Source organism: Dreissena polymorpha, chromosome 6, assembly GCF_020536995.1.
Source record: "Dreissena polymorpha isolate Duluth1 chromosome 6, UMN_Dpol_1.0, whole genome shotgun sequence".
Lineage (NCBI taxonomy): Eukaryota > Metazoa > Mollusca > Bivalvia > Myida > Dreissenidae > Dreissena > Dreissena polymorpha.
Window position 1 is genome coordinate 13,842,329 of NC_068360.1, and position 72,089 is coordinate 13,914,417.

At 33.9% G+C, this 72,089-nt stretch overlaps 1 protein-coding gene and 1 long non-coding RNA gene across 2 annotated transcripts in view; both read left to right on the plus strand.

Annotated features, from left to right (window-relative positions):
- Nucleotides 1-16,982: 16,982 nt before the first annotated feature.
- On the plus strand, nucleotides 16,983-30,503 carry LOC127834799 (uncharacterized). The gene is made up of 5 exons (XR_008028198.1): nucleotides 16,983-17,291; nucleotides 21,781-21,917; nucleotides 22,888-23,019; nucleotides 25,156-25,281; nucleotides 26,595-30,503. It is a non-coding gene; the product is annotated as an uncharacterized LOC127834799 (long non-coding RNA).
- Nucleotides 30,504-60,985: 30,482 nt separating this feature from the next.
- The window catches only part of LOC127834316 (uncharacterized), a 32,190-nt gene continuing 21,086 nt past the window's right edge, over nucleotides 60,986-72,089 (plus strand). Inside the window, exons 1-12 of the mRNA XM_052360059.1 lie at nucleotides 60,986-61,052; nucleotides 61,946-62,129; nucleotides 65,062-65,297; nucleotides 65,473-65,838; nucleotides 66,076-66,199; nucleotides 66,583-66,681; nucleotides 66,859-66,991; nucleotides 68,071-68,205; nucleotides 68,453-68,572; nucleotides 69,017-69,148; nucleotides 69,410-69,553; nucleotides 71,111-71,233. Of these exons, the coding sequence (XP_052216019.1) occupies nucleotides 62,061-62,129; nucleotides 65,062-65,297; nucleotides 65,473-65,838; nucleotides 66,076-66,199; nucleotides 66,583-66,681; nucleotides 66,859-66,991; nucleotides 68,071-68,205; nucleotides 68,453-68,572; nucleotides 69,017-69,148; nucleotides 69,410-69,553; nucleotides 71,111-71,233 (1,681 nt within the window). The 5' untranslated portion in view covers nucleotides 60,986-61,052; nucleotides 61,946-62,060. The remainder of the gene's footprint in view (nucleotides 61,053-61,945; nucleotides 62,130-65,061; nucleotides 65,298-65,472; nucleotides 65,839-66,075; nucleotides 66,200-66,582; nucleotides 66,682-66,858; nucleotides 66,992-68,070; nucleotides 68,206-68,452; nucleotides 68,573-69,016; nucleotides 69,149-69,409; nucleotides 69,554-71,110; nucleotides 71,234-72,089) is intronic.

The window sequence follows — 72,089 nt, forward strand, 5'->3', positions numbered from 1 at the left end:
GTCGTTAGTGAGATTGTACTTTCAACGTGTAAAAATATTACAAAATAATCGGAAAATGCGCAATCGGTGAATTGAACGATGCGATTATGGTTTTAAATGACTTTAAATTAGGTAATTTAAATACCAACATACTACATTCCTATTATTAAGATTATTCCTTTTCAACCAAATTGCCACAACTTAAATTTACCAAACGATGTACTTCAACTATGTTTCATTGAAAATATGATAATAGCCGTATATAAAATGAATAAAAATATAATTTAAGGTCATATGACAAAACATTTCATGCAAATAAACTATTTTACATTAATTTTTTATTATGTGAATGACATTGGATTTTACCATTTTCCAAATTACAGTCCCCATTTCATCTCATTATTATTTAATAATCATTTAAATACCTTTATGTACTTTACAATTTTATTTATATTATTGAAACATAGAGTTTAACGCTTTGTGCAGAGCTTTAGACGCTTCGTCGATGCTAGTTACAGTGTGTATAAGCCTATTTTGTCAGTATTAAACAATGCGCTTTTATTGATCATTGTCACACTGGGTAATTATTTGACTTTTGATCGGAGTAGAGCGGAGCGTTGGTTTAGGAATGTGTACCAGTGTTGAAGGGTCCCATTAAGTAGCTTATAGTAGATGTCTCTCTTAAATATTATAATAACATATGCAATACAATACATATTACTTTAAGAGGAGGTCTATTCTAAACGAAAATACAGCTGAGGCGGAGAGTGTCTTCATAGCGGGGCCTCAATCTTGAAATCTTTTCAACAAGCTGATATCTATCTGACACTTGTATTAATTTAGTAATTCATGTCACGAAAGATTGCGATTTCACAGCTTTAGTAAACATAACACCGATGTGTTGTTATATTATTATTCAATTAAAATAACCTTCTTCGATTTAAATTTGAGCTGAAATGCTTGGTAAATGTAAATTACTTTTGCTTATAATGTGATTTATGTATGTGATAAAAGGCAGGTTCGTCATGCTTTTGAATATTTTTCAGGTGACTAAAGTTTCAATCTTTTATGAAGATCTGTTTTGTTGTATTGTCCGTACAGGTCTTCAAATTATGTCAAAAATGTCTTTAAACTGTAACAAACGCATGGAAATACGTGTTTTCCTTATGTTGATACTTCAATTAGTCTGTAGTTTCATTATGATCCACACCGTTTCTGTATTCTGTTAATAATTATAGTTGTCAACTTGACTCTTTTTACAAGTTGATAAGCCAACAGTAATGTATTGAATGAAATTCTTATAGTAATTACGCCGATGTATTAATTTCGAACGAAGACCTATTTTGCCGATTAATTTTCTAAAAAACAATTCCGTTTGAATGTAAATGCAAAATCATTCAGCTTAGTATTTCTTTAACTGTGCGTGTCGTAAAAATAATATCCTCGAAATTTAATCCAGGGAAGCGCGCGTACTATTATTTTGTATCCATTTTGCTATGTAAGCAATATAGTTGTCCTTTAATGAGCTGAAATTAATCTTCCAGTCGATCATTTTAGTCTTTCATTGTCGAGATTAAACAGATGTTTAGCCTTGTCTGACACACATTATGATCGTCAACAAACATAAGAGGAATACATGGTAAACGTTATCTTAAAAATACCATGCAACAATCACATTTTGAAGAGAAACAATTTCACATGATAAAACCATTTTAAATTTATTCACAAAAGTCTTGTTACACAATAACGCATGTGCTCATTGCTCCATAAACGGAGACTGTTAACAAAAAGAGTTTACTTTACATCATCAATGCTAGATATTATAAAGGATATAAATGCGGTTTGTAAATAATATTGAATTATTTAAACTTGGTACAATACATAAGAAGAGACAAAGTCGCAAAACGAATGTGAAAATAAAACCCAAATCGAGTTGTCGATCACAGACGATCTTTTTATTGATATGCTATTTTGTCGCATTAGAGGATTGAAATAAAAACAGTTGCCACGATTTGGCTTAAATAAAACATAATTAATACATGTATAAACAATATTTATTTCATGCTAAAAAGTTGTCTTTACGTTCAGAAAGAACAATGGGTGGTTGATATATCGGGTATTCACGCAACCATTTAAGATATCCGCTACCTTATTAAAATGTTTATTTGTAGGTAAATATGACCAATAAAACCAACCAACCGAGATCAATAATCGCCACAATCGCGTGATGAACATCAATATCGGAGTACCATATCGAACCGCAGTGTGACTATTGCCCTATTTATATACTATAAAATTAAATATAATTCGGGTAATTTTATTCATTGAAACGTGCGTAATTGTTACAATTTCATCCAACACAAACAACGCTAAGGCAGCTTTTCAAGTTCGCTCGGAAGACATCCGTCACAAGTATACGTACATGCCTTAAAAAAAACAACTTTTTAATTGATTTTTTCCCCGCATATCTTCATATATATATATATATATATATATATATATATATATATATATATATATATATATATATATATATATATATATATATATATATATATATAATCACTTTAAATATTTCGATTGATGTACTGTAGTTGTATTTAAATCAAATCAACCCCTGCACGAAAAATGTAATGAATAAAGAAATGTAATAAAAGTGAAGAAGAACAAAAATCAACGAAATTAAATAATTAAACAAGGGTAAATACTTATATTTTGTACAGTTGAAAACTTAATTACGTTTAAACAGCATGTACACTGTCTGTTCAAATTTGCATTGACACATTTTTCCGTTCTGAAACACATTCGAATATAAGTTTCACTATCGATGTAACCTGTTTGTTTAGAACTTCATTGAAGCAAACAACATTTTATTTATGGTATTAATGATTTACTCTGTACACTGATTTTTATATGTATTTAGCAAATATATATTTATTTTGAATCGATAGATTTAAGGCGGGAAATAATCTGAGTGAACAGCTTGGTTTCAACATAATTGTAGTGGGTTGGAGAAATACTCGGATAACTGCTGATCGAATGTTGTGAATGTTGGTAACCTACGTGTAATTATGTCATTAAAGCAAATCTATGTCCAGAAAACAGCTCACGCATGTTGGGGTTGCTGCGTCCCGAAAGTGTTCATTACTAAAACGATGACTTATTTTTTCTAGCGTTTATTAATTTGCAAAAATGGCCGTACATATTGTTTGAAGTTTGACTATTTGTTTGGTTATGATCAAAACAAATCGTGCTTAAACGAAAGCGAACCGAAGGTAATAAACAATATTTAAAAATCATTGATGCGCCCCTTTATAGGTTCACAATTCAGCTAATACGCTCATGGATAATTTAGACAACCGAATTTCGAAATAATTCCACTTAAAGAATTTCATCAAACTATGCAATGTACGTGTGATTGGATGACTCATCATCCAATCAAAATGATCTGTAGGACAAAATAACAAAAGTTATAACCTTACTTATTGATGGCATTTTGTTTACAAGGTAATTAAATCCAACCTGATTTTTATAGGTCAGTTTGAATTTTACATTCGTTCGTACCTACTAGACCTCCGCAGTTGATTTATGAGGTAATTAAATCCAAATAAAATATAATTTGGCTTCGGTTCTTTCCCTCGTCCTGTATACAGAACATCTTCAAGTTTTATCGATTTGATCAAAAGGCTTGCCATTTCGTGAATACATGATGACTTTTTTTAACTTGCGAATAAACAGCAATGTTGGACATTCAAACATGCGTTCTATTTGCATATTATACGCTGCTTTGTCCCGCCGTATTGAAATGGGCCATGAAATAAACATCTGTATGATCACATGCTAATGTTTGTAAATTTTAGAGATATCAAACGCGTAAAAATTTAAAAATGAATTTGGATTTTTTTTACAGATGACTCAGAAAACTACGGTCGATATCATTGGGTTTTCAAAAAAAAAAAATCATCTTTAAAATATGTTTCAACTATGGAAAGACTGTAAATGGGTCTGCATTTAATGATATTATTTAACATTCCAATAACGTTTGTTTAAATTTTAATATCCAGTTATGTAAATAGTCGTAATCGATCAAGCGCGGGTGAATCGGTGGTATTGCCTATGAAGACACTTCTTTCAATATATAAATCTGTATATTATTGCACTTTGCCTTTGAATATATTATTTAAGTACCGCTGTTTTTTAAGTTATGAAACTTCAACAAACGTTCACTGGCATTAATTTTCATGCGTCACGATGTACGATGTACCAGGCCTCTGAACTTACAAAAGAAACGAACTTATTAAACCATAAATGTACATAACTGACAACAACTTTTCATTATAAGTTTTGTTGAAAAAATTTATCGGATGTAGAATAACTGCAGTTGACACTGATTTTATTTCATCATGCAGAAATTTACAATTCTGATGCTCTGTTTTTCATCCAACAACTGAGTTGTTCAATTTTAACTCAAATGAATGACATCAACGGCCTTATAAAGAGCATCAAATAAGTCCTGCTGTCATCGACCGAAGAAGGTCTCGGGAGAGAAAGAAAATAATGAACAAGCCATGGATGACGACCGCTGTGACAAAAGAAGAGGGCGTAAGCATGAAAAATACACCAGCCTGGACTTTATAATACAATAACAGAAAGCAAATTGGGAGGCAAGGAAGAAGATAGAAGAGGTCAAGAAGCAGTGGATTGAAGAGCAATGGATCAACATTGACAAAGAGATGACCATAAACAGCAGAATAAAGGTCTACAGCACATTCAAGACCTTTACGACGACTATTTAGCAAAACGCCAGTGTTAAAACAGACTCTGACGGGAACGTACTAACCTAGAATGCCTTAAGGCTTACTAAGTGTACTGAATAATCTCTATAACTATCCGCTTGTACCAGACCCCAGTCTCAGAACGATCCCAGACCAGGAACAGACGACGAAAGTCCGTCCATACTTAAGGCAGATTTGGAAGTGGAAGTGCGCCTGAAGGCAGGAAAATCTTCGGGAGACAGCTATGACTGCACTAGGCGAGGAAGTCTTTCTCCTTAACCGACTGAAAAGTAAGGCAGAGGAACTCTGACCAAATGTGAGCTCTTTCACAACTTCATCGACTTAAGAAAGCTTTCCACCGCATGTGGCATGATGGATAATGACAGGTGTTGAGAGGATTCAACATTGACGAGGGGCTGGTGCAAGTCATCTTAGAATACAACGGGAACGCCAGCAGTGCACGTCTCAAAGGACAGAAGGGTGACTTCGTCAGGATATCAGTGAGCGTCCGTCAGGGATTTCTGCTCACCCCTGTTTTGTTTTACCTTTTCCGTGAAAAGATAATGCAAGATACCACTTCAGACCACCACACCTCAATCTATATCGGTGGTAGACCCATTTCAAACGTGAGATTTGGTGAGGTAAATGTATTCATGGATGGCACAATCAAAGACACGATAGCAGGAGAATACGGGATGGGGGTCAGCACGGAGAATCGAAAATCATGCTGAACAGCACGAAAAATATCAGTTCAGACATCAATGTGCACAGTGAAAAGCTGGAAGAAGTGACAGGCTTCAAGTACTTCGGAGTAACCTTTCCCAAAGATGGTACAAGTAACGATGAGGTTAGAATAAGAATTAATATGGCGTCCGCATCGATGGTAAGACTGAGCATGTTGTGCAAAAACAGCTCCATCAGCTAAACCACCAAGAACAGACTTTAAAAGTCCCGCGTATTCTCCATTCTACTGTTCGGCTGCGAGACCTGGTCGCTCCACGCAGGATACCGGCCTTTGCACACTGTTGTCTCCGAAGACTTCCCCGCACCTCCTTCATGGAACACTAGACCAACGGTTACGTCCGAAATATGAACACTTGTTAGCCCACAACAGCCCCTTCTTCTGGCGACCGTCAAGCGAAGAAAGCTGGCTTGGTTTGGACCCATCATCACACATGACTCTATGTGCAAGACTGTGCTCCAGGGCTCCAGTGATGTCGTCTTCGAGGCCATCACATGAAAAGCTTCATGAACAATGTGTTAGAAAAGACGTCCCTCCATATGGTAAGATACTCTCAGAAGCCCACAACAGACCTGATTGGTGGAAAATCTATGTGTCGTTGTCCCTTATTTCCCCCAGCGGTCATACCGGTAAAGTGATTTTGATGATAATGGTGATGATGAAGATGATGCATTAAATTTAAAATAAATATATGATAATTATATTTATTTTGAGTTGCGATGCTTTCAGGTTTATTGTATTTTCTCTTTAATTATTTGTGAAATAGTCTTTGCCTAGAGTGAGGTTTGTATTGCCCGTTTCGAGGCGGTGAGCCCAGTTTTATTTATATTTGTTTATGTTGTGTACTTTTTTGTCTGCTTATGTACATTTGTTTTATATCTCACTGTTTGGAAATTATTTCCTTGCCTCACATAAAGCATCGCATAATATAGCTAGGTATGTCTTCTACTGGTTCAGTTTTTGTTTATTTGTATATTTGTATAATTAATTAGTATATTTCATATTCAAAATACTTGAATTGTAAACATATTATTTCAAGCAATCTAATGATAGCAGATTACTACTCAACATGTTTGAATTACACATTGGTCAATAAACCAATTGGAAATCACAGACGCTATAATAACACTGCGCTTAAATAGGCTGATCATTATATCGTAGTATGTAACGTAACTTAACACATTAAACAATATCAAAATCATATACAAATGTAATCCTATAATAGCAATAATTTCCTTGCATGATACTGATAATAAAACATGTAAATGATTCAATAATCGAAATTCAATAGAAATTCATACCATATTTAACTAATTATAGACAAAAGAAAGTATAACGTCTCTAGACTTATAGCAAATCATAATGCCTGACACTTTTGAAATAGTCGCGTGGGTAATGCATTAGCCAACGCACGTTGCCCAAAAAGTATGTTACGACGAAGGCCCTAGGCTTTGTTCGGCTGCCTTAATATCGGCAAGCAAAAAAGACATTTGCGTTAAATCTAAGATTGTATAATACACATAATCTGCTAAAATATCACTATACACTCTTATAGTTTAAGTACTTGCTCTTAAGTATATTTACTATAAAACGCGTTAAAGTTATTTGATATTTACTGAAAAGCCGCTTGAACAATGTCATTTTTCCATAATTTGAGATCATGTAATATACTTTAAATAATTACATAGTAACACGTACATAATATTGTATACAACCACGTGACGCAATTACTGACGACGAACTCGCTCTAAGAACGTTTTAAATAGTTACACTTTTATACTTGTTTCTGAAAAACTATATCTAAATTATCTGCATGAAAAACATAAATACATACTATTAAAATAAAATAAAAATTGCTGAACGAACTTTTCGAGTGTCGATAATCTTATTATGTCATTGAATAATCATTTTCATAAAAAATATTCCGCATTTGAGGTTACTGCGTCAAGTATTTATTACATAAACACCTACTTCTGGTCTCAACATATAGCATGCAATAATTTGCAATTATTGCCCCGTTTATATTGTTTGAAGTTTGATAATATATTTGAATACTAGCTTCATCAAAACAGTGCGTGTTTCAATGAAAGAGACCTGGAGATTATGGGAATATTTAAATACAATCGGTACAACTTATAATTCATTCATAATAAAGCTGATACCGTCATGGTTCTCGAAGACGACCGAATGTTAACTGTTTCAATAATTTAACTAAAGACCTTCTTTCAATCTATGCATTGAGGAAATACCAAAGAAACGCAAATAACGCAGCAGATATTTTTAGGTATACAAACTAGTTTGTGAGTGGCGGTGCAACCATTCACACCGAGACCTACTGTTTTTGAGGGAATTCGACACAGGCCGAATTAAAAAGAATATAACTGGATTCAATTCTTTTCATCGTCCTGAATACAAGATTCAATTATTAATGGGTATCAACTCATGTTTTCAATATGTTCAATGCCGTTTATAGACTCCGATATTATAATTGGCGAATATTATTCATGACATTAACATTTCTATTTTGATCTTAAACAATCTGAGTAATCATGTTATTTACGCGGCTGTTACGGACCATTTAACCAAGTCAAGCAATATTGAAATATTGTTCAACAAACTAAAAGCCTTTTCATGGCAGCATTTAAGTACCATAAATGTTGCATTAATCATATAATTAAATATTCGATTGGCTTTCGGTCTGATTTCAAAAGCTTATTATGTAAATATTTTGCTATCGATCAAGAGGGTCTTATCGATAATATTGCATTTAAAAGCACCACTGCATAAGCTTCCAACTGTATATTCTTGCACCCTTCATTTGAATATTCTTTATATGTCCGAGGTGAACTCGAAAGTGCAGAATTTTACATCACGTACACGTTCCTTTTTATAATTACTTACACAAGATTATTGTTTGTATTAGCATTTAACGAGTAGAGTTGTGTATTAAGGCTATAAAAGTTGACGATTGAACGTAAAATTATAATTTTGGAAACTACGAGGATTGCTTATATAGCTATAAAATATATGCGCGGAAATCATAAGCGGGGATGGTCGAGTGGTCTAAGCGGGAGGCAATTTACTCCAGGACTCCAGGGGTCAGTGGTACGAGCCCTGTTGAGGTTTACTTTTTTTCCTTTAAAAAAAATTGTATTCTTGTTTTTTTTACATGAGATTTTAAGTTCAAATGTTTAAATTTATCAATATAATGCATTTAAAGCATTTAATTACAAGCTTTAATACATGCCAAAATCTGTTGGACGGCCCCTTTAAATTATTAAACAACTGAACCTTGTGGCTTCGGGGATTTGTTTTATAGTTTTTTACTATAAAAGTATATTTAAAACAAGGTCGAATATATTTAACCCGACGATACGATACGACATAAAAAGACGAACGACACTCAAAACCTTTATATGGCGCCTCACTAGGGCGACTTCAAAGAGTCATCAAAAGAGCTCGCGTTAGCGTAGTGTCTGCTAGTGATCATGACGTCCCGTTTTTGATCCATACTCTGATATTGTTGTTAATATCTTCTGAAATACCAAGTACTGGTTCTATTTAGGAAACGGCTTATAAAGTGACTTAATAAAGCCTTTGATACAATCGAGCTTAATAAATGTTACATATTATTTGGCCTTGTGTTATTTTAGGTGACAGAATAGGATTCCGCACTGGAACTCCCTTACTTCAACGGTCACCGAAAATAACATATGTTTTATACGTAACTAAGAACCAAGTGCGCGTATATAAAGAGAGATGCGCACTAGCTTATAGGTAAATATTGAATTTGACTATATAACAGCTTGTCCGAATGTAACGTTGACAGTTATTATGCAATTTTACAATAACTTGCCACGAATTGCCATCCACGAGGAAACCGCGTGTTGGGTGTAACAACCATCTCTGTACATCACGAATCAAGCTTAATTGCAGAAGTCAAAGAAAAATAAATTGGCCATTAAACAGTGTGTTATATATGTGACGTTTTCATTCATAAAATAATCCACCACACATGACCGTCATTATAAGAGACCCTGTTGCAATCAGCATTCATGCCGTACTTTAAAGACGAAGGTTGAACATAGAGGATTCATTTGGCCATACCAAAGCATGAACGGACTGTAACTTCATTATTCGTAATGCAATTTAAAAATAAATTTACCACATCCCGCATAATGTTTAGACTGTGTGTCATATATAACTGTTTTCCTACCTGAAAGGTCAAGGTCATAAATAAATGACTAAGTTTAAGTTTGGCTATAAAACGTCTTGTACAGACTGTAACGTTATCATTTATCATGCAATTTGAATATACCAGCATTGTAAATAATGGAGAAGCTGTGTAACACTTGTCAATTGATTAGGTGTCGTAAAAGGCCAAAGGCCAAATATGTACATGATTCAGCTTCTTAAAAACATAATATACGCTGGGCTCGGGATGTTGTTGATACATATGAATTGCAATAAATATACAACAAACTGGAATGAAAATACTACCACATTGAACTTAACATGTAATTCTTAGCAGCGTCTACGTAAGGGCAAAACGATAATAACATATAACATTTCGGGGGCATGTAATGAAAAGAAAATACCTAAGAACCTGCAGCCAACTGAGGTTCCGATCAAGCTTCATGATATAAATGGTTATAGCAATCTGAACTAAGCGTTGGTAGGCCTACATTTCAGACAAAAAACGAGCATGTTTGAAGTAATTATTTTTGCATGTTTGAGAATATAGGTGGGTCGTTAGTGAGATTTTACTTTCAGCGTATAAACATATTACAAAATATTCGGAAAATGCGCAATCGGTGAATTGAACGATGCGATTATGGTTTAAAATGACTTAAAATTAGGTAATTTTAATACCAACACACTATATTCCTATTATTGAGAGTATTCCTTTTGAACAAAATTACCACAACACCAAACTATATACTTCAACTATGTTTCATTGACAAATATGATAATAGCCGAATGTAAAATGATTGAAAATATAAGTGAAGGTCATATGACAAATTATATCATGTAAATTACCTATCAAACATATTTTTTTGTTATGTAAATAACATTGAATTTTACCACTTTACAATTTACAGCTCCCCTTTAATATTATTTATTACTCATTATTAAGAACAAATTCATATACATAAAATTGTATTTATCTTATCTGAATAAGACAGACTAGTATACCGATTTTTGCAAATTTTAAGATACTGCGTCGATGCTTAAAAGTGTGCCTATTGATACGTGTACAGTGTTTTTGTACCTATACTATTCAGTATAAATCAATGCTTTTATTGATCATGTCAGACAGGGTAATTATTTGACTTTTGATCGGCATAGAGCGGAGCGTTGGTTTAGGAATTTGTGTCAGTGTTGAAGGGAAGCGTTTAGTAGATTTTCTTCTATTAAATATTATAATAAAATATGCAATACATAATACGTTATGAGAAGGTCTATTCTAAACGAAAATAGAACTGAGGCGTTAAGTGTCTCCAGAGCGGGACCTCAATCTTGAAGTCTTTTCAACAAGCTGATATCTATCTGACACTTGCATTTATTTAGTAATTCATGCCACGAAAGATTGCGATTTCACAGCTTTAGTTAACATGACACCGGTGTGTAGTTATATTATTATTGAATTAAAATAACCTTCTTCATTTATAATTTGAGCTGCCATGCGTTGTAAATGTAAATTAACAATTGCTTATAATGTGATTTATGTATGTGATAAAAAGCTGGTTCGTCATGCTTTTGAATATTTTTTTCAGGTGACTACAGTTTCAATATACTGTGAAGTTCTGTTTTCTTGTATTTTCCGTACCGTCAAATTAATTTTCTTTGTGTCTGTAAACTGTAACACACGCATGAAAATACGTGTTTTCCTTCTGTTGATACTTCAAGTCTGTAGTTTCATTATGATCCACACGTGTCGGTATCCTGTTAATAAGTATAGTTGTTAACTTGACTCTTTACAATTTGAAAAGCCAACAGTATTATATTGAATGAAATTCTTATAGTAATTACGCCGATGTATTAATTTCGAACGATGGCCTATTTTGCCGATTAATTTTCTAAAAAAACAATACTGTTTGAATGTAAATGCGAAATCATTCAGCTTATTATTTCTTTAACTGTGCGTGTCGTAAAAATAATATCATCGAAATTTAATCCAGGGGAGCGCGTGAACTATTATTTTGTATCCATTTTGCTATGTAAGCAATATAGTTGTCCTTTAATGAGCTGAAATTTATCTTCCAACTTGCTATATACACATCAGTCGATCATTTTAGTCTTTGATTGACAAGATTAAACAGATGTTTAACCTTGTCTGATACAAATTATAATCGTCAACAACCATAAGAGGAATACATGGTAAACGTGATCTTAATAATATCCTGCAACAATCCCATTTCAAAGAGAAACAATTTCACATCATAAAACCATTTTTAGTTTATTCACACAAGTCTTGTTACACAATAACACATCCATAAACGGAGAATGTTAACAAAATAGTTTACTTTACATTATCAATGCTAGATGTTATAAAGGATATAAATGCGTTTTGCAAATAATATTAAATTATTTAAACAGGATATAATACATACGAGGATACAAACTCGCAACAACGAAAGTGAAAATAAATCCCCAATCGAGTTGTCGAACAAAAACAAATGATATTTTTATTTATATGCTATTTTGTCGCACTAGAGGATTTTAATAAAAACATAATCGTTAATTAGCCATTATTTGGCTTAAATAAGAATTAATTCATACAGGTATGAACAATATTCATTTCATAATAATAAACTGTCCTTTACGGCCAGAAGGAACAATGGATGGTGGATATATCACGTATGCACGCAACCATTTAAGATGTCCGCTCTCTTATTTAAATGTTTATTGGTAAGTTAACTATGACCAATAAAACCAACCAACCGATATCAATTATTGCCACAATCGCGTGATGAACATCAATTTCGGAGTTCCATATCTACCATCAGTGTGCCTATTGCCCTATTTATCTCCTATAAATATGAATAGGGTAATTTTATTAGATGAAACGTTCGTAATTGCTATAATTTAATCCAACACAAACAGCGCTAAGGTTTCTTTTTTAGTGCACTGGAGAGACATCCGTCACCAGTTTACGAACATGAGTAATTTCGTGAACTTTTTAATTCTTATTACATATATCTTCATATATACATATTCTCACTTTAAATATTTCGAATGTACTAAAGTTGTATTTAAATCAAATCAACATTTGCATGAAAACTGTAATGAATAAAGAAATGTAATAAAAGCGAAAAAGAAAAAATCAACGAAAGTAAATATTAAAACAATGGTAAATAATTATATTTTATACAGTTGAAAACTTAATTACGTTTAAACAGCATGTACACTGTCTGTTCAAATTTGCATTGACACATTTTTCCGTGTCGAAACACATTCGAATGTACTTTTCACTATCGGTGTAACCTGTTTGTTGTGAACTTCTTTGAGGCAAACGACATTTTATTTATGGTAGTTATGATTTATTCTGTACACATTTTTATATGTTTAGAGCAAATATATATTTATTTTGAATCGATAGATTTAAGGCGGGAAATAATCTATGTGTACAGCATCAACAACTTTTTTCCAACATAATTGTAGTGGGTTGGAGAAATACTCGGATAATTGCTTATCGAACGTTGTGAATGTTGGTAACCTAATTATGTCATTAAAGCATATTCCTGTCCAGAAAGCAGCCCACGCATGTTGGTGTTGCTGCGTCGCGAAAGTGTTCATTACTAAAACGGTGACTGATTTTTTTCTAGCGTTTATTAATTTGCAAAAATGGCCGTACATAATTGATAAAGTTTGACTATATGTTTGGATATGATCAATCAAAACCAAGCGAACCGAAGGAAAAAGACACTATTAAAATACCATTGATGCGCCCCTTTATCGGTTCACAATTCAGCTAATACCGTCATGGATAATTAAGACAACCGAATTTCGAAATAATTCCACTTGAAGAATTTCATCAAACTATGCAATGTACGTGTGATTGGATGACTCATCATCCAATCAAAATGATCTGTAGGACAAAACAACAAAGGTTATAACCTTGATATATTGATGGCATTTTGTTTATGAGGTACTTAAATCCAACCCGATTTTTCATAGGTCAGTTTGGATTTTATATTTGGGCGTACGTACTAGACCTCCGCAGTTAGTTTAAACCTATTTATTTTAGCTCGATTGCATCGAAAGCCTAGGGCTTATATAAACGCTCTCGAGTCCGTTTCCTGGGCCTAGAACCAGTACTTGGTGTCTTTGGGAGAGATCTAAAGAGCGCTCCCACGATGGGGATCGAACCCGTGACCTCCCGGTCGCTTGGCGGACACCATATCCATTACACCACGGCGACCTCCGCAGTTGATTTATGAGGTAATATAATCCGAATTTAAATTTAATTGGCTTCGGTTCTTTCTCTTGTCCTGTATAACGAACATCTGCTAGTTTAATCGATTTGATGAAAAGGCTCACCATTACATAGATAAATGATAACTTGTCTTTCTTTTATGATCCATTTTTTTGGTTAACGATCCATTAACAAGAAAGCGCAACTTGTTTGCGAATAAATATTTGCACATTATACTCTGCTTTGTCCCGCCGTTTTGAAATGGGCCATGAAATAAACATCTGTATGCTCACATGCTTATGTTTGTATATTTAAGATATATCAAACGCGTAAAAAATTAAAAATGAATATTGGATTTTTTACAGATGACGCAGAAAACGACGGTCGATATCATTGGGGTTTTCAAAATTTAAAATAATAAATCATCTTTAAAATATTTTTCACCTATGGAAAGACTGTACCTGGGCCTGCATTTAATGATATTATTTAACATTCCAATATCGTTTGATTAAATTTTAATATCAAGTTATGTAAATAGTCGTCATCGATCAAGTGTGGGTGAATCGGTGGCATTGCCTATAAAGACACTTCTTTCAATATATAAATCTGTTTATTATTGCACTTTGCCTTTGAATATATTATTTAAGTACTGCTGTTTTTTTAAGTTATGAAACTTCAACAAACGTTCACTGGCATTAATGTTTATGCGTTACGATGTACTGCTTAATATACCAGGCCTCTGTACTTAAAAACAAAACAAACGAACTTATTAAACCAAAAATGTACATAACTGACAACAACTTTTCATTATAATTTTTGTTGAAGAAAATTATCGGATAAAGAATAACTGCAGCTGACACTGATTTTATTTCATCATGCATACAATTACAATTCTGATGCTCTGTTTTTTAGCCAACCATTGAGTTGTTCAATTCTAACTGAATTTAATGACATCTACGGCATTACAAAGAGCATCAAATAGGTCCTGCTGTCATCGGCCGATGAAGGTCTCGGAAGAGAAAGAAAAAAGAACAAGCCATGGATGACGACCGCTGTGACAAAAGAAGAGGGCGGAAGCGTGAAAAATACACCAGCCTGGACACTATAACACATTAACAGAAAGCGAATTGGGAGGCGATGAAGAAGATGGGAGAGGCCAAGGAGCAGTGGATTGAGGAGCAATGTATCAACATTGACACAGAGAAGACCATAAACAGCAGAAGGAAGGTCTACAGCACCTTCAAGACCTTTACGACGACTATTTAGCAAAACGCCGGTGTTAAAGCAGACTCTGACGGGAACGTCCTAACCGAGAGTGCCTCAAGCCTAACTAGGTGTATTGAATAACCTCTATAACTACCCGCTTGTACCAGACCCCCGTCTCAATCAGAACGATCCCAGACCAGGAGCAGACGACGAAAGTCCGTCCATACTTAAGGCAGATTTGGAGGTGGAAGTGCGCCTGTAGGCAGGAAAATCTTCTGGAGTAGGTAACGTCCCTTCCGAGCTGATAAAGCACGGAGGCAATGACTACAGCTATGACTGCACTATGCCAGGAAGTCTTTGAGAAGAAGTATTGTTCCAGGAGTGGAACCATTCTTTAGTTGTCTTCCTATCGAGATGTGCGGGAATAACCACATTGCTAGCCTAATCAGTCATCCCAACAAAGTAATTTACCATCCTTAACCGACTGAAAAGTAAGGCCGAGGAACTCTGACGGAGAAGCAGGCTGGATTCAGAGCCAGCCGCGCCACAGTGGAACAGATCTTCAAATGCAGAGTCATCATTTAGAAACACATGCAACAAAATGTGAGCTTTTTCACAACTTCGTCGGCTTAAGAAAGCTTTCCACCGCATGAAGCATAATAGCAAATGACAGTTGTTTAGAGGATTCAACATTGAAGAGGGGCGGGTGCAAGTCATCTTAGAATACTACGGGAACGCCAGTAGTGCACTTCTCAATGGACTTCTCAATGGACAGAAGGGTGACTTCGTCAGGAAATCAGTGGGCGTCCGTCTGGGATTTCTGCTCTCCCCTGTTTAACCTTTTCCGTAAGAAGATAATGCAAGATACCACCAGAGACTTCCACACCTCAATCTCTATCGTTCTCAAACGTGAGATTCGGTGATGCAAATGTACTCATGGATGGCACCAGTATTGAAATCCAAGACACGAGAGCAGGACAATACGAGATAAGGGAGAAGTCGAAAATCATAGTGAACAGCACGAAAAACATCAGTTCAGACATCACCTTGAACATTGAAATGCTGGAAGAAGTGACCGGCTTCAAGTACTTCGGAGTAACCTTTACCAAGGATGGTACCATTACCGCTGAGGTCAGAGTAAGAATAACCATGACGTGCGCATCGATGGTCAGACTGAGCATGTTGTGTTCAAACAGCTCCGTCACCTTAACCACCAAGAACAGTCTATACGAGTATTCTCGATCCTACTGTACGGCTGCAATACCTGGGCGCTCCATCCGGACAAAGAACATAGGATACAGGCCTTTGAACACTGGTGTCTCCGAAGACTTCTTCGCATCTCCTGCATGGAACACTAGACAAACGGTTACATCTGAAATATGATAGAAATTGTTAGCCCACAACAGCCCCTTCTGGTGACCGTAAAACGAAGAAAGCTGGCTTGGTTTGGACCCATCATCACACAGGACTTTATGTTCAATGCTGTGTTCCAGGACTCCAGTGATGTCGTCGAGGCCGTCACATGAAAAGCTGCATGGACAATGTGCAAGAGTAGACGTCCCTCCATATGGTAAGATACTCTCAGCGGCCCACAACAGACCTGATTGGTGGAGGATCTCTGTGTCGTTGTCTCTTATTTTCCCCAGTGGTCAGATGATGATGATGATGAAAAACGATGATGATGAAAATGGTGATAATGAAGCTGGTGCATTAAATGTAAAATAAATATATGATAATTATATTTATTTTGAGTTGCAATGCTTTCAGGTTTATTTTATTTTCTCTTTAATTATTTGTGAAATATTATTTGTCTATTGTGAGGTTTGGATTGTCCGTTTCAAGGCGGTGAGCTAGTTTTATTTTAATTTGTTTATGGTGTGTACTTGTTTGTCTGCTCATGTACATTTGTTTATATCCGTCGAGTCAGTATCGTATGGGCATTTTGGCAACGATGTAAGGAAACAAAAAATTTGACGTAAAGAGACTGATACCGAAAGTTGGTCGTAGTTTTCAAGATGGCGTCTGTAAATCTCCACGCGAGAAATCGCAACGAAGACAAAATAATGTTATTTTATTGTTTTGACGATGCAAAAGCTTACATAAAAAGAAATGAAATTGATACGAATAACATACATAATTGGTTACAGCACAAAAAACTTTGGTAATTCAGGTAAATTCATTTTATTATTTTGTCCATATATCTAAACGTAATGATTTCTGTTGAAAGAAGCATAAATTAATTATTCTTCAAAGTTTAATTGACTGTTGTGGTTGTAACCAGCTGGCGTTTGAAAGAAACTCAAACATATTTTAATGAAAAAAGAAAAGAGGGACATGTTAATCTTTAAAAAATAGTTCTTTTGAAAGAAACACACTTAGCTTTCCTTTTTGTTTTCCTTATACTCAAACCCGGTTGAGTCGCGGCAATCGCACATTCTCGGCCCTTTTCGTCAAACATCGGATAAGTACCTCGAAGGAGATAGTATGAATACACATTTCGGAAGCGGTATTGCGGTCTACCTACGCGGGCCTACGCGAATCAAAATTACATAGTAAAAACAAACATGGCCGGTTTTGCGAGTTGTTTACATTTTGCAAAGATGAAAATGGGGATTTTCTATGCTCTGAAGCCAGAGCAAGTACAAACTTTACAGGAATTATGGACGCCATCGTTGTTATTGTTTTTGTTGTTGTAACATTCTTAGAATGGTATCACGTGGGCGGACTTCATTCAACCCGTATTTCTCCCGAGTCCGATTATGATAATCTGCGAGGGGTACCGAATGGAGTCGCGGGTCGTTTTGACTCGCGGTATTTCATTAGCGCCCTCTGGATTGTGTATGTAAACAAACCTGCATGACCTACTTTTGAAATCTGACAGAAAACATCTTTTGCTGCCAGTATGAATAGATTTTTGGTAAGTAACTACCCAAAAACGATTTAAAGCGGGTATATACAATTTTGTCAAATATTTATAAATTTATATAAACTGTGTCAAAAACTTATTATATATATATTTCAATATAAGTTAAAATAAAAGTTAAGAAAAACATGTGTCGAAAAATGCGAAATAAGCCAGATATTTAATTCTGAAATTGAAAACGGCTGTACAGCCGAATTTGCCAGCATGTATACCATACATGTACGATGTGCATCTAAACTTACGAGGGGTGTTTCAGAAATTCGTGGATTTTCGCTATAACTTTCATTTGGTAACATAAATGGACAAACAAATAGCATGTTAAGAATATTTCGTCCTTTTCAAATATACTCTCCAAATATCATGGAAATACATAAAACAACAAATATATATCAGAGATTTAAACATGTGCACAATGCGCACACCGACGCACGTGTAACGTTTCTGTTCAACGTCAATGACGTTATGAAGTTAACAACTGTCAAATCTTTTCCACATAATCACCTCCAACGCGAATGCACTTTATGTGTCGGGAAATCCACTTGTCAAAAGTGTCTCTATACCAGTCAGCGTCAAAAGACGACACGATTCGCTTTGCTGCAACTGTAAGTTCCTGTTTACTTGCAAAGCGTATACCGCGCAACTGTGATTTAACTTCCGGGAAGACGCGGAAGTCCATAGGGGCCAAATCCGGGCTGTAAGGAGGACTTAGGCGCTGTAACGTGAAATTTGCCGTAAATTCTGTTTATCAACGACATTTAAACCAAATTTAAATTCGCGTAACGCTCATACTTATAAACAAATACACGCGTGCGCCGCATGTCGTTACTGAGGTCTCTATGGCAACGCGTTTCAAACGCGCTTTATGGAATTCATGCATTTTTAGCTTATATATAAAGTCCGTGATAATTGGTTTGTATAATATGTAAATTTCATTGACTTTTACCAGCAAACTAATAAGTTATAGCGAAAATCCACGAACTTCTGGAACACCCCTCGTAGTTTAACGGTTTATAATACAAAGACGAATGCTTCGGTTATTGTAGAAAAATATGTACGTCACTATCGGCTCGGGGCGCTAATTTGTCTTTGCTGAATTTTATAAAATTCGGCTTTAATGTATAATTTTTCTTGCCTATTTTGTGTTTTTGAAACATATTTTATCAATATATTACAATTAAACACATATAAAAAATCGTATATACCCGCTTTAAAACATCATTTTAAACCAAAATTATGTAAAAATCCATGTTAAAATGAAATTTCCCTTTCTACTTATTCACTGTTTAAGTTCGTCTGCTTGCAGTTGTTTAGGTCAGACACTACCAATATTATTCTCTTTGTGAAGGGGTTACACACCACCGATTTTTTAAAATTATTTCGATAGGTCAGGCTCTATAAACACTTCAATATTTAGCTAATAGATTTGAGGGTTGAACTTAGATAAAACTCAAATTGTTTTCCAGATGGGGAAGGATGTTTCGGTTGTTTTTGTGAAATGGGGTGAATGTAGTGTGTGTGCACATTGGGTACATCTGAGCTTCTGCACTGATGTACGTTTCTTGAGGCGAGATAGCTTCTTCAGGTGTCCTCAATGCGCAGAAGAATAAATGAACATGAACAGTTATTTGAATATTGAGAATTAAAATTAGACACTTCTTGAACATAACTGTGATATTTATTTTATTTGATTTCTTAAATGCCATATGTTCTAATTGTTATATACGTTATTGATTGTTACTTTGAATGGTATGTCAGATTTTTATGTCTAATCATGTTAAATTTAATATTAGTGTCGTTTAACCTTTTTACAGCGAGTCAATCGGGTGGGAAAATAAACAACAATGGCGGACAGTGGTGTTGTTTTTGTTGATACTGCAGTTAAAATTGAAGGATTTTCGTCATAAAAAGGCTATTTTCCAATGAAGTTAAGTCAGATATGTTTGTCTTATAAATTATTTATCTGATATTTGAAGATGATTTCTAGACGCAAATGAATATTCCTTAAGTACCGCGACTCACCCGGGTTGCAGGCTACAATATTGACACTGGGACCATTGACACGACCGTTTTGTAGACCTTTGTCGAGTCAGTATTGTAAGGACAATTTGGCAACATGGTTAGGAAACAAAAATTTTGCTGTAAAGAAACTTCTACCGCATGTTTGTCAAAGTTTTCAAGATGTCGTCTGCCAATCTTCACACGAGAAATCGCAATGAAGACAAGATACTTTTATTTAATTGTTTTAACGATGCAAAAGCACAAATTTAAAAACATGAAATTGATAGTATAATCGTTAAATAATCAGTTATAGAACCAAAAAATTCAGCATTTCCATTTTTGTTTTCCTTACAATATTGACACTACCGTTTTGTAGACCTTGACTAGAGTGAATATTATTAATGAAATTGTTGTCAAATATTATCAATTATAAGTTGAAGAGAAATACAATTACCTTCCATTATTGTCATTTTGAATACATTGAATCGAGCTCTGATTATTTAACAAATTATCATTCCAGTGCTTTTTAAATAAACACAGTAAACTTCTAATGGAAAATAACGGTATCAACTGTTAGCAATTCAGCGTACATTGTTCTGCATGCACTTATTTTCATTTATTTATTATTAAGTAACAGCAGTGCAATCTGTAAATACTGTTCTGGATGCATGGATATTTATACCCAGGTGATGATAGCCATGTATTCACAGCCATGGCAACACAGGGGCATTAAGCAGTGTTTTCTCAGTATTTGATTACAATGTTAATCACTTGAATTTGTACAAAAAAGCGTATGTCCTTCAAGATGAGCCATGTTAGAGCAAAATATTTAAAAAATTGTGAAGTTTATTTTTTTTATGTTATTATTTTTTATTCACCATTTACTAAATTAATACTAAATTTACACTGGCACCTATAAATTCTGCCACACTCATATATTTCTTAAATGATGAAATGTTTGCAATACACTATGGTATTAATTATTTTTATACAATAAGTTTGTAAAGACGTTATCAAATCTTTTTAGCTTTTATATGGCCTGAATATTTATCACAACGGGTAAGTAGAAAAAAGCATGCCTCACAGATAGCTTTTTACTTGCATTAATATTTTGACTTAAAAAAAAGAAAGAATTTTTCCCCAATTGCATTAATATTTTGACTTAAAAAAATGAAAGAATTTTTCCCCAATTGATAAAATATTGTTCATTCCCATATCCTGTCACAAAATTCCTTATTAATTGTCTTTCAAAAATCAAAAAAGTTTTAAAATGAAGACTTATGAAGGTGAAAACATTTGTACTTTCTCTTTTTTTAAGAACAATGTGATTCTATGTACCTTTATCAACTATTGTAATGCCCCCAGTTCGAATGATCGGGGGTATATTGTTTTTGGCCTGTCTGTCTGTCATTCTGTCCCAAAACTTTAACCTTGGTAACCTTGCGATAACTTTTGAAATATTAACTTATGAAATATTGAACATAGCAACTTGATATTTGGCATGCACGTGTATCTCGTGGAGCTGCACATTTTGAGTGGTGAAAGGTCAAGGTAAAACAAAAATCAAAGCGGCGCAATAGGGGGCATTGTGTTTCTGACAAACACATCTCTTGTTCCTATTAAATGAATGAATTCATGCTATGGATTTTTTTGTTTAATTTCAATTTTTTGTGTTTTTTAAATAAAGTGTATACATAAGCAGAAAATAAAAAAAATCTGTTGTGATGAATAATTTCAGTTTTTACTTCATCCTCCCATAAGGTTTGTTGGGTCCATGGGATGAACCCTTATATGTATGTGAGCCTTGGACATTAGGTTCTGAAATGCCACCATGGTACAGACAAGCATAAGAAGAGAAAACTGGAAAAGGAGAAGGTATTGGACAGAAAAATGGTAACCTTCCCCTCCATGCTTGTCATTGATTTTTAGCTCGGCTGTTTTCGAAGAAAACCCGAGGTATTGTCATAGCCAGCTTGTTGTGTCGTGTCCGTCGTCGTGTCATTGGCCGTCCGCGTCATGCTAAAACCTTAACATTTTGTCATTGGCTCTAAAATCAAAGTGCTTCAACCTACAACTTTGAAACTTCATATGTAGCTGCACCTTGATGAGTTCTACATGTCACACGCATTTTTGGGTTACTAGGTCAAAGGTCAAGGTCACTGTGACCTCTTAAAAAAAACAAAAAAAATCTGACAAGCTTTCATGTATTCAAAACTGCAACCGCAGTCGAGAGTGGCACCTTTTATGCGGTGCTCTTGTTAGCTTACCTGAGCACCTTGTTAGTATGCAGAATCTTTATTTTCAAAAACAATACAATAGCAATGTCTCATATAAATCAGTCTTTACTGAATTGGAAAGCATTGCATTTAATAACAATTTTGTTAAAAAATAGGATCCAGATGAATCAGCTAAATGTACAAGAATCTTTTATATATAAACTTTGAAACATCAATGTAGCGCATCCTGTAAGCCATTTAATGCAAAAATAAACAATGTACATGTAATGATGGACACAGGATGTTAAGAATGTTCTTAAAATGGTGTTGATTTCAGTGCAAAACAAAATTTTTTGTTCTTATTGTCTTGATGAATGCTCAGATAAAAATATAAGATTTATTTCTTTGGACTTGGTAAAATGCCAACATTGTTCAGATCATTCCATGCAGAGTAAAATGTTTACCCTTTTGTTTTATACTGACTAATACTATGATGAAATTAGACTTACAGTATCTGTTCTTAAACAAATTTGGTCCAAATAGTTGTCAAAACTCAACACTGTGTGATATCAGATAAAATATGCATTTTCATGTACATAAAGTTGTAAAGATATTAACATACTTTTCAGACAAAGAAAGTTAGCAGTGAGCAACATTCATATGCTAAATAGAAAACAAGGCATGCAGTGCAGCTCTCCAAAAAATTGGACTGTCCTGCTTCTATCATTCTGAAGGAAGTGTTGATATTCACCCCTGAAGAGGTTGGATGTGTTGTTTTTATACGCCCGTCCGTCCGTCCGTCTGTTAATGTCGTACGCTACGTCAAATATCCTTTGACAGATTTTCTTCAAATTTTAACACAATCTTAATATTGATAAACCCTGATCCCCTTTCGTTTTTGACGGAATTCTGAATTGTCGTTCCAGAGTTATGGGACTTTGTTCGTCAAAATTTCGTGATTTCATTGAATGTCCTACTGTAGCTCAAATATCCTTCGATGGATTTTTTTCAAATTTCAACACAATCTTAATATTGATAAACCCTGATCCCCTTTCGTTTTTGACGGAATTCTGAATTGTCGTTCCAGAGTTATGGGACTTTGTTCGTCAAAATTTCGTGATTTCATTGAATGTCCTACTGTAGCTCAAATATCCTTCGATGGATTTTTTTCAAATTTCAACACAATCTTAATATTGATAAACCCTGATCCCCTTTCGTTTTTGACGGAATTCTGAATTGTCGTTCCAGAGTTATGGGACTTTGTTCGTCAAAAATTGAACAAGGTGAGCTTTTTTCTATTCCGATTGTACACTACCACTTACCCATCTACATTTCTCTTTTATTATTGGTCAAAATATCTATAACAGGTTTACTTCAACTCCATATCCTCTAAAGAAATGCATACATATACTCAAAAAAAGATATGGTATGAATGTCAAGGAGACGGCGCTCCATGCTCATGTACTTATAAAATAAACCATGTATTCAAATTAGGGATGGCAAAATTATTCGAATATTCGAATATTCGATTGAATGGTCAGCATTCGAATAATAAAAACGATATTCGCAAATTCGCATTTTTATTCAAACGTAATTTCACCAATATTTAATGACCTGCGAACCGCTTACTAAAAAGCAACCGAAACCACCTGGGAGTAACATGTTTGACGTGACGTTCTTCGTGTCAAACTGATAACGCGGCCCGTATCAGTGTTGATTGCGCAATGCAATATACACGCTCTAAGAAAGGCCCCGACTGTTGTTTGCCAATGGGGTGCCAATTAACGGTTTCAATTGACTGGCGAATATTAATTAAGTATTGTGATCACAGTATGTACAGCCATTTAAATGTGTGTATTACTCAAATCGCGCAATGCAATATACTTACTATAAGAAAGGGCCCGAACTGTTGTTTGTCAATTAGGTACCAATTAAGGGCTTCAAATTACTTGCGAATAATAATTTAGTTTTTGTTATCACAGTTTGAACAGACATTTAAATAATGTGAATTACTCAAAAGTAACAGATGATATAAACTAAACAATCATCAAGGAATCATAATTCAAATCTGAAAATGCCACCAGCCCCTTCTGCAGTATGGAATACTTTACACGGTCTGTGGATAAGAAGACCGCAACGTGTAATGTGTGTAAACTTAGTTTTACATATGCGCGGTCTGCTACAAATCTGTGGAATCATTAAAAATTAAAATTCTATGACACGATGTTTTACATTCTATTTGTGCCCGATCACAGTACCGGTCATAGTATTAGTCGACAGCGATACAATTTTTCGATAGCAACGTTAATAAACAGCCTCGTATTTAGCAAACAGATATAACTTACAAACCAATGGAAATGAACACATAACAAGGTAAAATCAATCCAGCCGTTTTATGAGAATATTCGAATATTCGATTGAATGAATTTGCGAACATTCGAATACCGATATTGGTATTCGATGCCATCCCTAATTCAAATACAAATAAACTGAAGTAAAAAAATGATTCAAAGGGTTATTTATTACCTTACTACTTCATTGGCGAACGACGGGCGTATCATGCGCTCATGGCGCAGCTCCTCAGTTCTTTTATTTAATTTACCCACAAGCAGGACAATTACTGTACATTACATTGTTTTATTGCAATCATAATACGTAAGAAACCATACTATTGCACCAATGCTCAAAATCCACTGGTTATATCATCAATTTCTTCTGATTCATACAAAATGTACATTTGTATTGTGTTTGCCTCATTTTTATTGTTTTTACCTCTGTAAAAGTGTGATAAGCAAAATATGATGACAATTAAATTAAACATCTTCATCCAATCATTTTTTGCTATTGTTGGTTTTAAGCACTGTTTAGGTTGTCAACATTATGTCATTTAATACAAGGGTTCATCAAGCGAGCTGGACAAAAAAATGGCTGCTTCTAATGTGAGGAGTGATCTGAGTAAAGGCATCAAGAAGATAATGGTGGTGTTTCCTAACATCGAACACAAGTACCATACAAATGGAAAGGTACTGATATGTAAAGTAACACTCTGTAAAGTTAAATTTCTGTTGATTCATTTGCTGTAACATGTGATCAAAATTGTCAACAGTTGCCCCATCATGGGGATTTCTTGTTTACCTGGCACGTAATAATTTAAAAAAATGTAAAAATCTTTTGAATTTGATTTTTTGCAAATGTTTAAAACCAAATCTAAAGACTTTGCTTAATAGCTATTTTTACCAGTGTTAACTAAAAGATGAATAGGATTACGCAGAATATTTAAAAATGTCATCAGACTGCTCCAGCTTTAAACCTGATTTGTTTGGCAGCACTCTGTACCTTTACATTATCCTAGATCTTTCCTTTAAAGATGATGTGTATAATAAAATAACTTACAATTAATTTTCTCTAAATGCTTGAGTTTTGATAGTTGTTATTTGACATCAAATAATAAAACTAAAGATTGTTTAAAGCATGCTCCTGGAATCGAAGGTAGCCACACGCCAGTGGTCGAATGATTTATATGGACTTTTATTAAAAATGACTGTTTAAAGACTTTCTTAAGAAGTCAAAGTTTTGCAATTATTAAGATAATAATAACAAAATAATGAGGAGAAGAAGGACATAAAGATTATGCCCTGGTTTCCATTATAATTTCTTTATTATTCCCTGCCGAAAGGCATAGGTATATTGAACTTGCAGTTGTCATTCCGTTTGTGTGTGTGTATGTCCATCTTCGCAATCAGCATATTGCAATATGTCAACTAGTAAATTACCTAGGTTGATGAAATTTGGTATGTTGAAAGAGGGACAAAAAGTTGAATGTACAATTTCCTTCTTTTTTTTTGCCTCCTGCGCAAATTATTGTTGCTGAGTTTAAAGAAATGATTGGAAACTAAAAGCGTGCTGACTCAAAAAGTACGTAAGCAGAGTTGATAAAGTTTGGAGGGCATAAATGGCCGTATTGGGAATATGCACTTCATGTCAGTTTCTTTAATATGGTTCAAATTGCTGATTGCTATGGTTATATAAATACAATGCAGCAAATATCCACTAGGGGGCTGCTGTTTTGTCTGTTAACAAGCTCTTGTTAATGTAAGATTCAAATTTTACTGATTATCTTAACTAATCAACAACAACGCACTCTGGGGTCACACTGTCTGTCAGACACTGAGACATCTACATCTTTTCATTTGACACCTCTTTATAATAATGTATTTATATTAGCTTGAAGATCTGTATTAAAATGCAGATGATCGTACATTGGGGTGATAATGTTTGCAAAGTGCATGTTTATATTAATTGCTGCTATTTAAATTTCTTATTGAATCTTCAACAGAACGCTGGGCTGTTGCAACGTATCGACAGTGATGTTGCCTCAAAAATTAAAGAACTTGTGGTGGAAGAGGGCGTTGCAAATGTTGAAGAAATGCAACGCCATCTGACCTTATTTGTTATGAAGAATGTAACACCTGCTCCATCAAGAACTAAAAGGAGATTTGCCCCTACAAAAAAGTGATCAGATATCACATGAATAAGGCAGCAAAGAAGGTTGTGATAGCAATGATGACCAACACAACTTAGTTCAGCTTGTGAGTGTGCTTAGTGTGTAATTAACAGTTACTTCAATACAGATATATATTTATCACATGCCATACCCTGCTTCCCCTTGTAATATAACCATTACGAATATTTTTATCTTACACATGTGTAATATACTTTTTAAGGATTTTCATTGGCTTATTTTCGTTTGCTTGGCCAATCGCATTTTGTTATGTTGCTGAAATAACATTGCAACGTCAAATGACGTCACGAAATGTAAACAACATTTCGGATTTATCATTAAGTTTGCGAAAATATTTTAATAATTTTTTGTGTCCGGAGCCATATCTTGGAAGTGCTTTGGCGGATTTCATTGAAACTTGGTATGAGTATAAATATAGATAAGAGGATGATACATAACATTTGACAGAGTTATACATCTCATTAAGCAAAATTTAAGAAATTGTGTTCTTATATTTTCATATATTACTTTTCGGCCTAAGATGCTAAGGTCATACATTGTTTTGTAAACGAAACATGCGACATAATTTTCCTTTATCATTTACATTTGTTGTAAATAGTGAGCATATTAAAATTCTGATGTCTGATATTAATTTGCCTCTTGTGAATAGATTTGCACCATTGTTTTGTTAAATGGACCTTTTCACGTTTTGGTTAATTGACGAAATTGATTTTTTTTCAGATTTCAAAATTTTCGTTGTAGTTTTATTTTTGCGAGGAATCGGTAATACTGAACATTTACTAAGCTCTACAATATTACAGTATTTGCATATTTTGATGATTTAAACACATTAAAAATTTAAAGCATTACGAAGGAATAATTTGGCGAGTTCTGTTGTTATCATTATATTTTGTGACAGTACGATGATTGCTGATATAAATTATAACATAAACATATTACTTACTATACGATCACAGATGGGCGAGTTGTTTAAGTTCTAGTCTTTTACTCAAATGGTCAGTTGTTTAAGACTAGTTTAGGAAAACTTTTTTATCTTTGATTTTATTCTTGTTTAATTATTGAGCTATTTAATTCCGATGTAAACATTTATCTTTTTACATTATTTTATTTATTTCATCGTTTTTATTTTAACCAGGTTTTCCGAAGGAAAAAACTGGTTATTAGATTGGCGAATGCGGGCGGGCTGGCTGGCTGGCGGGCTGGCTGGCTGGCGGGCTGGCTGGCTGGCTGGCGGGCTGGCGGAATAAGCTTGTCCGGGCCATAACTATGTCGTTCATTGTCAGATTTTAAAATCATTTGGCACATTTGTTCACCATCATTGGACGGTGTGTCGCGCGAAATAATTACGTCGATATCTCCAAGGTCAAGGTCACACTTTGAGTTCAAAGGTCAAAAATGGCCATAAATGAGCTTGTCCGAGCCATAACTATGTCGTTCATCGTCAGATTTTAAAATCATTTGGCACATTTGTTCACCATCATTGGACGGTGTGTCGCGCGAAATAATTACGTCGATATCTCCAAGGTCAAGGTCACACTTTGAGTTCAAAGGTCAAAAATGGCCATAAATGAGCTTGTCCTGGCCATAACTATGTCATTCATTGTGAGATTTTAAAATCATTTGGCACATTTGTTCACCATCATGGGACGGTGTGTCCCACGAAAGAATCACGTCAATATCTCCAATGTCAAGGTCGCCACGACTAAAAATAGATTTAAAAAAAAAAAAAAACTTACAAAGGGGGTTAATTTTTTTTGGTCATTTCAAAAGTTCAGTTTGAGTTTTCTCCCTTTATCAGATTTTTTTTTCACAATGAAAACCTGGTTTTGTGACAATTTTGTCCCTTGTTAAAACTTCAACACATGCCAAAATCCGTGAAAATATCCATATACAGGTATGCGTTTATAATTGTTGGCATCATTTACGTCAATTTCTTTAAACCATGACTTTTTCCCTTCGCACCAAGACAAGAATATTAATTGATTAAACCAATGGTTATTGTTTGCTTTTGAATGTCTTACTATTGAACATTTGATAATCTCATCCGGAGGTTGTTGCTTTCCCGGGATTTTATTATTGTTTTGTTAATTTATTAATTTTCCAACGTTTAGAAATGTCATGTTTTGCTAACATTTATAAATGTATATATACTTTTATTCGCACTTTGATCGTAGTACTTTCATGTTTGGCTTTCTTTCACATCGAACGAGTGTTTATTTTTTTATATAAATATCATCTACGGTTGAGTGGTTCGCTTTAACTTCTTTAATTTAAGACGCATTCTGCAGAATACACCAAAAATATCGGGTTTGATGAACATTATATATTTAATGTTGTGCCTTTCTTTTATTAATACGCTCTCCTTTTCTATATTTTTTAATTCGTCTGCAAAACAAAAGCGTTCATATTTGCGCTCTTTTATTGCTAGTTTATATGTTTTCTTGATTAAAAATCAATGCATTTTTAGCTCATCTATTTTTTGAAAAAAAATTATGAGCTATTGTCATCACCTCGGCGTCGGCGTTGGCGTTGGCGTTGGCGTTGGCGTTGGCGTTGGCGTCGGCGTCCGGTTAAGTTTTGCGTTTAGGTCCACTTTTCTCAGAAAGTATCAATGCTATTGCATTCAAACTTGGTACACTTACTTACTATCATGAGGGGACTGGGCAGGCAAAGTTAGATAACTCTGGCGTGCATTTTGACAGAATTATGTGCCCTTTTTATACTTAAAAAATTGAAAATTTTGGTTAAGTTTTGCGTTTAGTTCCACTTTTCTCAGTAAGTATCAATGCTATTGCATTCAAACTTGGTACACTTACTTACTATCATGAGGGGACTGGGCAGGCAAATTTAGATAACTCTGGCATGCATTTTGACAGAATTATGTGCCCTTTTTATACTTAGAAAATTGACAATTTTGGTTAAGTTTTGTGTTTAGGTCCATTTTATTCCTTAAGCATTAAAGCTATTGCTTTCATACTTGCAACACTTACTAACTATCATAAGGGGACTGTGCAGGCAAAGTAATGTAACTCTGACTGGCATTTTGACAGAATTATGTGCCCTTTTTATACTTAGAAAATTGAAAATTTGATTAAGTTTTGTGTTTAGGTCCACTTTATTCCTACAGTATCAAAGCTATTGCTTTCATACTTGCAAGATTTATGAACTATCATAAGGGGACCGTGCAGGCAAAGTTATGTAACTCTGACTGGCATTTGAACGGAATTATGGGCCCTTTATACTTAGAAAATTGAAAATTTGGTTAAGATTTATGTTTTGGTCCACTTTACCCCTAAAGTATCATAGATATTGCTTTCATACTTGGAACACTCACAAACTATCATAAGGGTACAGTAAAAGGACAAGTTGCATAACTCTGGTTGTCATTGTTACGGAATTATGGCCCTTTTTTGACTTAGTAACTTTTAATATATGGTAAAATTTTGTGTTTCGATCCACTTTACTTCTTAAGTATCAAGGCTATTGCTTTCAAACTTCAAATACTTACATGCTATCATGAGGTTACTGTACCTGGCAACTTTAATTTTACTTTGACCTTTGAATGACCTTGACTCTCAAGGTCAAATTATTAAATTTTGCTAAAATTGCCATAACTTCTTTATTTATGATTAGATTTGATTGATACTTTGATGAAACTACTCTTACCTGACATACCACAATAGACTCCACCCAAACCATCCCCCGTGCCGTCCCCTCCCCCCCTCCCCCCTCCCCCCCCCTCCCCCCCCCTATTTTTTTTTTTTTTTTTTTTTTTTTTTTTAAGATCATCTCACAAATGACCACCACACCCTCACACTATACCCCCCCCCACCCCCACCCCCCCCCCCCCCCTAATTTTTTTTTTTTTTTTTTTTTTTTTTTTTTTTTTTTAAGATCATCTCACAAATTACCACCACACCCTCACACTATACCCCCCCCATTTTTTTTTTTTAAAATGGTTATGTTTGAAATACCGTCCAACCATCGCACCCAAACCCCCCCCCCCATCGCCCCCCCCCAACCCCCCCCCCCCCCCCCCGGATTTTTTTTTTTTTTTTTTTTTTTTTTTCGCTTTTTTGGAAGATAATGTAATAAATGTCCACAACCCCACACTATACACCCCTCTTCACTCCACTCCTCCCTCCTTTGTGATTGAAAATGAGAGTCCCTTCACCTTTAAAAAGAAAATAGATGAGCGGTCTGCACCCGCAAGGCGGTGCTCTTGTTTAGCATTTGCGTATAACCATAGTTTATTTGATGTTATGGTATGATTTTCTTGAAACGAGATGGTTTGCCACAGACGTGAATGGCAGCAATGTATAGATTGTGTGTAAACCATTTCACCATTTCTCCCATTTCACCTTGAATCGGTAAATATTAAAGATGAAGTTCGTGTAAATAATGCTTTGTTAAAACGTCAATTTTATCTGCATTTTAGGAGACGTATGATGTTAACTGTGTATAGTTGTGAAATTAACCATATTCGTCGTTATCGCATTAGTTATGGCGACACTCTTCAAAGATGATCTTAAAATACTTAAAGTTGTAATTATTGTTTATTTGTAACCTTTTAAGTCTAGTCCGGGTTTTCGCAACAAATAAATTTAACCAAACATAGGACTGCACTCAACAGCACCTATGTGGCTAAGGATGGTTAAATCTCATAGATGTGTGTTCATATTGAAATACCATATAAAGTTGTATATATTTAGTATGCATGCATGTATGTATGTATGTAATGATATACATATTAGATATATTTAGTCTTATAGCCTAACAATTGATCCATATGCATCACGCACATTTACCAATAAGGTGTACTCCTTTTTATCATGTTAATGTCATTAATTAAAAAAGTTGCAATATTATATGAAATCATGTATTCCCTTCATAAACATACCATGTTAACCAGTTCATAACAATATCGTCCATTCGTTATCTTCTACCATCACTTATAAATAAATTGTATAATCCATATATAATGTAAGCTATGAGCTTGTATAAGCTTTGTTGCTGAATAAATGTTGTTCTTGTTCTAAGCATTTTTGTTTGTAACAATTTTTGTCTTAAAACGGAAGATATGACATTATCAGAGAACATAAAGTCATTGACAATAACATTCCATCAATTATAAGGTAATTACAATGTATAACTTCTAAAATGTAATATAGACCGTATAACCCTTTCTCCCATAAGAAGCAAAGTGAAAATTGATTTTGCAACCAGCATAAACCCAGAACAGCAACTCGCAGTCTGTTAAGGTTTTATGCTGTTTGTTACTCATCAGTACATAAGGATTGGAAATGAAGCATTTAAAACTTGAATATGTTAAGAAAGGACTTATTTAATTTAATTTTCTAAAGGACTTTAAATGCATCAAAGTGCATTTGTGAGAGGTAAAGGGATAAGCACCTGAGATTGTTTGTTTGTCCTTCATTTAAAAAACCCGATGTATAAGCACGATGTGATCGTTGTCTAGACGCATACCAATATGGGTTCATGTGTTCCTCAACGCTATTTAATCCGTAAAATAACATGTGCATATTCTATGGACACAGATAAACAGAAGTGGACCAGTTTCTTCATGCAATTGATACCGTATAAAGAAACTCAATTTATTCACTCGATGCTGATTGATTGGGTTTTATTAAGCCATACGATGCAGATTTATTGGGTTTTATTACACTATAATGCAATTAAGACCATATATTCGCATGTGAACGTTAACTGGGCGCAGATAAATAGGCATCCATCCCTGGTTTCACCCGAATTGTACCGTATAAGCACGAGGTGGACGTTGTCTGGATGCTTTTTTGGAGGGGGTGGGGTATTAATTATACAATGGTAAAAAAAATATAAAAAATAAAACACGCGGAGATTTCATGCACGTACATCAATCTAATTAACTTAGTTATTTGATGCAATTAATAGCATTAAAGCACACTCAACAGAAGCCCCCCCCCCTCCCGGAAGCCCCACGATTAAAGTGATTTTGAAGGCTTTGTCAACCACTTTTCGGACATGTCACGCCTTATTTACTTTCATCAAAGTACCTTCTTATAATGCCAAAAATATGCATAGTTTATACGCCGGGCGACACAGAGTATAAAGTTAACACATTTTAGCGATTGTCTGTGATTAGTGGGCAATTTTGTGTACGAAGAAGAAGATAAAAATTAGTTTACATAGGTGATTTAGATCTAGCTAAGTGTGAAACATCAAATGATTTGACTTTACTTTGAAGATTTTAGGGGGGGGGGGTCGTACGCCACGTCCGCTCCCCTCCATTGGAGCCGCCTATGCTTAATGTGTTGACTCTCGACTCAGGTTGATAGGGCTCTAAATGCTCTATAATGCACGTACGACCGTATGTAAATGTTACTGGGCCCAGATTACCGTTAAACCATGATTTTTAAACACGAATATAACCGTTTACACGGGATATAAAAAACGTTGTCTGGACGCAGAATAATCGGCGCTCATTAGTTCCCAAACGCTAGTACACTCGTATTCGCGCAGATAGTCCATAGATAGAAGTCAATGAGTTATCCCATGCATATCCCAATCTCACTCAATTTTTGGACGCATATATTTATAGGGTTCAACTTTGGGATAATGGACGTATATAAGCGCATGTCATGTAAACTGAGCACAGATCATTAGGGACCAATAATTTATAAACCCGATTTTAACGTACATTATAAGCACGATGCGAACGTTATCTGGATAAAGATTTATAGGCGCCCATTACTTCACCAACGCTATAACACCCGTATAAAAACTTGCGAAGAGACGAAGAGACGCTGGTAAATAGAAGATACAGGATCTTCACTATAAATCTGTATTCTGAACTCCTAATAGTGTGCCTGTCTGTATCTAATGATGTTTGCAGAACTCCACATGATGTGCAAGTGTGCATCTAAAGCATCAAATTTGTTCACGCAGACAAATAGGGCTTTATAACACTCGTAATTCATACTAGCCGATCCGCAAAATAAACACCTCGCTCACGTAGTGCACAATCAGCACTATAAATCTGTATTCCAAATTTAATATGTTTATTCACAATATTTTCACTATAAATAGAGATATAACTACTTATCATTATCAAAGTAACAAATTTTATTTAATACTTTTAAAATCCAATGAAAATAGAAGGAAAAAATCATTGTCGTAAATGTTGCTGCAAAGGCGTTGTATTTCCATATTTTTTTGCCAAATAGTTTTCCTTCCAAAACTGACACGACCGTTTATATCTCACTGTTTGGCAATTATTTCCTTGCCACACATAAAGCATCGTAAACTATAACTAGGTATGTGACTGTGTCTTCTACTGGTTCAGCTGAACGTTTAGTTTTTGTTTATTTGTATATTTGTATAATTAATTAGTATATTTCATATTAAAAATACTTGAATCGTAAACATATTAACGCAAGCAATCTAATGATAGCAGTTTACTACTTAACAGGTTTTGAATTACACATTGGTCAATAAACCAATCGGTATTCACAGACCCTATAACACTGCGCTTAAATAGGCTGATCATTATATCGAAGTATGTAACGTACCTTAACACATTAAACAATATCAAAATCATATACAAATGTAATTCTAACATAGCAATAATTTCCTTGCATGATATTTGATAGTAAAAAATGTAAATGATTCAATAATCGAAATTCAATAGAAATTCATACCATATTTACCTAATTATAGACAAAAGTATAACGTCTCTAGACTTATAGCAAATCATAATGACTGACACTTTTGCAATAGTCGCGTGGGTAATGCATTAGCGATTCCACACAATGACTTAAAAAGTATATTACCGCCGAAGGCCTTAGGCTTTGTTCGGCTGCCTTAATATCGGCAAGCAAAATAGACATTTGCGTTATATCACGCTATCAAATCTAAGAATGTATAATACACATACGCTGCTAAAATATCACTATACACTCTAGATTAGGTACTTGCTCTTAAGTGTATTCTCTAGAAATCGCGTTATTGTTATTTGATATTAACTGAAAACCGCTTGAACAATGTCATTTCCCCATAATTTGAGTTCATGTAATATACTTTCAATAATATACAAGTACTTAATATTGTAGACAACCACGTAACGCAATAACTGACGATAATTGGTTTGAGGAAATAATTGGACAATTGCTGAACGAACTTATCGAGTGTCGATAACCATTTTTTGTCATTGAATAATCATGTTCATCAAAAATATTCCGCATTTAAGGTTACTGCGTCGCTAAAGTGTTTATTACTAAAACACCTATTACTTGTCTCAACATATAGCAAGGAATAATTTGCAAATATGGCCCCGTTAAAATTGTTTAAAGTTTGATTATATATTTGAATACGAGCTACATCAAAACAGTGCGTGTTTTAATGAAAGAGACCTGAAGGTAATGGACATGTTTAAATACAATCGTTGCACCACTTAATTGCTTCATAATAAAGCTGATACCGTCAGGGTTCTCGAATACGACCGAATGTTAACTATTGAAATAATTCCACTTAAGGCCTTCTTTCAATCTATGCATTGAGGAAACACCAAAGAAACGCAAATAACGCAGCAGCAAAGGCACATTGTTTAGGTATAAAAAATAGTTTGTGAGTGGCGGTGCAACCACTCACACTGAGACCTACTATTTTTGAGGGAATTCGACCCAGGTCAAATTAAAAAGGATATAAATGGATTCAATTCTTTCTATCGTCCTTAATACACGATTTAATTATTAATGGGCATCAACTCATGTTTCCAATATGTCAATGCCGTTTAAAGACTCCGATATTATATTGGCGAATAATATTCATCACATTTACATTTCTATTTTGCTGTTAAACAATCTAAATAATACTGTTATTCACGCGGCTGTTACGGATCCTTAAACCAAGCCCAGTCGTATTGAAATATTGTTCAACAAACTAAATGCCTTTTCATGGCAACATTTAATTACCATAAATCTTGCATAAATCATATAATTAAATATTCGATTGACTTTCGGTCTGATTTCAATAGCTAACTATGTAAATATTTTGCTATCGATCAAGAGGGTCCTTTCGATAAAATTGCATTTAAAAGTTATCTTTATAGGCTTCCAACTGTATATTATTGCACCCTGCATCTGAATATTCTTTACATGTCCGAGGTGAACTTGAAAGTGCAGAATTTACATCACACGTTTCTTTTATTAATTTTAATAACTCAACATGCACTGTTCAAAGGAGCTAGATGATAAACATTTAAACAAAAGTAATTAAACATCGTTTAAACTCGAAGCAACTTTGACGACAGCAACTTAAAAATATATGTTTGTTAATAAAAGTATCTCATTCTTTGAAGTCGTCGTGAGCGAGTAACTCGTTTCGATTTGTTTAATTAAAAATTCTAGATAACCGAAATCAAAATATTTACATGAGAAAGTACACAGCCCTATTTGACTTTGGTAATGTTTATTATAACAATGTGATTCTTTAAACGATCTTTTATAACTTAACGGTTAATTTATGAAATATCTGTTACATGGGCTTATAGTTAGTAATAGCATTTAACGAGTAGAGATGTGTATTGAGGCTATAAAAGTTGACGAATGAACGTAAAACCTGAGATTAGACATGATTAATGGTGTTAAAATTTTACCTAAAATTTAGAATTTAATTATTATTGACCCTCAAGCATGTCTCATGGTTGTTGATCGAATAATCACATTGTCAGTAAAGCATATGTGTTTGAATTGCTTGTGTCTTTGAACACACGACATATTTTGTCGTAATGATTGTCTTGCATACAATTAGACAAGTGACCCTAACCGGATTCCGTACTATTGCTGACTTCATTCAATGATCATGCAAAAGTGAGTCGTCACATTTTAATTATTCGGTAACTTGTTTATATAAATGAAAAGGAATGGCAAGCGGTTCGACGCATACTCCCAAGAAACTAGGTTTCTCATGAGAACCTAGGTTGTCAGAATGAGAACCTAGGTTGGTTCTCAGAATGAGAACCTAGGTTGGTTCTCAGAATGAGAACCTAGGTTCTCGCTTGAAGATTGCACATGGCTTCAAGAACCCAAGTTTTCAAATGAGAACCTAGGTACTCATTTGAAAACCTTGGTTCTCATTTGAAAACCTAGGTTCTCATGAGAACCTAGGTACTCATTTGATAAACCTAGGTTCTCATGAGAAACCTAGTTTCTTGGGATTATGCGTCGAACCGCTTGCCATAAAAAAGGAACTATTTGCAGCATTTGATAACTGAATGCATGTTGGTGTTTTCGACGACGCTTCACCACCTTCATTGGCAATAATAAACAGTATTTGTTCCTCTATGGCAAAATATTGTCATTGCCTATGGTGTGAAAAATACTTTGACTGTGGTTAATATACACCAGACATCATACTTCAATTAAAAGTTAGATGATTTAAATCAAAACGCTAGTAACTGCCATGACGCTGAATGTTTTAGGTTTGCTTATACACATTGTATTAAAACTTGCATTTTCATAGTACTCTGTCCATTTTTGTTGGGAATTGGAAAACAAATGAAATTAATGTCTCTACATTAAATAATTTGCCATAGAAAATGCAAACCTAAAGTCTTCACAGTTTCAAATATGTCGTGAAAGTAACTTTGTAAAACATGAATGGTTTTCAATACTCAAATGTGCACTCATCTTTTAACGTTTACTGCAATGGCCGCGAAAATACTGAAATGAAACAAGGTTAGGACAGCAATCGTTTATGACGCAGGTGAGCAATTAATCGACACTTTACTGACAAAACCATAAACAAATTTAGGACAGTGCGCATGGGGGACTTTAATGAAAATGATCAACCTTTAAAATCAACTTAAAATTAGTGATTTGAAAGAATCAAGGATAATTATGTGAAAATTACTATTCATTTGAATAAGTTCAACCTTAAACCTCAGATCGAGTTTCGAAAATGGTTCCATAAAAGTATGATGATATCAGACCGACAGGTGCAAAATACATAATCGAAGTTCTATGGATCAATATAAATGTATGCCAGTGATTCTTTTTTTGGAATAATTTAAGGTTGGGTGTACTGAAATGTGATAATTTAAGCACACGCATACCGGCTATCAACATAGTAAAAATACATAAGTCGTAATCTTTGTGACCGTTTTAAGACATGCTCAAAAACACCTTTCATATTTTAAACATTGTATTAAACTCGCATTTCTTCTACGTTGATAGAGATTTGTTGATGCATGTATGGATTCTATATTCACAACCGATGGACACATACTCTTTGTGGGTTTAAACAAGAGTTCATTGGTCTTACTGTATATTTCAAACCTACCAACCTTTAAACCGGTTTTAGCCCCGAATAAATAACATAAGCCGTTGAAAGGCAGTGTTTGAATATATTCGATCACTTTGCGTTGTATGTATCTGTGTTGTACGGGTAATATTTGGAGTTTTCTGAATAGTGGTATTGAAAATAATACGGAATCATAGTGTTTACATAACAAACGTGAATGTCTTTGCGTTAACAAATATAGGGAAGATACAAACATCCATTACGAAATTAAATTGTTTAATAGACCATCCAAACTTATTGTCGTAATTTGTTGCCTTGCAATCACAGCTCCTCCGACATAAGTTGAAACACGGTGCCTGAAACTCGCGGGGACCGTAGACACAAATTTACGCCACTCAACCAATTTTTATTACGGGAGGGGGGGGGGGGGGCAAACGTTTGTTAACTAAAATGATTCTGCAATCGATTTTCATCCCTAAATATTTGAATAGTAATCATGCTGCTTAAACTCTGTATTACTTTCGAGCCAAGCGGAAACTCGAGCCTAGCTAGTTCGAGCCATCGGGTAACGACTGTACTTCTGAAACAAACTTCAAGCCAAAATGTGATTTCCTCATCTTAGTTTGGATTGTGTGTCAATATTAAATATATACATGCATATTTAAAACGAATAAGTATTAACAAGTCTCTTTTATTTTTTATGTTGGTAAAAATCAACCGCGTCTATTTTTATAAATTGAACTATGTGTTTGCCGTTATCATGTTGTGCTAATAAATTCAACACAATTTCAAATTGTGTTTGCTTTATTAGCACAAAATGATTTACATCTTACCCTTGACGCAACACTTAACAAATGACATGTTCAAAGAAGCCTACAGAGCACAGACAAAAATACTGATGAGACAATGGAATGAGTAACCATCCATTTACGGAACAGCCTCAAACATGTCAAAAAGCTGAAAGTTGTAGGCCTGCTCCACCCTTTATCTACAGCTCATAGGTACTTGACTAAGGTGTAAAAACACAAACGAAAGATGCTTTTTTGCTTACATAATAAAATATGTGTTTTTATTTAAAGCAAAGCGATATAACAGATCTAATATAAGTGTAATTTACAAACTGATTGTGTATACTTCAGACTGCGAGAGTGCTTTCATCATAATGAAAAGGGTAAAGGCTGAAAATCGTTCTCGTCTGAAGTCGGCTGTCCTCAATGCTCTGATGATTGTCAGCATAAAATGACCATATATTGGGACAGTGGACTTTGGAAAAATGGTGGATGTCTGGCACCAAGAAAAGCCACGACGAACAGTTTTTTTAACTTAACATTGTATAGTCGTTTTTGTAAGATATGTAATTGTATTGTTGTAGTTGTTTGTTCAATCCTTAATGGGTTGTAATGCCTATTGTTATGTTGCTTGTTATTAAATATTATGATAAATTTCTTAACTAAATTGAGGATAAATACATACAAATAAATAAATAATAAAATTGGTGTGATTTAATAGCTCCACAGTAGTCTAGTCTAAACTAGAGCATGTACACAATATTAAAAGAATCGACACGCTTAAGGGGGCCTGCCCCCTTTCATTACCAACCCCAATTCAACGCTGTCTTGCCGCTGTGCCTGACTAAAATCATTCGGAAATGTCTGACAATATAGTTGTGGATTATTAATTAAAATGTATATGCCCAAAAACTTTCACCAGATGCTTAAATATTTCTGCGATTGTATACCCTCTACAATCAAATTTACTAAAATATACCAAATATCGCAATTAATTGCGATAGGTTTAAACCTATCATATAATGATAGGTTTAAACCTATCATTATCAGCTGTTATAAATCTACATAACCAGAACAAAACTAAACAGACAATATAAATCGGAGCATATAACAGCAGTGGTGTAGCCACAGTGCGAGTGGCTGCACCGCCACTCACAAAATATCTTTATACCTTTACAATATCTGCTGCGTTATTTGCGTTTATTGGTGTTTCCTCAAGTCTATGATGACATTCTTTTAAGTTGACATTGCGTTAATAACGCGTTCTTAGTAGGAACGATTTTTACTTGCATGGATCTATAAAAGCATTGAAAACGCAGATAGCAGGAGGGTTGTGGTTCTGCTGCCGTTCACCTTGTTTACATTTGCAGAACACAGACACGACCTTTGTATTACAAATGGTTATACTTTAGAAATAACAAAAGTGCGAAATTTTGAAATTATTAAATTTCTATAATGTATTTTCGTAAATGAAGTGATTTGAAACTACTTGTGTATTAATAATAACTTACGGGCATGTTTTGACCCAATTTAAATATGGCATTATTATTCGTAAATCAACTTTTATAACGTTTTCTGAGAACATCTTGCTACGATATTAAGTATCAAAAAAGGGTTTAATGCCACGCTTTTATATCTGGATAATAATATTGACACAATTTCAGAAACACAATTATAAAAATAACATCTTGCATAACTTTGACTTTTTCATTTAAACACTGACAGCTACAACTTAAACAGATTGGTTTCTGTATTGAAAACTTAATTGAAATTTTGCAACTGCCGATGAGAAGTTTCACATTTTTTAGAATAAAAAGGCGTCATTTGCAATATACGCTGTAACTATAAATGAAACGTTTCACAACGTTGCTGTCATACGCCCTTAACAGACCATCAATGAATGTATACGGCCGTTGAAAACGATAAAATGTTACATCTATATACAAAAATGTGCATCACTTAGCTTTTGTAGCTTTTATTTGATTTATTATGCAGCACATTTATCGTTTTGGTGAACGATTTGTTTGGTCTGCAAATTTTAGCCGAGGCAGCTGCCTCCTGGTGTCGCAAGTGGTTTTGACGTTGAGCAGAAAGGTAAAGTAAAATTTTAGGGCCTACACATTATGTTATGGGAAGAGATAACCCTGAATTATGGTTAGGGTTAGGGTTAAGGTTAGGGGTCGAGTTAGGGTTGAGGTTAGGGTTAAGGCTAACCCTAACCCAAACCCGACCCCTAACCCTAACCCTACCCCTTACCCTAACCCTCTAACCCGCCCCCCCATGCGCATTACTATACCAGGCCTCGCTCGTTGTCGTTGTCCGCTATCCTTATATTATAGGCAACGCACTTCGCCAAATTTGAAAATATAAATGTTATATCATCACTCGTAAATGAACAAATGTTTATAATAACAAGATAACTTCATTTCAGAACACATGTTTAGTTGGCCGTGGCCCTAATATATCAAGAAGAAGTCGTTTCCTTAATGTAGTTTTTTAGCGACTGTTTAACTACATATGTATTTGGATGTTCGTGGCGAAAGTATTTAATGAACGACATAAGAATGGATTTCAATAATCAATGTGTTATTTTTTGTTAATATAGGGGTCCGTATCATTATATTTTATTGACATGGATAAAGCCTGTCTCAGTGCTATTCAATAAGTACATGATATGCATACGATGGCAATGCCCAGCACAACTAGATAGCAATTAAAACTCAAGACAAAATAATATGTTTTAAATAAATAAACAACAACATAAAATCTCGCGTGCACATGTTATTGAAATCAGTGTTTAAATAGGTATACCACGAAAACAAATGCATTTTTACCTATTTACACATTCTTCTTAAGTAGACTAATCGCACACAATGGGTTTTGTTGCTTTGATCCTTTGAGTTTTTTTTTAATAGGTTTAGTGAAAAGTACGAACCTCAACTAATTAGTTTGTCGTATTATAATTATAAAAATCTATATGCAACGAACAAAAAACACAACAACAAATTGCCCTCCCAAGTGAATTCATGGGCGTCAAATTGTCTCTATCAAATATCAACATTGTTTGGTTTTCAAATATGTGCAAAGTCTACACTTGGGTTGTAAACAAATATCAATAGGATATTTTAGAATAGCTGGGAGAGGTTTACACCGATGGTCTGCGGGCATTACAGATTTACAATCTACATAATATACTTTACAATAACTGCCTTTTTGGATCCTTTGTTCGATTGTCGTATCAGGCAAGTTTAATTGCAACCCGTTGAATTGCTTTCATTATATGATTTTAGACAAAAAAATCTAAAAGTAGCCCAATTTGTAAGATAAGAATCATGTACAAGTACTGTAATCGTATTCAGTCAATAATTTTAAAATTTCTTATATATATTATAACATGATCATCAAGCAGTATGCTAGAAACATTAACGGTTTAGTTCATATTTATATAATACTAAATTTTTCACAATTAGATTTTGCAAAGTTTGTTCCTTAGCTTTCGTAAAATACAAAACAAACAAACTTAAAGACCGTAATATCGTATGCAAGAAATGCCTTTGATAAGAAAAAAAGAAATTGCGGTTGATTTCATTTACATATTACATGCTCCAAATTAAAAGAGAACCACGCTGATCGGCTCATAACCCTTAACATACTATATTTCTGTGTTTATGATTAGTGGTTTAAATTGTGCATTCTTGCTATGCGTATTATTGTCTTTACAAAATATGTCCCGTGTGTGTCACACTAGAAATTGATGAATTTAGAGTTTTTACGGTTGCATAGGTGGTGTTTTGTTACTATTTTTGCTAGTCTTGTGGTGAGCTTTCATAATCGGGCTTATGGCAGGGTAACCTAAGGTGTTGCACACCATGTATCAACGTTGTACAAACCGATGCAATAAAAAAGCAATATGTTAAGTCCGCGTTTAATGTATGTGGTCCGCATTGAGACCCCGTTCACGTTTTACCCACGACTCGATTGATAAAATTATTAACATCTGTTCACGAAGAGTCGCCTTGGCGTTTTTACTGTACATGCCAGCTTAAATCTAGCAGTAGACAGGCAGCACATCTGAGAGAACATGGTGAACTAGGGATTTATTAGTGTGAGCGTTAGCTCACACTAATGTTACAGAGCAAATTTTGCAAATCAGTATGCGCTTAACTGCTTAACTACGCTATACAAAGACAAGCACTGCCTGTTGCAGTAAAATTATGCAGACGAAAAATGCTAGGAGCGTCTGCTAGGACAGATAACCACAACATCTGGCTGTAAATAGTTCACCACTGGTACACTGCAGTTGGTGTTTATGACTAATAGTGTTTTACAGCTTGTAAGACGACATTGGCCAGTCTAGTGTTTATCATTGTAATCTGTACATATTGGCTGCTTTCAGGGAAAACGGGGCTTAATGCATGTCAAATAAGATTAGCCTGTGCATTCTGATTAGCCTGTGCAATGCGCACAAGCTAATCAAGGACGACATGTCTTATTTTATAATGTTTTATGTTTAAAGAGAGTCTCTGGTACTGGGATGACAATTAATGCATATGCATTCAGCCCTGTTTTCCCAAATGAAGCTTAAATTATAATTTTTATAAATGATAAAAAAACAACACATTTGGACCTGTGCTTTTAGACACACTCTTTATAAATTTGAATGGGTTGTGTTCATTTAAAACTGGCGATATAAAAAGCTATAACATAATTTTTAAAACTGAATTGCGTCTAACCTTAAACAACAGCGAACACCTACAGTGCCTTCAGCGCTTTGATTTGTTTAGTTACGGGGGGCCGTCGCAGCTGGGCGATATGTATCATTGCCTTTGTTGACTATAATATTGTTGGACTTGAAAAAGTGGTGTAAAAAAAGATTACATTTTAGTGAACAGTTATCGTTGTTGAATTTCACTGATTTTGTTTTCCTTTGATAAAGCACTACGCATGAACGCGTAGTCCCTTTATGCTATTAAATTATGTTAACCTATTGTTCAAAATGCTTTTTATCATTGCAAATCGTCATATTTTTTATAGCATCTTAGGGATTTTTAGCGCTACCACTTAAGCTGAGCAAACTGACACGCGGTTAATTCAATTGAAGGTCGCATGTTCAAGACATTTGTCGCCTCGGCGGAAACAGACAATAGTCTGCTCCTCCTTGTGAAGGCTTAACATTTTCCAGATGCCTTGAAAAAAAATCAAACAAATTATATAATTGCGTTATAGAAAGCGATTATTTGTAAATAAGGAATTTTTATTCACTCGTAAAGATTTACAAATAAGTTTTAAACTCTTTAATGGACACACTCCTTTGAAGTATTTTAAATGTCATACATTAGGTAGAAATTATGCAATCTTCACAATCTTACTTACAGTAATGTTAGTAATCTAAATTACACATCGCATGGGGTAGGACATTGAACAGAAGTACTAACATGTTAGTAATCTAAATTACACATCGCATGGGGTAGGACATTGAGCAGAAGTACTAACATTATTAAACCTCTTTTTGTCATGTTAATGTCCTTAAGAAACGTGGTCTACTTTTAATCATAAACTTATTTAAAGGCCAACTTCCATGAATCTCAGGACTTCTTTTTCTTTTTAGCGATAATGAAATGCAATTGGTTAATGTGAATATGAATTCAAAATCCGTTTAAAATATCACAGATACTCAAAACAAAGGCATTCATGGATGTTTTATCATTATAATTAACACTTATTTTTTTAAATCTCATTTAGAATACTTATCGCGATTGGCTTCGGATCAAATTAATCATAATGGATTAAACATTGAATGTTGTGATTAATTTCAATAATTAATGATCTTTAGAATTAAAAAAAGTTCCTAGTCCCCATAAACGATGTAATGCAAATTTAAAGCCTATCATTTCAGTATTTATGTGCCTTTGATGTGATTTAAATCAAAGCGCTACTTGTTGTTGATTAAATTCATCTATATTAAATAAGTAAACAAAACAAATTACAGAATACATCAATATGCATACATAATTTTGGATTTCATGGATAATAAAAAAGTTGTATATGCAAATTCAACTTTGTTATAATCCAATAAGTCCAATATGATTATATTTTCCGAAATGGTTAAGTTGGAACATATTATTTTCCACTTTATCAGATAATACAACTATGGTTCTCAAGCTTTGGTATATTTCATATACGCCTCGATGTGCTACTCTTTTACTTGACGATGTTAAAGAACGTCTTCTTAATAAGAATTGTGTCGCTGAACACAGTACATAGAGTTGTTAAGCGTAATAATTACTGGTTATATTCGCGGCGTATCTTTGTTTTAAGTAGCGATAAACTCAACATAACGCAGCAGAAGTGCGTTCGTTGATCTATGTATCGGCTGAACAGTTTTACGCTACTTAAGTTAACAATAATAGAAAAAAACACACAAAGAGGCGCGCTGAATATCGTAGTTTAAATGTGGCGAACAGTATTACATTTCGTTCCAATCGGTAGTGTGTTTCGTTGTCCTATATACTGACTACGTACTTTAATACGGCTGGGCGTAACAATAACGAAAGAGAGACCATCGGCTCATCGTAGTTTACATATAGCGAGTACAGTAGCAGCGTAAGGTGTGCTTCGTTAAGTAAGGCTTGTTCAACGTTGTGGAGCGTGTAAAACAAAATTATTAGCACCAAATGGTACAACGAAGCAGTAAAGTGAACTTTTTAACATTCATATCTGTTTCAACCTTGACTACCGAACGAACAGAACATTGCCATTTAGGTCATGTAGAACTACGTACGTTCTGACTGCATTTTGCATGCCTGCTGGGGATTTTAAATTGATAGTTATCACGAAGAAAAATACATTCAATGACAAAATACAATGGTTATATGTATTTGATTAAGTTTAACTATTTGAATTTCTCGACATAATTGCAGATTTGATTTCAACTCCAATGCCAAAACATCACAGTCGGGTGCGTGTCTACGTGCTTTTTACCTCATACGATGTGCCATTTGGTAAGTAAGTGTGTGTATTAAGTAATCAAAAGTTTGAAATTGTCCTTCAGGTTCTACCTCCTACTGGTAAAGAAAAAAGCTGACTTTCAATGTTAACAAAATATTCTTTGATTTAACTACTGTTTACTTTCTGACGCCTTATAATGCACTATCGCAATAAAGTTTCGCAATCGCATTTGGATACACTCGATTTCATAGGAAGGCCTTACTTGATGACTTGTGCTATAAATGAGGAATTGTTTGGGCTGTATAACTATCTCTGTCGGACCATGTCGGTTAAATAAGCGACTCAATAATTCGCATGTTTGAATACAAACAGCTAAAACCGCTGTCACATAATTGCCAATTAGTGTTAAACAGATATATAAGGTTCGAGATGGCATGCAGTATTTGAAAAGTAATACAATACTTTTAATGTGATAATCTTGGAAACCTTATTGCTTTCCAAAATATTTGATTTATTTTAATTCAAATGTCACAGTTGGGATCCTATTGAAGTCACTTTTTTTACATCGCAAGGAACCTTTAATGTACTGCCACAATTTCTGGTATCAACTTTTTGTTTGTTTTCGTCCCTTCTTTATATGGCCTAACTCAGTTGGAAGAGCAGTGGTGTACGTATCAGAAGTATGTGGATTGGTAATGAAATTCTTTATACGACCACCCTCCGCTGAGCTCTTATTCAAGTGGGGCAGTTACTGGCATAAGCGTGTGCACTTAATCAGATTTGTTTGGAAAGTAAATACAAGAAACATTACTATTATATAGCCTTAAACGATTATCAACCCTTACACATATCGTAAATACATATGCTATTGTTTTGAGAAAGAATACTACTATAGCAGATATTTGAACTTTAAATACTATTGTTTAAATATTATAAATGGTTCCAAATTTGACAATTGTTTCATGTCGATAGTAATCAACATTAACCTTGCATAGTTTATTGTCAAGAAGCAATTATTATGTATTATGTTCAATAAGTCAAAACAACGAAACAGTATGCCACCATATTCCGTTTCGCACTATCTGCGATTTAGTTCATTTGTCATGCTTACAAAATATATTGTTGCTTAAACAATGATGTATAACAAAAAAAATATACTTGCCTATAGATTTTATGACGGATGTTTATTACAATTCGTGAGCAAAAATGTAGATCATTGACCTTTACCGTTGTGGTTTTGAAGTTATTGCGTCAAATGTATTTAAAAGATAATACGTGGACGAATCAGTAAAAGAAGATCTTTTATCAAACCTATCTTATAGGAGTGTCAGTTTAAAGATTGACTGATTTCTTAATTGTGTTAATTGTTTGTAGACTTCCATAGACGATAACGAGACGCGTCATTCTAAATATAACTACTAGACTCGTCTGTGTAATTAATGTATTTTAAAGCTTTAGAATCCTTGTTTAATAATCTACTTTAATAATTTTTAAGTTTGTTGTGACACTGTTAGTAGAAGCTGACCAAATGTTACATTTGTTTTGACTAAAGAGCGAATTTATCATAATTATGTTTGCTGCTGTTTGCTAATGCTTGCTGTAAGTTAACATTTGTATAAAAGTCACGTCGATCATATTTAAAAAACATGTTCATGAGTTTTGTTCATGAAAAAAAAGTTATACATTAAAGCACAATGAAATTTAAGCTACGATGATGGAAGAGATATCTTCTCAGTAGCAACATGAAGAATATTAAATCAAGTACATGGATTCAAGTCACAAATAGTGCTAAAAAATAAACGACTATATTGAATTTACCGACTACTAACGGTTAACAGTTAAAGAAAATGAATGAGGGCTAGAACCATGTAATTCCTTCCCCTAAACTTTTGTATGGCTAATTTAAAAATGCAAATAACTTAACATAAATTATTTTGAGGTTAAGACTTCGAAAAGCAAATAGTGTTATTGAATATTGACGAAAAACATTTTATAAAGTAAAGCTATCCAATTTTATAATCTGACTGTTTTAAATTTAAATCAGATATCGAATTTAGAATTTTAGATGTTCTTGTTTAACGTAAACAAGGAAGATAAAGTCGCCTTTATGTTTGGTATGATCCACGATACTTGCGGGTAGTCATTAAAATCTAACTTTGCGCGCGCATATATCCAGGTCCAAATTATTGGTATTAAGCGAGGGAATTGGAAATCTTATTCTTACATGACAGCTCACGGACTCGGTTAGACGTTGATGAATATTGTCGGATAAATGAATTATTTTGTGAAGATCTTTTCATATTCAAAGTTTATTGTGCTATAAAGGCAGTACTTTCATAGTGTAAGTTTTCATGGTAAGACTGACAAGATGAAGCGGCTTTTTTCAACAGCCGTTCTGTTAGCTTGTTTAACCACTACTGTATGTAAGTATTATTTTTATCTTTTTATGCTTGTTAGCTTGTTAATGTAAATGTAAATGTTTTTACTTGCACTAAGAAAATTTTTGCATTGTATTATCTTTATTATAATACAACGTCCAAAGACTACATAATAAGGAAAACAAAAACTAATCGGGACAAAAACATAAGTAAATTTGAATATTTTCCCTCACTTCGACTAGATTATGTAACTGTCAGGTTGAAAAATTAATAGGCGCTAAACAAGTCCTTCAGATACGCTAACAAACATATGGGTGTGTCTTAATATGATAATTTATCCGCTCTATTTATTTTACAAGTATTGTTCATGCACATTAGCGTAAAGACTTGAGTTTATATGTATTCGTTTAATTGTTCTTTTTTTAAAAGAATACCCACATGTAAAAATCGCCAGTTTGCCGATATGATTTCAAATTAGTAATATCTTAAAGGAGCGTGTTGCCAAATTTGTGAAAAATGACATTAAGTAAAGTAGATTGAAGGACTGATACACACAGACTAAAACATTTTGTCAGGAATATTCATTTTACAAAAAATGCTCTTGATATTTAAGCAGCAATAAGCTCACGTATTAGTAAAACAGCCGGATCTCGACATTTCTTTATTTGATAAAATGATCGAAATATCCCGATTGCGTTTGGTGATGGTAAGAATACGAGACATATTTCTGTCTGATGTTCTATCAGCGTGGAGTAATGTCACTCATAACTTAGAAACCCAAACCAGCAGTAAAACAATTTTATGGAACAATAAAGACATAACTTCAAACAATAAGACGTTTTTCTATAAAGATTGGTTTGAACAAAGCATTAAATATGTCGACCAATTATATGACTACAGAATTAAGGATTTCTACTCTTTTGATAATATATGCTACATATACGGAATACCTTCAAATAATTTTCTGAAGTACTACACACTAATCAAAAGCATACCCATACATATTAAATCTGAAATCAATTCAAATAATACACCATGTACTCAAACAACATTTGTAGAAAACATACTTGGAAGAAAAAACAAAACAAATAAAATATTTTACACACTACAAATTAAAAACCCTACAGAAAACTCCAAAATCCAAAATAAATGGCAAGACCTTTTTGTAGAAAATGAACTTAATTGGAAACACATATTTACCATGCCATATAAAGCAACAATTGAAAGCACACTGAGAAATTTTCAATATAAATACATCCATAGAATTATAGCTACAAATAAATATCTCTTTAAATGCAAATTATCTAACTCAAATCTGTGTGACTTCTGCAGTGAAAACATTGAAACTATAGAACATCTTTTTTGGGAGTGCAAACACATCCAGCCTATTTGGAATCAATTAATATCTTTTCTTGAACAACAGCAACTAAACGTTAAACTATCTTTTTTAAATGTAAGTTTCGGAATTAACTCATTGAAATCAATAGACTGTAATAATATTGTGAATTTTATGGTTATATTGATGAAATATTTCATCTAAAACATGAAGTACAAAAAACAAGTACCAAATTTTAATTGTTTTGTCCATAGTCTTAAACTTAAAATCCAGATTGAGAAAGAAATAGCCCTCAGTAATGACACATTACAAATCTTTGAACAAAAATGGAATCGGATTAAATTCTCATAATGTTTTGTCCACTTTTATACATTTCACTCTAATGTTAGTTTATCTTTCTAAAATAGTTTTGTTTATTTTTTTCAATCTGACAAGATCATTGTGAATATAAAACAACACAAAAGTCCAGTATGCTTTCTTCCGACTTTATACAACTCATCATTTTTCATAACTATTTCTCTGTTGTTCTTTTCTTTTCTCTCTAAAAAAAAATATATATTAGCATATCTTGTATAACATGTCTGAACTTTATTGCTTTGTACAATCACTATGTTGTATGATCATATACATGTTTACATTGTATGTATGGTATTGAATAAAAAAAAAAGAATACGAGGCATCTCCAGAGAGCGTCCCGATATAAACGATGTGTTTTAGTTTGAGCACCGTAGCGAGATAAATACTCGAAAGTCGGATGCGTACATAACTTTTCATCGACGATTATAACTTGTTTAGTAATCAACGCTTTTGTTACATAAAACATTGAACATTTAATTATATACCATTTGGTATTATGTTTTGTAAAAATTAAAAAGAATTTTCATAGTTAATCAAAACTGTCTGTTAAGCTGTATATTCTTTGACAAATTGCTGGAACATGGTGAGTGTGCAATTCTTTAAACAAGTCTCATGAATCATAAGGGCACAATTATATATGATTTAGTTTCTTTGATACATTCACGTGCTCTCGCTTTGATTATTATTATTTATTTCATCGCTTTCATTTTTATAATTTATTTCATCGTTTTTATTATTATTATTTATATCATGACCTGAATGTATTTTCACTTAAATATTAGGATACGACATTGTTTGACTGTCGTTTATTACAGGCCCGCTGTTCGTATGAAAACCTATTAATTTAAACACACAATAAAACATTTCATTTTTAGGGTTTGTGCGCGGGTTTATCTTATTGTCATTATCAGGTTGTACGGAAACGTTTGAAATTCGTGTTACGCTAAACCATCAGCCCGATTACAAATCCATTTTACACAAATGTTGTTTTAATGGCCCCTATCAAATACTGCAATTTATTGTGTTTCGATTTTTTTCCCATATGATTCCATTTCTAAAAAGTTTTAGACAAATTATTCTTAGGTGGTTCCGAACCGAAATGTGTCAAAGGTTTTTTAAATTAGATATATTGCAGCCAGTGGTTTAAGTCCTGATATTACTATATGTAATCAGATAACATTTGAAATCGTCTTTTATTTTTTAGATTTTGAAAGATTTGCACCAAAATTACATTTTTGTGTCCATTAATAAAACTATAGTTTAAAGTAAATAAAATTTAAGATTTTAACAACGACTTTCCTTGTTGTATTTAATATAATAATATGCCATCAGTACTTATAAAATGATCTTCAAACATATGCAAACTACATATGACAGCCTCGCATGTCAATAGTGTGCCTTTAATTGCGTTAAGCGACGAAGAGCTATCTAGTCCCTAGACACTCCATGGATGATTCCCAAATAATGGGAAATGAAAAACTCGGCGGATCGGACGAGTGTCGCAAGACCATTGAGCAATTATATAGGGCCAAAATAAGAACATACCGACCAGATGGCATCAACGTGCAAGAACAGTAATGAAACGGCACGAAAACAACGTTGACGCTGGGAATGTACGACGTCATATCCGTACATAAATGAAACATCTTGAAATAAAAAATGGCCGCTGATGAAGACCGTGAGGTCGAAAGCTTCGGCATAAAATGAATACAGCGTATATATGTGTGTGTGTGTGTGTTTGCACTAAAATAAGTAATAATAATGTTTTTAAAATGTTGGAAATAAACTCAGTACTCTCTTATAAGTTTATACTTATGTGTGTAACATATGTGTTCGACTTTAATACGTGATGCAACTTCAATAAACATTTTCATTATAGGGGCGTGTACCAGCGACACGGATTGCGACTATTGGAACCCAATCTGCGATTTTCAAAATCACGGATGCACCAGAGGTATTTTTATATAGGAAATAACTATATTTGGTAGAAAGATACACACATGATGATCATGATGTTATAGCACGTTTACATAGATCTATTTGATTATGCTGCTAGAGAGTTACAATGTACTTTGTCTTGTTTGCAAGCACGCTGCACAACTGATAGTGATTGCGGCAGCATTTACAGATGCAACGTCTACAGCTACATGTACAATGCCTATGGCAACGCTACCGGACTGTGTGAACCCAGTAAGTTATACCTTTTTATAACCATACATTCGTATGCACATATGCACACAACACAACGCTTATTTGCTTATTTTATGGCACTATGGGTTATACATATACCAACAATACATCAGCGCTGCATTCAAAATTGGTTTTCCTGTAATTAAAAATCTACAATTAAAGCTCAAGTCACGGTGGTTACTTCTTTTAATTTAAAATATATAATAAAATCATATCGATGAGGAACCTATCGCTATAAGAACACATGACATAATCAACATGCATGTTCTACATATGAAAAGTCCGGTTTTTGGTCTCATCTATCTCTGCCAGTCAGCGCTGGTCTTCGTTGAAGATGAAATACAATATTGTACTATAATAGGTTTTGCTTAATTTGCAGTTTATTGCAACAATAACGAAATGTGCCCTAAAGCCGAACATGTAGAGTGTTACCAGCAGAACACCTGTAATTGCGAGGTCGGTTATCGATGGGTAAAAGATCGTTGCGAATCGGGTAAATATGTAACCACTATATGTATATCTTATCTCAAACTAATAAAAAGATTACGAATATTATATTAATGTATATATATAACCCATAACTTAAAATGTACTTGCTTTACATTGATGTGCACTGAAATGAATGATTTCAACTATACACTGTGGTTTTGTTTTCACATATTTTGTTTGTTCAAATCTACACTTTCTTTACCTTTTACAAAAGAAAACAATGATATGTGTAGTACAAATCTCCATATTAAGTATGAAGATCCCTGTGTTATATAGAAAGTATATTTGTTACTTGTATTTTCTGTGCTTTCACAAAGTTTGTCATCTACTATGTATCTATGTATACATGCATACATTGTACATTGCTAAATATAAACTTGCATCCGCTGTTTATAAACGTGCAAATCATTTAGTTGTATACTAACACAGGCTGTATTTAATTGCTACTAACACATAATTTTTGTAAGGTATGGAGTAGGATGGCCTCGACCTACACATACCTATTGACGAGGTAAATAAAGTTTTCTTAAAAAAAAAAAAAAAAAAAAAAAAAAAAAAAAAATTAATGTATATAATAAGCGTAGTCATAGTTAATGCCTATGTCTATATACCATAAATCCACAATGAAGTTCCAAGTAAAATGTACAACGTAACTTGCAAACAAGTGCAATCGTTACCTATTAAAACATAATCATAAAAAGTCCATTTATAGGAACTTTAAACAAAAATATTTCAGTCATTGGTACGTCCTGCCAGTGGGATTGGAGTTGTGGTCAACAGTCAACGTATGATCATACGACCAATTCAAACCATGCCTACTTCTACTCGTGCGAGGAAGGGAAATGTGGCTGTAACCCAAACGTCTGGAGGGAATTAAACGGCAAATGCGTGTCATGTAAGTTTTCAAATGCCTTATATCTTATTATTTTTGCAAGGAAATGTTTTGAGATAAAGCTGAATTCTTATATAAAGCAAACCTTTACTGAATATATTCACAGTACATTTGTTAAGTTTTGTTTTGTGTTGAAAGCCGTTTTTGCAATATTCCAAATTCATACATACACAAACCTTATGTAACAGAACATTGACTTTCACGTTAAGTTTTTTTTATTAAGGATTGAATAACCATATACGCATTTTAGAAATGAAAACTACGTGTACATTACATCTCAATTGAATATGTCATGAAATAATAGCTGTATTATTTTCTGAAAATTTGACCCTTTCACCCACGGAACTGAATAAGCAATGCGTCCAGTTATTGACGTTTTGTGTTTATTGTCCCCTACTGGTGAAACTGGAGGTGACTTATTATTTGCACTCTGTTTGTCTGCCAGTCTGTCTGTCAGTCAGTCAATCCGTCACACTTTACTGGATCCTGCGATAACTTTAAAAGTTCTTAATATTTTTTCATGAAACTTGAAACATGGATAGATGGCAATATGGAGATTATCATTTTGTGCCTACGTCAAAAATTCTGGTTGCAATGGCAACAAATTAAAAAATATTTTTTTTTTTACTGACAATGGTGGAGTTTCACCGGTAGGGGACCATATTGCTTGGCAATCTCTTGTTTAAATTGGAAACCGTATATAAATACACTTATCAATATAAGTATTATACATTTTGAGTGTATGTTTGTTTCAGCTAAAGGCAAAGCTTGTGACTTGGACTCCGATTGTGGTTTTGCCTCCAACACCACATGTGTCAGCGGAATATGTTCCTGCGAACCGGGATTTCTGGAACAAAACGGCACATGCGTTTTCGGTGAGATATTTTGCATTTCATTTTCGGATTTAAACGTGATCAAGTGAACAAAACAACTTTTCTTTTATTCACAAATATATTTTATACTTAGAAAGTTAGAATATAATTGGTAATTTTATGTACTTACATGTAGCAGAACTATTTACTGTTAAATACGCAGTGTAATTTTTTGATGAAATACATGAATATATATAGCAACTAGTCTATATTTGTTTTCGCCCCTTGTCGCTTTTGAAAAGTTTTTCAATTACATTACACCGTGTTTATTCTGTTCTAAAAACATAACAATAAGACTTTTATATGTAAGGAAATATAGCTGTTCAGTTGAAGTTTCCATAGGTTGTAGAACAATCTGAATTTGTTTATGCGTTAAATACAATGTCATTATTTGTCATTATTTGTCTGTAGTTTGGGACATTGAATGTCTTGCGGACGATGATTGTGGAATTTCATTTGTCTGTAACGAAAGCAAATGTACTTGCCCAGAAGGATACGGGATCAAGTCAATGAACGAATTCATTTGCGTGCACGGTAAGAAAATTTCAGAAGTTCCTTTGAAGATCATTGTGCTTCATATTTCTTGTACTAAACGTTTTATACTTACTTTAGTGATAACTCAAAATATTTGCATTTATTTATTGACAAATGACAGTCTATATGTTGTGATGTGCACAATACTGTTTGGACATATTAATTGAAAATAGTATTGTTCGTGTTTTTTCCACGATTATCATATTGATTTATATTCATGTAAACTTGTGTTTGCAAAAGTACTGGACACGCCATGTGATGAACTAGCTGTATGCGACGATCCTAGTTTGAAGCATTACAAGGAAAAGCTGCGTGGAAGCAACTATTACTATTACGGTTATTCGCAGTACACGTCTCATTTCTGTGACGTAGAGAACATCTGCTCATGCGCACCAGGCTTCAGGCGGTCTACAAACGGACACGCTTGTCAACCAAGTATATTGTTATTTATTTAAATAGTACATTTTAACAAGTACATTTTAATATCAACACATGGATGGATGATGGATATTGACGCTTCAGTAATGATGTTTTAATACGAATATTTTGTTTCAAGAAGACCTTGTCGATTCTTAAATTGACTTTTAACATAAACATATGTTATTTTTATATTTATATTATCTATTTGTTTGGTATAGCAATAAAGAAAGTATATTATGTTTCTATATTGTAAATTAATATTTCAGTTTACGGATCTACATGTACATCTGTGGAAGACTGCCAAGGAGACTCAGCCATATATTCTCAGGCTTACACGTGTTCTAATGACAGCTCAACGTGTGAATGTCAACCCAACTACATGGTAAACATGCGGTCGCGGTATACAGGCACCTACCACGAGAACATCAACATGTGTTTGCCAAGTAAGTGTCTATATGATCTCAATTGTGTATTTTACTGGCTTCCTAGAAAAGCGTCGCTAATAAAGAGAAAGGAACCAATGATGTAAACAATATCTGTAGTTTCAAGTATCATATATTGCGCAACTTCATTTATTGGAATGTTTGCAAGAGAGTACTTAATATATCATTTAGGCATCAGCTACGATATGGAGATTATGCATGTGTCACTCAATCCATTTAAAAAGTTTCATCAATCTGACTTGAGTACGTTTTCAATTATTGCACGATCCAGATTTTAGTTTTGTTAATAATTTGTTTTTCCATATCACCGACAATTTTTACGGACAAAAACTTGAACAACTTTTAAATTCCTTAAATCACTGTAACTCTCAGACACTTTATTTTAGAGGCTAGATAAGTTCGTTGACAAAACATTCCAGCAAAGTGGACAATTAGATATAATGCTTGGAACTGTTTTTGTTTAGAAATTGGCAGCTACTGCTACAACGGCGATGTTGATGGGGCCTCTTGCGTCTATAGCGACAACCCAGATTACAGTTATAATTATGGTTATAGCCCGAGGCTGACATGTACTTCTGGAGTAGAGGAGCATGGTACATGCAGGCAAAGTAAGTATTTCTGGGCTCATCGTTTACCTGTGTTTGATCCTAAATTTCGATTAATCGAGCGTAAGGGGTTTCAAGAAAAAACCGTCCACATGAGTAAAAAGCGTCCGTTATACTAAATATATTTTAGATCGGGTCGGGGGAGTCGACGTTTTAAGCAATTATATATTTACGTCTTTTGTATTTGGTATTCCTTTAAACTTCAGTTAGACGTTCGTGATGAAGCTTTTGAATTACTAAATTTTTTATTTATCGAAATAAAAATATTTTGCAGTTATTGGTAGCAATTGTTCTGAATTTGGAGAAACATGTTCGCTTGCAAACGCCATATGTGACCCAACAAACGTATGTGCATGTGAACCTGGTTATTTGCAGCAAGGGGACACATGTGTAACAGGTAAATATATACATACTTACAAATACATTAAAATCATTAACTCTAAGATATGTGTTCACATATTTATTTATTTTTTGAAAAAAAATCAATAAATTATTCAATGAGTTATCAATTGAAACATAATATTTATAATAGTTTATATTTATATTCATAGCAATGACAAAAGTTGTAGACAATATTGACTGGCTGCTATCCGAATCCATGTCCTTAAGAAGCACAATCTAACGCTCATCCATTCAAGCTTTAGAAATAAAAAACACGATGTCAATGACTATCGTATTTCTTAAAATTACCCACGATAACAAGAATTACAAACGCTGCATCGTTTTACCTATTTGACTTTATAACTTAAAAAAGGCCAAAAATTATTTAGTGTAGTAAACGTGTTATTTCGTATGTTTTAATGTCATGGGTGCATTTAAATCTATCGTAACTAATTATAGAATTTTCAAATTGACCATATGTGATCCCGTTCATATAGTAATATCGTATCAATATTTAAAGCAACAAGAAACTCATTTCATGTGATTGATTGAAGAATAACAAGACAAATATTTAATAGCCCTCAACAACACGATCTGTGCTAGTTCTGTAGAGTGTTCAAACATCTCCCACGCTACATGTGACATCACTATGACATTCACGTGCGTCTGTGAAGAAGGTTATGTTGAAAAGAAAGGAAGCTGTGTTTTGCCAAGTAAGAACACACCTTAGCACACAATATATTTACCACAATACAATACAATACACTACAAACAGTACAGTACAATAAAATACATTCAATATATAGCATGCAATTGTTGTGATCTACCAAAAACATGTTTTTTTCTTACACCGAACGTTATATACTTACAAACTTAAATTATGCCATTATTTCTAGAACTATGTATCTGTTTTTGATTCTGATATATTTCTGAACTAGCGAAATAAAATTTCAAGGAAATCAAGAAATTGAATTGGTTAAAGTAATAATATGGACTTATGCCGAACAGGTAGTTTCGGAAGCGGCAACTGTAACGTTATAACGTCGGAATTACCCGACCTTTACCGAAGATCTCCGACCTACAAACTGGCCCGTGGTGAGGTACCAATCAGAGACGATCTTCTTCTAGAAGGATGGTACGACATCGGTGGAACGAACGCACTAATTTCAGGAAGTGGTTTGACGTCCGAGTTATGTGGAACGAAATACCCAATCGTCTTGAAAGGTAAATCTTTAAGTATACACATAGCTTTTCACATTCATGTTGTTAATTGATGTGATGTGTTCATGAAAATTCTTAACGAACAGGGTAGTGTAATCACCACAAATATATTGTTTTTGTTCCTTGATAACTTATTCACTATTCCATATGACACTATCGACTGCAAGTTTAACACACGCATTAAGTAAAAATGGTACAAAAACATTTTATTTGCCACGACAAACCAATTACCGATAGCAAGAGATACAATAACTCTTAGTTTGATAACGGCTTTGCAAATTGTTGATTTTGTAGATGACCTGACTGCAGCAGAGAAAAGCAATCTTGCAGCTGGACTTACTGTTACGAAAACTATGACAGTTAAAGGACTGGATTCATTTGGTCTAAGCAAAGAAATAACGGTTGAAGTTAAAATTTGTGGCGATAGGACACTTCTGTATCTAAAACCAGCTCCAGTTGCTTTTTCAGCCTACTGCATCGGTATGCTTAACATTATAACCAAATGCGTCTTATATGCAGTTATAATTTGCAAGAAAGGTATTTTAGAGATAAATGCTAGCTGTGACAATAATTAATATAAACGCTCAGCATATGTGACTTTTTTTGAAGGAACATTGCACACGATTAGGTTTACTCTACTAAAGACAATAGCTACTTAACTCATACCAAATAACGTTCGATTTAAAAGCGATTATTTTTTATTTGAATTACATCTTTTGTAGAGTTAATGATTATAGTCCAAATTAGAACCTGTGGTTTAATTTGTTATTGTTTTCGTTTGCCATATGCTTTTGTACCATGTCTTATTGTGTGGCACTTGGTAATTTGCCTTTAATAACGGACCTTTCAGCGATAATACGAACGATCTCCTGTTGGTACAAAAGGAGTTTGATATGTTTGGTACCTTCTTATCGTGTTTTAAATGGCAATTTTTAGACACAAGGCGGCCGTCCCACGCAGCTGGCAACTCCACGAGTAGATGTGCTAAACTAAGACAAGAAATGCGTTTCAAAAATGAATATGATCCAAACAAAGAGACATATGTTAATGTGCCTTTTCTCATGTTCAAATGTTTGCCAATGGACGAGAATAGCTGCAATGATAATTATTATTATTATTATAATCATGATTATGAAAACAACGGCGTTTTCTTCACGATTAATTGGTAAGCAGATACGAAAAACACGCACCATTATTCAGCTACTGCGTTTTACAGTTTTCTACTGAAGTGTGTGTATTAACGAGTTATTGAAAAATGTTAACATCTGCATTAAAAATAAAAATGTTAACGTACATGTATTCAAATCTGTACCTTTTAACTTTTAGTACGTCGTACAACCAGTTTACAGCCTTAACGTATAGAATTTCGATAAATGTGGACATGCTTGTCCATTCTTTTTTTACAGGTATGTTTCGGGCCGACACTGTAAGCGGTCAGGACCATACCAAAAGTCAGAGTTATACAAAACCCATTTAACTGAAAACCAAGTCATTGACGAGTGCGGGCAAAAGACAGTCGGATTTGATGTAAATAGAATAAGTGTTTCGAAATCTAATTACATGTACACGTACAAACCAGTTACATATTTATCAATGAAAATGTATACATTTATGAATATGTGATATAAATTCATAAATTCATATTAAACTCGGCAAATTAGTTAACATTTAACATATTTAACAATATTTTTCATGCAAATGCAATTTACTGAAATAATCATAAGTATCTACCATTTTTTAGCTGCAATGTTCATTTGAGTGGTCTGAAACTCTCTTTGGTCTAAGAGGAACTCCTATCTTCAGTGATTCTGCATATGTTGGACTGATTTCCGTAAGTATATAAAACAAATAGCTAAAACAAACAATTGCAATAGCGAATCGTCTTTTTAATTTCCAGCTTTTGTTACGAGAGTAAAAGTTGTTTATTTGATATGACGACGTTTAACATATCAAATTATTTAACGATTTGAACTTCGTTTTAACGATATTTAATTTTTAACTAGACAATCATAACATGCCTAATAATCTTTATGTTCTAGTGGGTCACGACTATTAGTCCAGATAAAGGCGGTTTCCTCATATCATGGCTGACTGATACGCCCATTGGATGCAAGACAGATATCAGCAACCTTAATAGATCATGTTCAATAGAGTGGGACCTTGAATCAGGAGGTATTTGTCCTACACAAAAGTCTTCTTCAGATCATTTCCTCTGTGGCGCAAACGGCAACGGTACAACAAAAGCCGGTTTTGATTATTATGGTCGACGAACGCCATATCATAATGAAATTCATTATAGCAATTCTTGGGGTTCGGACTTGAATGGAATCTATCATAACAATTACACAACCTACGGGGTGAAGGTTTTTGTTTCTGATGATGAGGTCCATGAAGTCGGAAGTATATTTAAGGCTTCATTTGGCGCTGTTGAAACAGGGCATGCAATCTGGAATGGCTACAAAATGCCCGACATAAAGGTAAAACTAAAAATAATGTGGGTTAATATTTTAGATACTTTAATTATATTGTTAAGAGTAATCTTGCATACAAAACGACTTTGGGTTAAATTATATATTTATTCTTAAGCTTGTATTGCAATGATAAGGAATACGTACAATAATGAACACAACGTATGGCTCTTCCACATATTTACAATATGATACAGTTTAGTCTCTTTTTTTAGTTTTATCTAAAAGACGAAAGTTTGTCGGACAAAAACGTGTCTTTAGTTTTGAAATGGGACGGCGGACCAGTGCTAGAGAAAACAAACGAGTGGTATATTTTCATATTTTAATACGATATGTTTACGTTAATTTGATACGATATAATTACCATTAATTTGCCCTTGGAGTGTTTACGAATATAATATATTAATTAGACATTGTATTAGTTATATTGTTATGAAAAGGAATGCATCAATTAAAGCAGCAACAACAAAAATGAAAACAAAAAACAAATTAGGACGCATATAGCGAGATATCTTTCACAACAATCTCTCATGTTTTAATCTAAGCAAGTTCATTCACTATGAAAACCCGTTTTAGGAATGAGACAACAATTTTCCCGATTGAAGAAGTAGGCGAGTTCTTGCTATATCAAAGCACGGATTTCATTGTCGAGGTAAATATATCATGTTAAAAATAATGTTATAAATCAATGACACGTACTAATTTTCAATACTTGTCTAATCAGTTACTCCACCCGAGTCGCTATCAAATCATTCGACTAAAAAGTATTTTAATACCAGATAATGTCGTGGAGCAAGTTTAAAAACAATGTATCTGATGACTATCGGATAAAAGAATGCTATTCTAAACTGTCAACATATTCTTGGCGATTATTGATAAACACTCAATGATGAATTTATTATTCATTTGTTCAAAACTATCAGACTAGTCTTCACAATGATATGCGTTAATAGTATATCTTTATACGTATTGTATTGGCCCCACACACCCAGTGTATTTGATGTCCAGGGCCCATATTCACCAACTCATTCGTAGACTTACGAATACAGAACCCACTTGAAACAAAGACAATACGTTCAGCGTCTGAAGATAAACAGGCTATACATTTTGCTTGTGTCATAAATATAATTATCTAAATGAAGAAGTGTGTAGTTTGAGATATTAAACTTCTTGTCATATTAAAAAGTATGATAATTTAAGTGCAAACAGGTCCAAGAATATTCCTAATTGTTGACCTAAGTTCTAAGCATTGGTTGGTGACTACGGGCCCTGGCCTCAATGTATCCAAACTTCTAAAACCTGTTTTGATAATATCTTGCTTAAGTCACTTACTTCGTCACTGTGGTGTATAACGTAATGTTTATGTGTTTAGTTGACATAACGTGAACAATGGAAGTTATTTATATTTTTGTATTAAAATATTACACACTTAATTTAAATATTTAAACAACTTAAGCTAGTCTTATTAAACAGGCCTAAGAATTTCTCCAAAAAGGGGCATGGTTGTCAAATTTAATTCTTATTTTATCTCTATCTGTGTTTCAGATTCAAATAAAGACGCGGACCTGCAAGCACGACCAACAAAAAAGTGTGTGTGTGCGCAGTAACGTTTCGAAATGGAAACGAAATATACACAGAAGATACGTGTGACTCTGTTGAAATGAAGGGGTTCTTGTTCGTCGGCAAGGAAGAAGACGGTCTTCTTGATTATCTGTACACGTATAACCCCGTATGTGCCCACTTTATACAATGGTGGTAAAATTATGGTGATTTAATCATTTGTGAATACATATCTTTTACTGTCTGATAAACAAAAAACTTCATGTGAGATTAGCGCAGACAATACCATTTTATGTCGATGTAAACATTTAACTGAATCTTGAACTAATACATTGGAACAAATAATATTAAAACATTTTGTTTTTTAACCGTATATTCAATTAATTGTTATCCTCGTATTTCCTGCCATTCCTCTTTTACGCACGCAATTCACGTTTAACCGAGAAACATGAATTGATGAAACACTTAGACACAATTGTTTTCCGTGCGCAGCAATCATAGTTTTTAAAAGCGTGGGGACATGGTTTTGATCTCCGCGTTTGTCCTTGCCACTATCTCCTCCTACACTATTAGCACTAGAACCTTGAAACTTACAAACTTGGTAGCTATGAGCATATGTGCGACGATGCATTATTTGGAATTTTGATCTGATCCCTGGTTCAAAAGTTATGGGGATAAAATGGGGTAAAATGAGGACATTATCACTAATTTTACTAACAACATGCGACGCACATGCTAATAACTTTTGACCCAGGGGTCAGATCAAAATGCCAAATGGTGCACCGTCGCACATATGCTCATAGCTTCCATGTGTGTAAGTTTCAAGGTTCTAGTGCTAAAAGTGTAGGAGGAAATAGTGGCCGACCACTCCCACCCAAAATTTTGTTTTAACATAACTTCTTCATTTATTCACCAATTGACTTTAAATTAATACTGAACATCTCTAATGACAACACGGTCTATCTCGACCATCCATGTCCACATTAACCAGCCCAGGGCCATTGATAAAGGTAAGGGCAGCTTGGTTCCCGTCCTCTTTCAAATTTATCGAGAGGTCCACGGGTACTACTTCCCCGTACCCCCAATTTTTTTTCGTACCCAAAATTTTCCGTACCCATTTTTTTCCGTACCTAATTTTGTTTTCGTACCCAAATGTTTTTTTCGTACCCATTTTTCGACCCAAATTGTGTTCGTACCCAAATGTTTTCTTACCCAGTTTTTTTCGTACCCAATTTTTTTTTCGTACACATATTTTTTTTTCGTAACCAAATTTGTTTTCGTACTCATTTTTTTGTAGACCCAATTTTTTTTTGATCCAATTTTTTTTCGTACCCCAATTTTTTTGGCATACTTATTTCGTACCCTAAATTTTCGTACCCAAATTTTTTTCGTACCTAAAATTTTCGTACCCACATAAACAATTGTGGTGATGTAGATACACTTAAATTGATGCTTTTATATCCATCCTCCTCAAAAGCATCGTCACACCAGTACTGTCAGTACTTTGATTCTTATTTTTCATTGATTATCCCCACGCTCCGAATTGGAGCGGGGGGATTATGTGGCTATTTCCGCCGTCTGTCCCTCCGTCCGTTCGTCATGGCCACTATCTCATCCTACACTTTTAGCACTAGAACCTTGAAACTTAGGTACATGGTAGCTATGACCATATGCGCGACATTGCACTATTTGGAATTTTGATCTGACCCCTGGGTCAAAAGTTATGGGGGTTGGGGTGGGGCCGGACCAGAGATTTTCACTCATTTTTTTAGGTTATTTTACATTAATGTCTTCATTTCTACGCCGATTTACTTCAAATTGATACCGAATATCTCTTATGACAATACGGTCAATATCAACTATGCATGGCCCCATTAACAACCCTTGGGCGCCCCGCCCACATAGATCCACGCCCACCCAAAATTTTGTTTTAACATAACTTCTTCATTTATTCACCAATTGACTTTAAATTAATACTGAACATCTCTTATGACAACACGGTCTATCTCGACCATCCATGTCCACACTACCCACCTCGGGGCCCCACCATCATAGGCCTTGCCCACCCAAAATTGCCTTTTAATATAACATCTATGCGGCGTGGGGATACGCGTCGGCCTCTGTCGCGCCACTTCTAGTATTTATTGTTTTATTGACGCTTTGTATAAAGGTATAATGAGCGATATCTACATCTGGTCAACATTATGTTACTTTTTTATACAGCAACACGACGTTTAGCCGTTGCATGCTACATAATGGTTATAAACTAGGAGTTTTACGAGTTTGACTACTTTCTACCACCATAAACTCATTAAATAAAAAATATAATTTAGGGGTAATTGCTAGTTGGCGTCTTTTTTATTTATGTGGCACGTTTAAGGCGTGTCTACATGTATATTTTTTATTCATATGTGTTAGTTGAAAAGGTAGTCAAACCTTAATTTACGATGAACGAATATTGCAATGACATTATAATGTGTTATCCGTGTATGTCGTCTGCGAATGGAACGACAATGAACATGTTCTATATAATGCATTTTTTTATTATTATAAATTTATATTTTGAATTATTTTTGTTAGATCCAATGTTTTAAATTTAAGATAGGCACTTTAGAAATAAATTCTTTTACATAAATTTTATGTCAATTAAATAATTATTTTCCCAGTAATTCAATATGCCCAGTATAGGAGAGTGTACCCAGCGAATTGAAGTAAATATATAGGGATCACCATAGCAGAATGCTGACGGACAGTGAAGGCGACCTCTGTTTTTTTCGGGGCTGGGTTGAACGGGGGTGGGAACGACGGGGTTAAGGAAAAAAGGTTTAAACAATGCCTTAAATCATTCTTATTGAACTCAATTGTCTGCTCATGTGTGCCATTTAATTATCCAGTATATAAACTGGAAAAAATAACCCTATTCACAATCTTATTCTTTAACTGAACTTTATACTGTTCTGTCCAGTGAATATTATGCAATAACAATAATGACTTAAACTAATTATTCTGTTGCGATTAACATTTTTTTTATTTACATTCGGTTACTTGCATGTACCAGTCCAGTTAAATATTAAAGGTATTAATTTGAAATTTATTTTCAGATGATAATGGGTTACAGCGATATCCATAACAAAATCATTGTATTTAACAATGGACTACATCTAAGGATTGATAAAAAGAGTCATAGTCATAGGTCTTTGCAAATAACATTGACGAATGATGGTCACCAAAAGTCGTTTGAGAAGCAGCCTGGCATCGCCTCATTCATGTTTAAGCAATACCGCCACAGCAACGGGGAATTCAAGACGGACAGTAATGGGTTTATGGACAGCTGGAGGTCTGTTTCATCATAATTCACATCATATTAATCATATTAATCATAATTAATAATTTTTCATTAAATAATTAAATATATTAACGAAGTTGATTGTTATGATCCATGCTAATACACACATAAACTTGATTACGCATTACAAGTGGTTCATCGCTGAAGAAAGTGTCCGCTTTTACAGAGTGACGAGCAGCAGAAGCTTTTCAAATCCAGCAAATCACCAAAGCTTAACCTTTGCCGACACTTACTTCAAATGCCATTGTCCCACGGAAAGTGAGGTATCGCAGAATCACGAGATATCAACAGATACAAATTTCGAAATGTATGGACCAATGGGCTACTACCACAACCAGATTAATCACTTCACCAGCACGCTGAAATGCTCACGCCAGGAGGAATGTACAATAACCCATTCTGGAACGTCAACTTGGTCTCCCTTGGTACTCCCAGACTATGTTCAAGTTGAAGACGTTTCGGTACTTATTGACGGCGGGTCGATTGTGTGTTACTTCCAGCCATTTGTAGGCAAGAAACATAAGGTGGAATGGTATGTTTTTCTTGACGTATCGTTCATAACATTGCTCGGGTCCTATTATATATTATTCCGTAGACTATTACATACGCGAAAATTGTTCCTTGAAATCTATCCTTAGATAACAATTTTTAACATCGATCGCAAAGCAAACTGTCTTATGCATTTTTATTAGAGTAAAATTGCATACGAATATTTCTTGTTCAAGTTATTTTGTTTTGATATCAGTTCATTCACGTCATTTGCTTTAAGGGTTTCTGGTAAGGATGCAGATGTGTCTCTATATGTCCACGGCATGTTAACAACAGGTTCAGCTAAATACGACATCATCTCCAATTTGTTCATATCGTCAGGTGATGCATGCAACTTGGAAAAGGTAGATGGAGCCATATTAATTTTCATGTGTACCTCTCTAACGGAATCATCTTTGTTTTTTTAGTGAAAATAAAATAGCACGCGCCCGCTTATTAACAAATAAAATCAACCATTGAACCAAAATAGTCCGCCCACAACTGTTTATGTGAATACAACTTATTTGTAATAGGTGAATGAAGTGGATTTCTTGATTCGAAGTATTTCAATAAGTATTTACTGAAATATTTATTTACACATTTGTATTATAACATGATAAAAACAAAATATAAATATTGTTGTGTCTTATGGTGCTCAATGCAACACATTACATCGCATAGTGAATCTATATATCGTCCTATATTTAATTACAATACAAGTATATAAGGCATATTTTTTTACTTTTAGATTCGATGTGTCGTGACGGTATACGAGATCGATGGTGTCACAGCAGCCGGTCCTTCTTTCTATAGCCATACATTTGAACTCACAGAAGACCTTAGATCGGTAGGTTATTCGCAGAGTTTGTTCATACATTTTTAATTGTATGTATTAAAGAAAAGAAGTTCGATTTGGTTTTAAATATAAGCATTACATTTAGACAATCGGTGCCTAAGAGAAGACGGTATATAGCCAGTCGGCGGCGACAAGTTAATAGTAAACAGTGTAAAATAATATTTTCAGGCCAACATATCGATCTGCGTTATTGACGGTCACTGCTACTTTGAAAATGATCATGATCCTGCAAATACAGAATACCTGTGCTATCCATTCATTGATCCCTATCGTTGGATACGAGATCTCACACTCGACAGAGGTATGTTTACAGTAAAAACTATATAGTATGTTTTTTTTTGTATTTAGCAATAAATGCTACCCTTCTTTGAAAATACGACATACACTAAACTAGTTCTGGATCGTTTGGCTTAATATGTTTTATACCGTTGCTTAAAAGGAATTGAATTTACGTTTGCCCTATGTTTGTTCGTATGTCTGTCTGAATGATGACTTATATACTTTAGAAGAACTCGTGTTTCTTGAACAAATAAGTAAATATAATTACAATATGATCAGAAAAGCAGTCTTTTAATAAAAACTATTACAGGATTAAGCCTGAGTTTTATTCTAAGTAGAGTTAAAATTAAAGATAACTGTAACTAACGACATAGAAAAAAGCTATAAATAGAAAATTCGAAATGAAATAATCATTAAATTCAATAAATTCAGAATAAACAATATAGTCTTAGTCTGCAACCGGTAATTTTACCGAAATACACTGTGACCTCGTGTATTTCTGGTTATTCTATAATACATAATTAATACTTAATTAGCTATATTGTAGTGTTTTGGGAATTAAAATTTAAAAAGTCACATGATCTTTACAATTGATTGTCACTTTTTAAACGTTATTTGTTTTTTGATTCATTACACAGTACCTTTTTTCTTTTTGTAAAATCTACATCCGAAAGTATTCGATATAGTCTTTTGCAAGTTCGCCAGGAGAGATAATTATATTAAAAAACTGATAAGAAACAGCATTTATTTGCCATAGATAGTCTAAATGCACTGTGTGTTTTACATTATTTATGATACAAATTAGAATCAATAAAACTTAATTCTTTCTGTATTCTACCATAACTTTATAGGACATAATTAGTCAGGACGTGTTAACTTAGTTTTCATCGATTTAAAAACATTAATCCTTTGAGTACCGTGACTAGGATGGTAATGATATCCTACTCTATAACTTTGATATCAGATAGAGAGATTATTTCGTTTTCCAATTAATTTGTACAAAATCCTTTTTACTCAAATTTATGTAACATGGTTTAAATATGACAATGACCAACACGTGCTTCTTTGTCTCTCTTACCTGAATGTGTCATCATTACACAGTGCCTGGGGATATATGCAACCAACATCATGCAATATGTGCCAAGGTGCCAGGAAGGGCCTACTGTAGCAACGTTACTGATTCGTGTCAATGTTACCCAACTTTCAAACAGACGCCAACGTCATGCGACCAAATACGTATGTTCTTCATGTATATAACAATGACTTAAAACAAACACCTCAAGCAACTATGTAGTTTCTCATAAGGTTTTCCATATGACACTAGACAATATCAATGAGGAAGATAACGTTAGATTTGGACAAAAATATAGCAGTAAAATGTTATTAGTGGAATATTGAAATACCGTTTAGAAATAATGTTTATTGTAAGTTTCATCAAAAAAGCCTAAAGCATGGTAAAAACAATAATTGGGATTGTTTTCAGCATGCGCCGTTGTATCTGATTGCTGGCAGTACACATACTCAACGAACCTAGCGTGCATCAATTCTGTTTGCGCCTGTGCCGTTGTTACCGAATTGACGACTAATGGATGTGTGCCTAAAGGTAACACTTTTTTTACAAACCATTACGACATTAGGTAACGAACTGTTGTTTTGTGCAAAGAGTAAATAAACATTAAACAAAGTTATTTTATAAAGATGGTTGAAGAAAACAAACGCGTTAATATAATGATTCCAAATTGCAGAATTCAATTAATTTATCGAATTAAAAAAATCATATTCTTCTTTGAAAATTACAAACGTGTAATAATGCATGACCAAAATTGTCACCACTTAACAGTCTAAAACAATATAAAACAAACAGTTCTCAAAGTTTCAAAACCTTTCAAATAAGACGTTATTAATTTACATTAGTGTAAATTAAATATCATTGTATATCGGCTATTTTAAATCTTTCGGAGATTATATTGGAGGTCATATTTACTCATTTTACGTATTATTAAAATTTCATATATTATGGTCAAATAACTTTGAGTTGGACTTTCAGGCCTTGGGAGCTCTTGTGAAGAAGATATGGAGTGCTCCCTTCAACCGCACGCTGTTTGTGGGACAACCGAACCCAAAATGTGTGTATGCGGAGAACATTACAACACTATAAAAGGCAACTGCTATCCCAAAGGTACTAAATCGACCTTGCTATGATCACTTGACAAATAAGTAATGTTTAAAAAAGTCACTTATTCAGTGGAATTCTGTATTTGACACTTGTTGGACAATACCTGTATATTTTTTTAATGCATTTCGATGGCATTTCATGTATTCATGTAAATGCTTTTAAAGTCACAGTATTTGTGGATTACCGTCGGTGACCCTATTTTCATACTTTTATTTTTTCTCCAATTTTTGTTATGGTTGTAAAAAAGTGTTGATTGTTGTTTAGGTCTCGGTGATACCTGCAATGATGACGATGTGTGCAAACGAGTCAATCATTCGGCATGTTATAACTTACACGGAACAGGATCCAAGTGCGAATGCGACTTTGGCTATTCAGGAAATGAGTTCGGTCTGTGCGAATCAAATGGAGGTAACTCTTGACTTAAATATTTTACGTTTACATCTTGTAGTTATATCCCTTTTCAGAAACTTGGAGAATATGGAGAGTATTCATCTGCATATGTCCGTAAGTCGATAGATCTGACTTTCTGTCGTTCGCGCACACTATTTTGAGGAATTCAAACCCACGATTAAAGTTATTAAAATTATGGTTACAAAGAAAGTTGGAGGTCAACTTATCAAGGTTACTTAAGCTTGTAACGTTAAAAAAATTACCGTGCGAGATCTGACAGATTTCGGTCAAAGTCACATTCGTTATTTTCATGTTTCTTTCATAGACTTTTTGTGTCCGAAGGATTTTAAGAGAATTAAATATGCTGGTTAATCAGGATAAAATGAAAAGGCCTATCCATTAATAGTTAAACATCCATATTCCAATGTCCCTTGGATTTTTCTGTGAAATTTTTCTATGCCGTTAATATCAGAAGAACTTACGACTTTGCAAACTGTTGAGATGGTTAGTCTTGTGCGGAGGCAGAATCGTATCAGCTATCAGATAAAGCGATCCAATTAAAGGTAACAGGGTCTAAAACACTTAAAGGATATAGTATATATTTTTTAGAAATGGCTGCAACTCGGGTGGGAGGGGTATCGATGATTTACAAACATGTCTTGTTATATTAGACAGTTTAACACGAAACGCACAATAAATACATCAGACATTTGATTTAGTGTTTAATCGTTATTTAATTAAAGCGAGAGTATACGATTTTTATATGTGTTAAATTGTAATATATTGATAAAAATATGTTACAATAACACAAAATAGTCACGAAAAATATTACATTGAAGACGATTTTTATAAAATGCAGCAAAGACAAAATAGCGCCCCTAGCCGATTGTGACGAAGATATTTCGAATATATTTACCTACAATAACCGAAGCATTCGCATTTTATTTGGATCGGGGTTAGTGTTCGTGTGTCTTATGAATAGATATCGTTGCAGAAATTTAAAATGAACCGTTTTACTAAATTTAGATTCACATCGTACATGCATGATATACATTCTGGTGAATTCGGCTGTACAGACATTTTCGATTTCAGAATTAAATATTGGCTTATTTCGCATTTTTCGGCACGTGTTCTTCTTAACTTTTATTTTAATTTATATTGAAATATATGGATAATAAGTTTTTTTACACATTTTTTATAAATTTATAAATATTTGACAAAATCGTATAATCTCGCTTTAAATGAAGAAACATTCAATATGAGATTTTTAAAAAATTCATAGAAAGTAAATATAAACATATAAAACATAGACATTCTATTTTTGCAGCAGTTGAATTTAATACGATAGAAAATAAAAAGAATACATTACTTTTGGAAGTGACTTTTAAGACAGTATACAACATTTTCCTCTCACTTTTTATTACATAAGAATCAATGATCACTACATCATTCAAATGCACACATTTTAATACTTTTGCATTTCTTGTTTTTTGCCATTTTCATACTTTTTTGTAAACATAGTTTAATTAAGAATCAAATTAGTTAATGAAAGCATATGTCTTTGCTTACATCAAGACATCAAGATACCTGACCCTTACTATGGATCACCAACCTCATGGTGCTACGAGAATGAGCAATGCTCGAAATCCCTTTGGTGGAGTGTCTGCGATAGAAGCATGTATTGGCGGTGCGTCAGACGTAAGTTTTCGACTATTTTTGTTATTTTATTTCGCTATTTAATTGACATGAAACAATCGATCATATCTATAGTTTTTCTTCACAATGTGTATTAATATCACTTTTAACGCAAAATTATGGTAATAAAATATAGGCAACTCTTCCATTTGCTTAATGCTATGTTATGAACCTAGCGAACGCTGTACACATTATTTTAGGGGCCTTTTCACGTTTTGGTGAATTGACAAAATTGAAAAAGTTGTTTTAGATTCGCAAATTTTCTTTTTAGTTATGATATTTGAGAGGAAACAGTAATACTGAACATTTACCATGCTCCAAAAATAGCCATTATATGCATCTTAAGACGCTTTAAAAACCCGAAAATTATAAAGCGTTGCAACGCGAAACGAATAAATAATTTGGAGAGTTCTGTTGTTGTGGTAACATTTTGTTGAACTACGAGTATTGCTTATATAAAGTATAAAATACATCTGGTATTGTATTCGGAGGAATTGCTGAGTGGTCTAAGTGGTAGACTTTTGACTCCAGGACTCCATGGGTCAGTGGTTCGAGCCCTGCTGAGGGTTACATTTTTTTCTTTTTTTAATGTTATTCTTGATTTTTTTGGAGCTTTTTGTATCCAATGTTTACATTTTTCAATATAAAGCATTTAATGAAAAACTTCAAAACATGCCAAAATCTGTGAAAAGGCCCCTTTAAGTTCCCATAAATACACTGAACTAGAACCACGCCACCAAGTGTGTGAATAAAGCTCATACAAAAAGATCAACACACCATTTAAAAAAAGAAGAATAATTGTTCACAATGGACAAACGTGGACACAAATAAAATCGTAACAAATCGTTAAACAGAGGCC